At 46.0% G+C, this 72,089-nt stretch overlaps 1 long non-coding RNA gene across 3 annotated transcripts; it reads right to left on the bottom strand.

The window, feature by feature from the left end:
• Positions 1–25,858: 25,858 nt before the first annotated feature.
• On the bottom strand, positions 25,859–65,393 carry LOC138803831 (uncharacterized). 3 transcript variants are annotated; one of them, XR_011365061.1, is made up of 3 exons: positions 65,192–65,393; positions 61,554–61,675; positions 25,859–25,881 (listed from the first exon to the last, which is right to left on the bottom strand). It is a non-coding gene; the product is annotated as an uncharacterized lncRNA (long non-coding RNA). The 3 variants fall into 3 exon arrangements; XR_011365059.1 differs by lacking the exon at positions 25,859–25,881 and adding an exon at positions 40,382–40,564; XR_011365060.1 differs by lacking the exon at positions 25,859–25,881 and adding an exon at positions 48,731–48,815.
• Between the last annotated feature and the right edge of the window lie 6,696 nt (positions 65,394–72,089).

The following is a 72,089-nucleotide window of genomic DNA, read 5'->3' as shown; positions in this document are numbered from 1 at the left end:
GCTTATGTTGTCAGCATGGGGTCCCTGAGTCACACACACAAGGGCTGTGTGTGAGTACAGAGCTGGGGGACCAAGAAAAGCCTGTAGCCACTGCCAGACATTCCTAACAGGATACATGCATTGGCCATGGATAGTTTTGTGTATGTGTGCTGGTCCTGGGGCTTGAACTCAGGGCCTGGTGCTGTCTCTGAGCTTTTTTTTCCCCTCAAGGCTAGTGCTTTACTACTTGGGCCACATTACCACTTCTGGCTTTTTATCTTTTTTTGGTGGTGGTTAATTGGAGGTAAGAATCTCATGAACTTTCTTGCTCTGTCTGGCTTTGAACTTTCATCCCCAGAGCTCAGCCTCCTCCTGAGTAGGCAGGATGACAAGCATCAGCCACCAGTACCTGGGTGGCTCTGGATATTTTAAATCAAGCCACACTGCCTCTGTGTACTTGTGGGTTTGGGGAGGAGGGACTTCAGGGGCTGCTTTTCAGCAAATAACAATGCTTACTTATTGACGTGTCCAGTGGATCATTTATTTTTCTCCTATGGCAAAACAACTAAGACAAAGAAACTCCATGCCCAGAAACAATAAATGGAGACAAACTCAGTGTTTTATTATTTTATCTCCGTTATAAAGAAAGCCCTGCTTGCCATGACCCCTTTTACGCCCATGAGTTTTGCTTGATGTCTGAGAAGATGTTTGTCATTCGACTCAGAGATGTTTGGTCACTCCAATAACTTCATTATGTAAGATGCCCATTGCTAAACATGTGTTAAGTGAAAGGGAAGATTCTTCCCTCCCCTCCCCATCCCCGCCCCTTAACTTTGAAGCAAGTAAAAGCCATTATGTATTAAAGCAGGGCTGAAGAGCCATCTGCTTCCACCTGTTCTAACCAGCCCTGGCATCGGGAGGCACTTCACCGACCATGCAAGTCCAGGCGCCATGGCTTCCGGAACCCCCCCCCCTCCCCACCCGCTGGCCTGTTCAAAGCCATTCAGCTCCTATGTCAAACTCACCAGGGCCTGTTAGCCTGGCTGCCCCACAGGCCATCAAAAAGAGGTACCAAACTCCATTATAACATCTCTTAGCACTTTCTACACTTCTGTGCCTGCCGGTGGGATACCTGGCTGAGCGACAGGGGACTGCAAATGGGATTAGAGGCATAACATCACCTGGCCTCCCCCTCCAGCCACGTGGACTCCGGGAAAGGAAGGCCACAGAGGGAGGGGCGTCATGCTCAGAAGGAGCTCTCCTCATTCCGCCCTGATTGATAGGTAAACCAGTACTCCCCACCCTAGGGCTGCAACCTGCTGCTCAGTTGGGGCACAAAGGGGAAACTGAGTCATGGGGCCACAATTCAGAGAACACAAGCGTCATTCCAACTTCTTATTTTTGAGTCGTGGTGGTGTTTATGTGTGTGTGAGCACGAGTGTGTGTTTTGTTTTTATTTTTTCCCAGTCCTTCCAGAAGAACGTGTCAGCTTAGAAGGAGGCGACATGGTGTTCCAGGAAACAGGGGACAATGGATCGATCAGAGCATCTGAGCCCGATAGGGGGTGGGGGAGGGGAGAATAGATGTGTTTGCAGTTTATAAAAGCAAACAACAACCTGAGTGACTTGAGTCCTCTGCCTTGCCTGTCTGAGTTCACCAGGAAGTTGACAACTCCAGCTTCATTTTGTGAAGCTCATTTGACACCCCTCTAACTGTCCCAAGCAGGAGCAAATAGGCCCTCTGCTAATTACCCCAGAGGCCAGCTTTCTGCTCCTTTGAAGAGCTCGCTTTGATGTAAAGCAATTCTGCTGCCAGGCCAAGCTGTGCCCAGATTAAGCACATAATGAGCAATTATCAGCTGGGCGCTTGGAGCGTGGCTGAAGCAGCCGAGTGGAAACTCGGCCTGTGCCTAACTGTTCCGAGCAGCCCACCAACTCCCTCTGGACCTGGAGTCGTTCACTTCCTCCTCTCCAGCATGGCCCCGCCCTCGATGATGTCCTTCCCACCCACAAATTGGGGCCAAGAAGGGTTGGAGGGCCTCAAGTCACCCCTGTTAGGATGCTCACAGAAGTTGGAGAAGTGTATTTTCTCGACACAGCATGCATGAGCCAAACAAGGTTAATGCGTGGAGAGGCGACCTAGTGGAGGCCGAGCCTGAGGAGATGGCTACAGTCCTTCCTGCAAATCGGCTACACGAGGTGGTTTCATCTCTCTCGTGTTTGGTTTCTCACCTGGAGAGGTAGCACACCGGAGAAGTGAGTCCCTGTGGGTTGTCTTAAGCAGCTCTGGGCTTCTACTTACTTGGTTCTCAATAAACAATCTCTGACTCTATTATGGTGATTTCACAAATACCAACTTGTGGGCCCCCCCTCACCCCATCACACCCAAACTCATTAAGGAGAGGGCAACTGAGGCACAGGCAGACTGAGGACCTAATGGGTCTATCTGCCTACAAAGCCACTAAATAGTACTTTATAGAAACTGTACCAAAAGAAAAAGAAAAACAAAACACCTGCCAGGTATTGGTGGCCCATAATCCTAACTACTTAGGAGGTTGAGATCTGAAGATTGTGGTTTGAAGTCAGCCCAGGCAGGAAAGTGTGTGAGACTCCAAATAACCACCAGAAAATGGAAGCTATGCTGTGGCTCAAAATGGTAGAAACACTAGCCTTGAGCAGAAGCGCTCAAGCCCCATGACCAACAAAAAAAAAAAAAAGGAAGGAAGAAAGGAGCCGAAAGAAAAAGAAAGAGAGAGAGAGAGAGAGAGAGAGAGAGAGAGAGAGAGAAAGAAAGAAAGAAAGAAAGAAAAAGGAAGGAAGGAAGGAAGGAAGGAAGGAAGGAAGGAAGGAAGGAAGGAAGGAAGGAAGGAAGGAAGGCATTATAAGGCAGCAGTGAGCACTTCAGAGGGATCTGAGTTCCCTTCTTTCAGGAAGACTTTAAGGGGTTCTTCTGGGTAGATCTTCCATGACACTAGTCATGTGCCAACAGCTATCCTCAAAGCACAGGGCAGGTCTCCCTGGAGGAAAGCTAGCCAGTGAACACCCTGCATACTCTTCTCCCACAGATAGTCGCTTGCCTTCCAGTAACCCTCTACTCCTTTGCCCAATAGTGCCCTCCACTTGCCAAGCATTGAGCTTGGAAGGGCTCTCCGGAAAGGTCCTAGGACCTCCTGGCTCAGGTAACTCTCTTGGCCTGTGCCTGGGCACCCATTTGCAGAAATCCACCTGCCCCAGCCAACCGTGGTTTGGATCCTCTGGATCCTGACCTCTGGCTGTGACAGGTGCTCCTGAGGGGAAGTGTCAGGAAGGTGTGAGCATCTCAGAGTAAAGACAACCTCTATCCCTCATGAGTATGTTGTAGGAATCCTCCTCCTCCTCCTCCTCCTCCTCCCTCCTCCTCCTCATCCCCCCTCCTCCTCCTCCTCCTCCTCCTCCTCCTCTTCCTCCTCCTCCTCTTCCTCTTCCTCCTCCTCCTCTTCCTCCTCCTCCTCCTCCTCCTCCTCCTCCTCCTCCTCCTCCTCCTCCTCCTCCTCCTCCTCCTCCTCCTCCTCCTCCCCCTTCTGCTCCTTTCTCTTCTTGGATAATTTAAGATAATTTAAAGTTAATTTTGAGATTATTTCTTGAGATAAATTTGGTAGACAAAGGCTGGGTGGAAGACATAGCCATAAAAGGAAACTTGAAGAGTTTTATTCCTCAATGCTGGTGCTCTTCCGTTTGAGCCGCCCATCTACTTCCAGCTGCTGGCTGGTTACTTGGAGATCATTCTCATTGATTGCTCTGTCCTAGCTGGCTTCAAATTGAGATCTGCAGGTTTCTGCCTCCTGATTGCAGAGGTGAGCCTCTAGCACCCAGCATTCGCCTCTAGTTTTGAGTAAAGCCAGCCTTAGTCATCTTGGCAAGTTCTGGAATGTTCTATTTGCTTCATCTTTCAGGGCTCTCAGCCCTCCTCCATAAATGAAGCGAATGATCCTTTGGCCCTCTTTCCTCCCATATTCTTTCATTTACATAGTGGCCTTGAGAAAATTCAAAACCTCTTCCTAAAAGCATTCACGTCTGGTGGCTCAACCCACATCGGGAACCTCCTTTGACTCCCACCACCCACTTTGGCTACCTTTGGCCATCTTTACAACTTCTCCTCTTCCTTTAGGACCCTCACTCCAAGTTTTCCTCCACCAATTCCTTGTGGGAACATCTTATGGATATTTGCCTCTGATGCCCATTGATCCTTCACATCAGAAAGGCAGCACCTAGCCACTGATTCCCAGTTCTCCCAGTGCCTGAACCTCTGGAAGTACCCAGTATGGCCTTCATGGCAGAGTACATAAGCATGGATTACCAGTGTCGTTTGGGTCCAGCTTCCCAGGCTAACCTTGAAGCTCACAGCATGTAAGCCACCAGGCAGGATTAGACCTGCTCTCTGTCTGCCTGGATGAGGCCCCCAAACTCAGGAAGTCCTCAGACTCACTGTACCTGGAATCCCAACTCCTCGAGAGGCAGAGATAGGTGAATCCTGGCCCAAGGCTGGCAAAAGTGAATGATCTTATCTGAACGATAAACTAAAACAAATAGGGCATGGCTCAAGTGGCAGGGTGTGTGACTTTCGGTTCAAGCCCCGGTATCCCAAAAGAAGATGATCAAAGCAGTAAATATTCCCTTAAGGGAACTGGTGTGTGTGTGTGTGTGTGTGTGTGTGTGTGTGTGTGTGTGTGTGTGTGTGTGTGTGTGTGTGTGTGTGTGTGTGTTGCTTAGTTTTGATTTTTAACATTCACATCCTTTGGAGACAGTCACATCTAGGCATCTAAGCAGCCAGCATGGCTTTCTATCCCACTAAAGACAATGTCACATCCAAGGAGGTCAGAAGCAGTAGGGGAGGGGTGCCAGGTGAGCGTTTTTCACATCTCTGGCTGGGAGATGATTGCCTTTCTCTTCTCCCTGTGGGTGGGGAGGTTTGTTATGAGCTGGTGACTTCAGGCTGGGCCTGGAGACAGACAGAGCCACACAGTCACAGAGTTGTCAGCAACAGCTTAGCAAGTCCTTCTGCACCCATTACAGCTGAGCCTGATCAATCCACAACTCAGCAGCAGGTTCGAAGGCTGCGCCAGGGTTGGCTGGGTCAGTCTGCGAGTGACCCAGCTCAGAGATCCAGGACAGGGCCTGCCCTGCAGAGACAGGCTTGTGCAAAGACACTGACGAAGAGAAAGGATGGAGCAAACCTCTGCTTATTGGGTAGCCTGCTGCAAGGGAAGGGTCCCATGGGAGCCCCAAAAGACGTGGGCCACATAAGGATGGCTGCCCTTCCCAGTGTCTTTCCTTCTGCTCCCATGGTCCCAGGAACGGGCTCTGCCATACGCCATTGGATAGAGCAGTAGACCCAAAGGAGCCACACTTGTCCACTTGTTAGCCAAGCCCTTAATCTCATTTAGCTTCATTTTCCTGGGGTTAAATATGCCCCTTTATGAGGTTTGGGGTTAGTTACTGTGCCGTCTACACGCACTTCTGACACACCCAGGGCCCTGGTCCTCTGTGTAATGAAAACATATACTGTGGACACAGGAGAGAACACAGCTTTGAAGAGGATCTCTCTCTCTCTCTCTCTCTCTCTCTCTCTCTCTCTCTCTCTCTCTCTCTCTCTCTCTCTCTCTCTCTCTCTCTCTCTCTCTCTCTCTCCTCATTCCTCCTCTTCCTCTTCCTTCCTCTCCTTTTGTCCCTCACTCTTCTCCCCCTTCCTTCCCCTCTGCTTCATGCTAGGATCTATGCCCAAGTTTCCTGTCCCCTGTCCTGAGCCTGGAGCCCAGTAACACCCAGTGGTCTTACAAGGTGTGGTGTGAAGGCAGGTGACAGGAGAGAAGATACAGTGATTTCCCTGCCCAGCCCAGCGGTGTACTGTCACTGTTTACCTCTCTATATCCAGCATCTTTTCAAGGGTCTTGGCCCGAGCTATTGAGAACAAACAAATTAATAGACACATTATCATCAATATCATCATGGGACGCACAGTGATATTTCCATCCACAGCAGATGCATGGCTGACAGTGGTCCTGCAAGATTAATTTAGTGTCTAGGGTCAATGGAGCCATCATGATATGGAGCCAAGCATCATACAGAATCTTCTATTCTGCCAGATGTGTAAAAGTAGAGCAGTTATGGACAAAAGGAAATGTCGTTATTTACAGTATGGAATATTAAGACTATAAATAACCCTGCCACTGGCTTGTGTGTTTATGACACTATTTATAGTTATTTTTAACATTTGTCCCTACATATTAGAAAGTGTACTGTAAAAAATAGGCCATACTACAGCACCAGCCCCATCAGTTTCCTGGTGACCAAATTTCTCAACTATATCAAGAAGCCACATGGAGTGACTGATTATTGCATTCAGGTTTGGGTAAGTATGTTCTATGATGTTAGCACAATGACAGAATTCCCCAATGTCCTTCTTAGAACATGTCCTCAACACATGACTATGCACGCGCATATACACACATGTACACACACACAGAGTTCACAACACGGTAAGTAAATAGATGAAGAAATCTGTATTAAGAATATATGTAAATAATAAAATCTGATTAACCTAAGGAATTAGACCATAGAATCAGAGCTAGGGTTGAGGCAGCTTTGATATTAAACCATGAATGTTTGGGGAACTGGACTTGCTATATACTTAGGAAAGACATTTCTTTATGTTACACCAAATCCCATTGCCAGAGTCTGGACAATTAACACAAGTCCTAAAATGATTGAGTCTCATCTTACATCAACCTTTTACCTTGAATTTATTTCCTGGAGTGAAACTCGACCATTCTTTAAAGCCTCTAGCTTCGGCCATTTTTCCATTTGGGAATTTTGAACACCAGTACACCAGACAGCTTCTGAGTCTGGGGAAGTAGTCTGTCTCAGCCTATGTGAGAAGAGCAGGCTAAGCATCCTGGGAAAGTTTAGACATGCAGGGAGAAGTCTACGCACCGTCAAATATTGCACAGATGCTCCTAAACCTGAACACATGAACGCATCCATGGTGACAGTCAGTCAGGATGACTTCTTGTTCTAACAAGTTTTTAAATACAAGTTCACCACTGTGGACAACAGGAAATTAAAGGAGACAGTTTCATTGCTTCCTTAAACATTTAAATTCAGCAGTCTCGTCTTTGGTTTAGCAGCATGGATAGGAGTTCTGGAATTTCTACCACACCTGCATGAACTCACAGGCTTGCATCTTTCTGAATCTTGACCACCACAGCTATAAACTGGATTAATGACAGTATCCATATCATAGAGTTATTGAGAGGATTTTAAGTGAGATAATGATGTGTGAAGTACTTAGTTATTTCCACTACTATGTATGTTCTTTACCATTAGTCATCAACCTGATGATGATAATGATGATGATGATGATGATGATGATGATGATGATGATGATAGCAGCAGTGTTTTAAGGATTTCAACCAGGGACAATGTCACCTTCCAGGCAATAACTTTAGTTGTTACCACTGAAGTCAATGGTGTCCTAACTCTGCATTCTACAATGTCTAAAACAGACTTTCACCAAAGATAATCCAGTCCAAAATATCACTCCTGTCCAACTTGAAATTATATATATATATATTATTTTCACAATAAAAAAGAAATACAAAAAAGAAATTATATATGTCTCTCTCTGTCTGTCTGTCTCTCTCTATCTCTCTATCTCTCTATCTCTCTATCTCTCTATCTCTCTATCTCTCTATCTATCTATCTATCTATCTATCTATCTATCTTCTTTAGAGCCAAATTTTTTAGTAAAACCACACTTTAAAAAAGTAATAAAAGGAAGGAAGGAAATAACTTTGCTCATGTGGGAACTAGCTGGGTAACTTGGCATGGTCTAACTGGGCCTCCATCTGGCCATCTGTGAAATGGCCAGGCTGTTCTGGTCATTTTGTGAGGGTCCTTGTGGCGCAGACCCTCTCTGACTCTGAGTGTATAATTTTCAGCCACCCTGCTTGGGTTTTGTTTTTTTTTGGGGGGGGGTCCGGTTGTGGGGCCTGAACTCTGGGCCTGGGCGCTGTCCCTCAGCTCTTCAGCTCTACCACTTGAGCCATAGCCCCACTTCCGGCTTTTTTTTCTTTTTGTTTATGTGGTGCTGGGGAATCAAACCCAGGGCCTCATGCATGCAAGGCAAGCGCTTTACCACTGAGCCACCTTCCCAGCTCCCAGCCACCCTGTTTGGGAGCATGAAGGAAGAGGGGGCGGGCAGAATCCCGCCACATTGCATCGATGCGAGCACAATAGAATTCCTGGTGGAAATAAATCATCTTTTCCTATAAAATCTTCTGAAGACCATTTGGAGAAGAGTAATAGGTCTGCCAGTCCAACACCTGCGGGGTGGGTAATAATTTACGTAGCCCACTGACTTGGGGGCAGGTCCTACTCTTGATAAATGGCCCAATTAAACGTCTGTTAATCACAGTCCTATCTCCTCAGAAGGTGGAATACCTATTTCTCTCAAGCAGTTTCTCAGTGAGATAACATCACAAATTCCCCAAACTGTGAAGGGAAGGTTTTCTGTGTGTTTTTTTTAAGTGGCTGGGAAGCTACCCCCTGCCATTGTGGGGGCTCTCCTGGTACCAGATCCTCGCCCTTCCCCCAGCAACCCCTCCATAACCTCGGCTCCTGAACCCTCGTGTTCGGCTGAGGCCTTGATAAAAAAAAAAAAAAAAAAGCAACATCTGCAGAACCTACAAGAACTTTACTGCACTTAATTGAGTAATTGAAGCAAGATGCAAGGAGGGTGATCTATGGGCTTGAGTTGAGGGCCCAGAAGGGAGACAACGGATTTATTGCAAAGGCCGTGGGCGGCCTTGGGTCCAGGCTCTGGTTCATGGGAAGTTTGAGGTCATGTGGGATTAAAATATCTTTAAGAAACAAATGGAATAATTTGACTGAGCTATCGGGAGCGTTGTGCCAGCTTATGCCAGGAGACCAGGTATGATTTATGACACTTTTTCAAAAGATCTGCTCCTTTTGTCTAAATCACAGATGATCAAGCAGAGGAGTGTCCCCTCTCTGTGTCTGTCTGTCTGTCTCATCTTATTGGTAATATGAAGTCAGACTTCATGGAGTTCAAGATAAATAGTTAGGCTTTAAATTGGCTGGGGGCCTGGAAACAAACCAGGTGGTAGGCAGGGCCTACCAGATATTTACAATCCAGCAGTTATATTTGTTTAAAATGGCTTATTAGAATGAATTGGCATTGGTGGTAATATTTTCTTGTAATCTAAAAAAATCCATAAATCTACATTTAAACACAATTCACCACCTTGAAGTCATTGGGAAAGATGTAAATGATTTGCTTGGCTTGTAGAGCCCGATAGACGTATTATAGATACATAAACTCACCTACTGGAGCACCTGGGCCTGAGACCTGGCCCGAAACCCGCTGTGCTTGCGTCCTCCACCCCACCCCACCCCCACCACCCCCCCAGCATGCAGGAGGACTGGCTTTTGCAGAAGGTTATTGCTCCTTTTGTAGTTTCTCTGCTGCTTTATTAAATCCCAAATTCCTTGCAAAACTGTACAATTTTAATAACTCAAATCCGTATGGATCATAAAACTGTCTAAATATACCTCGCACCCAGGGTATCAGACAGATCCTCGGGTGATGATGTCACAAGACCTGATTAAGCAGAGCAGGTCACCGGACAAGATTTTATTACAAGTGTCATTTAGTTTTCTGACAGCTTTACAAGGCTTAATGGCTTTTTATTAAATACATTGTGTCCAAGGAAGCTGACAGTGGAGATGCCTTGTAAATACAATGCGATGGAATTTCCTTAGAAGCTTTGTGAGAGAAAGCAGAAGGGCGTGACATCCCTCCCTGTCCCTGGTCCCCTTGCCCGGGAGGACCCGAGTTCAACTCCAGAGACAAAGAAGGATCCTGGCCTTGATGCTGCCTCCCCCACACCAGACAGCAAGCCAAACCTAGCGGGCCTCTCCCAGTAGGTCAGCCCGGACATGAGCAGCACCAGAGACCCCAACTCAACAGTGCAGAGTGGACATCTCCAGCCCCCACGTGTACCGCTTCTCCTCAGGCAAGCTTCCTCCCAGGAAATGGGCCCTTGGGTTTCCCGAATGTAATGTTTTCTATGAAAGAGCTAGGTTGTTTTTCTGTTTGCTAGCTTGTGCTTATTTCTGCTCAAACTTAGAAGACAGAAGGCTAACATGGATGGACTAAACTAGGCTTCAATCTTTCCTCCACCTAGGCGTTTGTACCAGACTCAGTGACTCTCTCTGATTCTTACACAGGTCACCTTGCTGAGCAGCTCCTGGCCCTCCCCAGCTGCACTCAGAGGGAGGGCCAGCACATAGTAGGTCTATAGCAACACCTAGTAGGCACACTGCAAGTCTCTGGTGTGGCAGCTGAAAGTCAGTAGTGGTTGTGGCTACAGTCCTTGCCTGAGAGATTTCAGGTACTTTGCTTTACCTTTTCAAATCTCACATACCCAAAAGGAAGTAAGCACAGCAGACACCTCGTTCTGTGGTACTCCGTGGTGGCACCCATCAAAGTGGGACCTCTGTGAACAGTGGCTATGGCAATGACTGTTTCTATCACTGTTGACAGAGAACCCAGCCATCCTGAGATGCACAGCCCCACCTCCTGCTACCAAATCCTATGTGGTTAACAACATACATGATATGGAAGCACATGTGTAAGGAACGTTCTAGAACAAAGCAGCAGAGGAGGAAACTCAGTCACATTCTTGGGGCCACCCCTATCCCCAGAGGGAAGCAGGGTCAGCTTAGAAATGTTCATTTAACACCAGCTGAGCCTTTGGGGTCTCTGTGTCTCCTGCTCTCCCATCATGCCCTGCTCAGCCAGGTTTCATCTGTTTTGAAGCCAGGTTTGGGGGAGAACTGAGAAGTGAGAAAGAGCCAGGTGGCCTACTGGACTCTCCCCATCCCATCGGCCCATACCCAGTGAGCTCTGGGTGGGGTGACCTAGGTCTCCCCTCAACTTATAGTCCAAATTCCTGATCTCTGGGGCCAGGAGGTATAATTTTATGTGAGGGCCGTGTTTCTTAAATTCCAGATGCAGACAGACTCCAATTAAGGGAAAAATAATTCATAGATTCTGGAGAATTCCTTCTGGACCCCACATTGCACATAGCAAAATGAAAATCTTACTCTATGACAAAATAAATTGTCATTGCCGTGGAGACGTAGCTAGATGTCTGGTTAAGGATTATCTTTATATTATGGAAATGAATCGTGTACCTTTATTTTAACAGTTTGGGTGGGACTTACAGCTTCTCAAGATCCTATCTTCGAGGTGCTCTTTGAAAGCCTCTGAATTAGAAGACCTGGAGTATGGAGGTCACTGAGGAAGCCCAGGGCAGCCTGGAAGGGTGGCCCACGCCACTGCCGTCTAATTCATCCATCTCCTTCCTCTCACCCTCAGGCAAGGGACACCTGGCTTGGCCCCGTACCTACCCCCAGCATTTGGGTGGCAGCTTGGGGCTAATTCCCATAGCACTAAATCCATCTCTGTTGCATGGCAGGCCAGGACTTGTCTTCTTTCTAGAGTCTTTGTGACTGTTTCCTTTTCACCCTGGACTAAATGCCACCTTTGCACCAAAATCTTAATTGTAACAGCTTACATTTCAAGCTTGGACATTCTGCAAATCCTCTAGGTACTTATAGCTAGAAAGCAGGCCCAGATTTCATCGCTAACAGAATCTCTTTGGAATGATAAAGCAATCTACTTCAGAATGTATCTTTCTACATCTTCTAAAGTAGATCTCACTTGCTCAAAACCTGTCTGGTACAAGCCCCACGATCAGGAGGCAAGGGCACCCGTGGGGGTGAATCAGAGACAAGTGGGCCCCTGATTACACCCAGAGATTTTGCACAGTGGGTCCCACTTACAAGCCCCCGAGTTCTTTGTAAACTATGGGTGACACTAGGTACCCCAGAGACTCTGACTCACCCACTGCCAAGTCTCCAGGGAACATAGGTGCAGATGGCCAGATGAGACCACCCTCTTCTCTCGCGGGCTTTAACCTCCAGGTACCAGTTCACTGCAAAGGGTGGATGAACCTAATGGTCTCTCCAAGTAAGCAGCACTGTCAGATGATGGGAGGTGGGCAGCAGCTGGATTCTTCCCAAGAAGGCAGACAGCAAGCGCAAGGCCCTGAGTTCAATCCCCAGTATTGCAAACACAAGAATGATGGTGATAATTACTTTGTGAGATTCAAAATAAACCTGCAGTTTTAAGGAAAAGGCTGAGCGTTTCATGGGGTATAATGATTGCCACCGCCCCCTTTTACTTCATTACTCTCCATGAAGAGCAGCAATAGTTTCTAACCCTTAGAGCAAGATGTCTGATGCTTGAAAGAGGGCATATGCCCCCCAGGATCACTCACCAAGCCACCTGGTTGTGCGTCCATGCTATGCACCTGCCCCTGGCTATACTGCACCAGTTCTTACAAGACCAAGGAAAATTCTTCCCTTCAGTTTTCAGTCCCCTAAATTATCTAACTCTGAAGGCTCAGTTGAATCTTAATTATGAGACTTGAGAACAGAGTGCCCTTCCTCTGGTTCTGGAGCTGCCTCTATTTCCCCAGCTCTCATCTCTGAGGAGGGGTTCAGTGGGTGCCAGTTCAACCAACATGGGGCCTTGTCATTAGTGGGCCCAGGGGACTTGTCATGTCCCAATGCCAGGATTCCTGGCAGGTCTCTCCTGAACTCCTTGGCACCACAGAGGCCTGGGTTAGTGCTTGACTAGTCCAAGATTTCCCTCAGAAGCTCCCTGCTCCCCTTCCAGCACTTTCTCCAGTCTTGTCTACATTTTGACATCTGGGCTATGAATCTGTTCTTGTACTTCTCTAATCTCAATTCCAAACACTGCTCTCCACTCATCTCTGGCTCCCTATTACCCTTAGAAAATTCCAAACTCCTAACGGGTACTGAAGTTCCTTTTGGACTTCCTTTGTGGCCAATTGCCCAGCTACCACCTTACCTAGCTTCAGGTCTCAGCTCAGTCATTGACTCCTCCCAGAAACCTTCCTTGAGGACCTTCTGGGTCCCCCATCTGCCTGTCCATAGAGCCCTGGGTGCTGGGTTACCTGATTTCCTGCCTGTCTCTGACCAGCCAAAATAACCTAGTTCTAGCTGTGTCCTAGCATTTCACCTGACATGAAAAATGAGTGTGGCATGAATGAGTTAACAGATTCACTATGGCTCCTTCTGGAGCGATTACCCAGAGTTCTCTGGGCACCAGGACAGGCAGCTCAGTGTTCCCGGGAAGCTCTGGGAGACTTCAGAACTCTCTAGCCCGTAGGCCAACAGAGGTCTGTGGTTTTACTGTTCTTGGAAATTGAGCTGGCAGATCAAAGACAGTGGGTGCTCTAAGGCCAGGTTACCGGCAGCTAGCTCTATCAGAATATCAGGGGAATTGGTAATTCAAAATTAAGTGAGTTAATGATTGACGTCTATTTGTAAAGCCTGGCCCATTGCCTGGCCTCCTGCAAACAGGACCTTCCCTATTCTGCCTCGGCTGGGAGAAAGAAGCTTCCTAAATGAGGGTTCATTCAGCTCTCATCCTTCCCTGCCCTGCCCGGCCCTTGCCCTGCCCTCCTCTGCTCTGCCCAGCCCAGGCCCCAATCCAAAATGTACAAGTCCCCTGGGCTCAAATCTCCACACCACTCCTGTCAGAAGTCTTAGAAAAGTCTCAGCACCTGAGATCCCTCTCAGAAAAAAAAATCACAAATTTAAGCTGAAGGGGAAAAGCCTGGTATAGCTTTGCACCTGTAATACTGTAACTTGACAACAAATAAAATACTCAGAAATCTAATGATCTTCTCTGTGTGGACAGAGAAGTAAGGATCGTATAGACGCAAGATAGACCTTCCACTGCAGCCCTTTGCAGATCCTGGCCAAAGTCAAAGAATCCTGGACTGTCCACTCGTGGGGAAATGGCATTCATCTCGGGTTTTGGTGTTCTGAGACAGAACCATGGCTCAAGAGGCGCAGGCCACTGGTGACAATGGCTCTCCCACTTTTGATCTGAAGCTGGTGAGGGGAATGGAGGGGCGGGGTCTCAGGATTAAGGGGCAGAGGTCCCACCATGTCAGATGAGGGCAATCCTATGAGTACCCCCTCATGCAAACTCTCCAGGGGACCTGGAAAGGCTCCAGAAAGGAACTGAGGAGCTATGGTGGAGCGCAGGTCACATGTGACAACCAACACTGCTGGAGGTCCACATTGGCCCGGAAGAAGGATCTAGAAGGCTATGCTAGACTTGAGCTAGCTAAGAGGAAAGGTCAAAGGCAGCCCTGGGACCAGACCTTGGCTGCTCTGTTGCTTCTTCTGGCAAATGGGGCTATGCAGCCCTGCCCATCAGAGCTGGGGTGGATTCCCTGCGATCGTCTATTTAGAGCAGGAGCTTGGACAGGGGAAATGATGGCTGCTACCTCACCCACTGCCCTCTGTCCTGAGAGACAGGTGCATTCGCTCCCAAGGACTGACTCATACATCAACTGCAGAGTCACTCGAGCAATACTTTCTGCTGCTACTTGTCATAGGCCTTTCTGGAAGAAATATAAAAGACAGAAAGAGCAAGGGACACAGTTCTCCTGCTACACGGGGCCTTGGGGCAGGGAGCCCTGGAGGACAGGCCCGGCTGCCTCTTTCCCCGGGCTGTGCCCTCCGGCCAGGCTCCGGCCTGAGCTGAGAGCCGTGGGTGTGGGAGCCGAGGACAGCACAGATGGTGGGAGCCGAGGCCACCTTCAGTCACGCCGTGTGTCCTCCAGCCCAACTTTCCCTCAAGCACGTTATGAGCAAGAGATCTTGGGCCGCATATTAATAAAACAATGGAATTTTGATTCTTTTCCCTCATAAATTACATAATTCAAACCTTAAAACACCTTTAATGAACAGTGACTGGCCATGTGACACTTAATAAAAGCGAGCCCCGCTCCGTTTCTGCTTGACAGGCCACTAGCGGGGAATGTGCCTTGCGAGTAAATGATTAAGAGGGGGAGATCTTTCCTAGGCTCTGCTATTAAACACTTCAAAGGTTTCCCAAGTCAGATAAAATGAAAAGCAAATGTGTTTCCCTGCCTCTCAGATGCCGCGAATGTTTTAGCAGGTGCAAGCAATGAAACTTCTATGGTGACAGCATCGCAGGGCTGCAAGGGCACCCAACTGCATTCTGGGAATTCTACACGGGCTTCATAAAAATTCATGACTTCCAAGGAGCAGAGATGGTCGTCTTCCAAGCCCATCTGCATATGGGCCACAGCAGGAAAGTATCACAGGGTCCCAAGGGTCACGTGACAGCTAAGCCCCTTTTCTCTCAGAAGAGACCCCAGCCGGGAATGCTGGTGAACTTCAGGGGCCAAGTTCTGAATGTTCGTGTCAAACCCAGTATCCCTCTGGGTAATGTGGACACATTTTCACATAACCTAGGAGCCCCCAAACCTTGAGAGTCTGCGTATGCTTGGTACATGTACAAGATGGGATTTGGGACAAACTCTCGAGGGTCCCTCAACCTCAGTTTCATCGGTAAGATGGAGACAGTCAAGCACCTGCCTCACAGAGTTAATCGGGAGACTGAATTCTGGAATGGTTGACATCTCAGAAGCATCTAGATCTCATAACAGAATTCAGCGCATGATTGCAATTCTTATTGTCCCATTAGGAAACATGGGTATGAGCAGTTAGCATTCTACACCTTGGCTATTTGAGCTTTTCATTTAAAATTTGCTATAATTTCGCTTTACAAGTCATAGTAATCTCTCACATAGACATATAATATTTTATAGTTTAGCATGGACGTTCTGAGACGTTACCTCATTCCACCCTCTCAACCCTCTTGCAAGAGAGCCACAGAGGAGTTGGCAACTTATCATCCATTCTTGCACAGCCTTTTCCTGCCTCCCCAACATTGCTAATCTGACAGTCTCCTGGACCTCTGTGTCCTGAGAGCAGCCATCTGTGAAATGGGTACAGAGCAGTTCTCTCTGACTCCAGCAGTGTCTGCTGGTTCTCAAAGCTCATTAGCTTATTAGCTTATTGGCTGATGCTTGCTTTTTTTCTTAATTCATTAAGGAACTCAAATGCTCTGGGCATATCATCTCAAGAATCTTACAGGAACCGATTTATGAGATCTCAAATTTTATTCTTTCCTTTTCCTAATGAGGGAGGTAATGAAATAGCATTCCAAGCACCAATGAAGGAGAACCTTTGATTCTTTCCTCTGGGAATAGGTGAGCAGTGATGGTTATCAGGGAACATTCTCCCAATTTCCAGGCAACAAGGTGACCCACAGCCCCTTCCCCACACCATCTCCTCACTGCAGATTGTCCGAAGTGATCATACTTCCAGAGTACTTGAAACGGGGGTGCATCATATAGTCCCCTCCCCACATAGCAGATATTCTGCCCCCCACCTCTCCAAACCAGCCAGTGATCACTCAGTGATCACAGGGTAAAACAGGGCCAACCTGGGGCAGAGGTGCCCTACCCAGCTGGGTTTTTGATTCACACATCGCTCCTCCCACACACAAACAAAAACCATGCTGGACCCCATTTGGGCTCTGTTGTCTCCTCTCAGCACACAACACCCATGAGTGCCTTTCTAAACATCACAGTGAAGGCTATCCACAATTATGAAGTACATTAAGATGTGTGTGATCACAAAGATATCTGTCACAGCAGTATTTATAAGTACCAAACATCTGCAATGTCCAGCATCAAGAAAGTGTGGAGCATTCAGACTCCACAGCGCTTGGCAGGCATTTTAAATGAGATTGGTCACGATAGAAGAGACATCCATGCATGTGTTAATTAAAAATAAGCATATGGTAATGCTACGCATGTAGTATAGTGCTTAGAAGTATGTATTTTGTTGATGAATCTTAAGAGGCATATACCTAGTGTAAAAGACTGTAAACCTATGCATGGGTTTGCAAATTGTGTTTACAGTTCAGTAATATGATTTCCCTCCCCCCCCCCTCAATTTTCTTTCTTTGGCTCACCTTTAGCTTCTGATTCCTCCAAAAGAATGTTTGTTTTCATTATAATTAAAATGATATGTATAATTTTGTTAATCCTAGAGCTTTATAGCTGAGAGTGGCTTTGGAACAAAATTTGGTATAATGGCTTCATTTTCCAGGCAGGTAAACTGAGGCCCTGAGAAACAAAGTGCCTTCATGAAGGTCCTCAAGCAGAACGGTGACGAAAGTCACAATTCCTTCCAGTGACACTGTACATACTGCACTTGGTTCCAAAGCCAATAGCCTTGGATCACATCTATCTTCCCTCCTTCCCTGCTGGTGAGTTCACACCAGAGGGGCACGCTCAAGTGTGTGCTAGGTCAAGAAGCAAAGTCAGATTCCACAACATTTTTCTCCAAGCCTCCTTGGTGGCTCTGGTCTGAATGTTTGTGACTGTCTCTGTTCTGATGTTGAACTCTTCATCTTCAAGCAGAGAGTGTCAGGAGGTGCTTCTGTGAGAGAGAATCTGAAGGCTCATATACTACAACTCCACCCCCAGCCACCCCCACCAGGTCTGAACCTCCCCCTTCCCTTCTGGACATAGCAAGGATGTGCCCTGGCCAGAACACAAGACCTCACCAGCCCCAAATCTACTGATGCCTTCATCTTACACTTCCTGGTGAGAAATAAATGCTGGTCATTTATAGCTACTCAATTGCTCATATTTTGTGAGAACAGCCCAAACAGATGAGGACAATTGTGCCTGTTGGGTGAGTGTTCGGATGCCAGCCTGCCCTCACTCTGCTGTTCCCCTGGGCTCATTCTGGTCCCCTTCTGTGGTTAATGAACAACATGGATAAATGAATGGGCTGAGATTGTATCAGCTTGTTTTAAACAAAGACTTTTTTTTTCTGAAGTCACCCAAGCCCTTGTGGTTTTTTCTTCTCACCCACTCTGGCTCATTCATTTGTTGTTGCTAAAATGGTAGATGGCTGTTTTGTTCATTGTCAACATTTTCCATTTCACTGGAAGTAGGCCTATGGAGAGGAGAGGGTGGCTAGGGCATGGCTCCAGACAGGGGGCACCCCTTCACGAGGATGGGGTGTTTTGAAGTCTCCCCACTCACCCCTCCAGGGCCACGAGTTCTCTTGAGTAGATCTGAGCCCCCTTGGAGGGGGGAGTCGGAATGTGCTGGAAGCTGGGTGAACTTCCCAGCAAGCAGCCAGCTTCCTGCTGCAGGACTTGGTCCTCGACCCCTCGGGGTCAATTTGAGTTATCCTAGGACCTATGGCTCTGTCTCCACCACAAAAAGGAGCCAGGAACACTGGGAACCACGTAAGAACAAGGGCAAAGAAAATGGCATCATGGAAAGATGTCCCAAGCTCAGGGCTGGTGCATGTGCATCATATGTTTTCCTCTCAATAGCTTTTCTTTTAAAGATGAAATGATCCCAAAGTCTCAGGACTTCCATTCCTGGTTGTCTAATCCTTAGAGGGGGAAACACAGTGCTGAAAATCCTGTCTACATGTACAAGCTTACTTCTACATGTAAACACACCTACATGAAAGCACACATGCCAACACTTCGAGAACTACCTGTAAACACATCTGCATATAAAGACATGGACATGCACACACATCTACATGTAAGCACATCTAGAGCTACATGTAAACACATCAGGGTGTTTAGTGCACCACCATTTCTGGTGGCTGAAAATAAATCCATAAAGTAAAATAAATGCTCTTAATGGGAGAATGTTAAAAAAATGTAGGATTCATTCATGCCCAGTCTGATTTGTGATTTCCTAAGGGAGAGAAGCAGGATGCAGTGGTGTGCAATCAATGTACAGGTACCTTGTGTATGCAGTCAGAGTGTGGTCTGTATTTATGTTATGATATGAACATAAGAGTAAAGCACAGAACTCACAATGGTTTGTTACAGGCATTGGGCGTGCTGTGGAGGCAAACAGTAGAAGTGTGTGTGTGTGTGTGTGTGTGTGTGTGTGTGTGTGTGTGTGTGTGTGTATGTGTGTGTGTGTGTGTGTGTGTATGTGCATGTACTAATATCGGGTCTTGAACTCAGGGCCTTGCTTTCCCACCTAGTTTCTTCTGCTTGTGGCTAACATTTCTCCACTTGAACCAGACCTCCACTTCTCACATTTTGCTGGTTAATTCCAACTAGGAATCTCTCGGATATGTCTGCCTGAACCATGATCCTTAGATGTCAGCCTCCTGAGTAGCTAGGATTATAGGAGTAAGCCATCCATCATGAAGGAAACAAGTATTTGTAAAACACATACGTAGAAACAGCACAAGCAATACAATCTTAACTGTTTGTATTATCTGAGAATGTGGATGTACATAAGCATCAAAAGAAAAAAAAAAGCCAACACATGGAGGTACATTCGGTATGAAAGACCACAGAGCCATCAACTATGTGAAACAAGTCACGTGGAGAGAAACGTATGATTTCTATCCATAAAGACAGATGAAATTTCCTAGGATGAGCATACATGTTGGATCTGTGAGGGAGCCCACAGGGGGTTGGAGGGGAGTGATGGACACAGGTTTTTCTTCAAGCATCTTCACCTTCTCTGGCTTCATGCTTTGAACTGCCCTGCCTCCTTTTCTTTTTAAAAATCCAGAAAGTATCCAATTGACTATATTTTTCATGTTCTGATGTCTCTATTCGCAGGTGGGTTTAGGTGGAACATCAGGTGCTTCTCTGGTGTCTGAGCCAACCACTGGCCTTGAGTGGCAACAGCCCAAGCCAGACTCCAGATCCTAGCTGAGCAGCGGGGACCCACCTGGGGTGACCTGGTAAAGAGCCACAGGTATCTCCTGCCATGGGCTAGGTGAGGCCCGGATGTGGTGTGGTGGATGGAAATGCATTCCTTGCCCAGCTCCCAGAAGACAAGATTCCCCACCCCACCTGCAGGGTCCTGTGACAGCCAGACAAGGCCAGCATGGCCCGTTCTCTGCTATGCCCACCTGGAACCACGTGTCCAACCACCCAAGGTCTCAGGGAAAGGCTCAAACAGAGGCGCCCTTTTCTGAGGAAATGGCAGAACTGGAGGAGTCATTAGTGAGTGACTCAGTTTACCTTGTGGGAATTTTAATTCTACCAGTCAGCTGGCTTCCCACAACAGTTGAGATGTCCTCTGAGCAGAGGAAAAAAAAAAACATAACAACTTGAAAGACTAGCACTAATTTCAGTTGAAGGAGATGAAACATGATGTGGAATCCTCCAGACTCAGCTCTGACAGAAATGGGAAAGGAAGAAGGCAAAGGTCAGGCCTAAGACATACAGGATGGAGCCGCATTCCATGTGGGCCCTCACAGGACTGTGGAAGGTCACCGGATGGTCAGCTGGGGTCGGGACACACCTGGAGCTCTGTGCAGGCTTGGGAGTAACCAGAGCAACTCCTCTACCTCTTTTCTGTGGTCAGGGGAAAAAAAACACTTCACTGAACAATACAAACTTAGTGTGACTATAGGAGTATAAGAAATGTGATCCTGGGCTGGGAAGGTGGCTCAGTGGTAGACCACTTGCCTTGTATGCATGAGGCCCTGGGTTTGATTCCTCAGCACCACATAAGCAAAAAGAAAAAAAATCCAGAAGTGGCGCTGTGGCTCAAGTGGTAGAGCGCTAGCTTTGGGCTGAAGAGCTGAGAGACAGTGCTCAGGCCCAGAGTTTAGGCCCCACGACCGGACCCCCCCCCCAAAAAAAAAAAAAGAAAGAAAGAAATGTGATCCTCAACCAGGAATGTGGCTTAGTGGTAGAGTGTTTGCCTAGCATGCATGAAGCCCTGGGTTCAATTCCTCAGTACCACAGAAAAAGCTGGAAGTGGCTCTGTGGCTCAAGTGGTAGAGTGCTAGCCTTGAGCAAAAGCAGCTCAGGAACAGTGCCCAGGCCCTGAGTTCAAGCCCCAGGACTGGCGGGAAAAAAAAAAGAAAGAAAAAAAGAAAAGAAAAGAAAAAAGGTGATCCTCTAGAATGTAAGAAGGAAAACACAGAGGGAAGTTTTCAGTTGTTTTTCATCCACAGTGAAAGCCGTAACTCTGATCAAGAGGCAGATTTTTTATTCTGATTTGTGTTGTTGCTTTTAAGAAAAGGTCCAACTACATAGCGCAGCCTGGTGTCAAACTCTCCATCCTCCTGCCTGTGTTTCCTGATGGTTGGGATTACAAGTGTCTGTCACCACATCTTCCCAGTAGACAAATTGTAGAGGATTTTCATGAAGGGACAGATTCTACTACCTTAATCAGAAGATCATGGCTGCCATAACTAACATTTACCTCAAGAAAATCTTCCTCCAATCTAACTTAAGTCCCTCTTGCTTCATAAAAATAAAATTAATCCATTATTATTACCTGTGGAAATAAGCCCAGTGAGACACAGACTGGTGAAAACCCTCTCCAGACTTGTAAGTGGTTAGTGATTATGTCTTTCTCCATCTCTCCACATCCCAGTCCTTACAAAGTACAAAACCTGCTGAGCAATTTGGTCACGTGACAGTCTTCCCCCTGGCCTCTTTCCAGGACTTCAGCATCATTCTTCCTCCAAACAGAGTGTTTAAAACACAAGTCAAGAACAGACGTGGCTCAGATGGAAACTGCCACATGGTTCATTCTCTGCATCCTTTATTCCCCCTTTGCAGGTTGAGTCCCAAGGCAGTGGGTTGAAGCAAACAACCCTTGGTTGTGGGCGGATGGCTCAGATAGCCTGCAATCTATGGACTGCCTCTGTGCCCCTCCTTAGTGAGACCTCACAACCCTGATCCCCAAGTCTCTTTGACTTTGGGGTCAGGATGCATATGTTCACATGTGGCCTTTGTCCACAGCCACGGGCCACCAAGCAGTTCAAACCCAGAAGTTTCATCCTTGTGGCTCAGGAGAGCCAGACATATGAACCAACTTTGGCGCTGGATTCACCATTCACCTGTGCTGGTCCACACACTGTCATTAAAATCCATCTGTGTTGTTTGTGTGCGTGGGCTACTGGGTACCACTAAGAGGTAGAGCAGCTCAGGGGGAAGGATGCTGAGCTCAGTGTGTGGGGGTATTCTCTTTCTCTCTCTCTCTCTATCTCTCTCTCTCTCTCTCTCTCTCTATCTCTCTCTCTCTCTTGCGCGTGCACACGCACGCGAGCGCGCTCTCTCTCTCTTTCACACACACACAAATGTAAAGACAGGCATCATGGCGTAAGTCTGTAATCTCAGTTACCTGGGAGATAGAAATATGAGGATCACAGTTCAAGGCTATCCTGAACAAAAAGAAGTTTGAGAGACTCCATCTCAACCTATGGCTAGGCATACTCCTGTTATCCCAGCCTTGGAGGAAGCACAAAGGCTGGGTTCAATGGCTTACCCTCTTGGCTTCATCAAAACCCAATGCTGTCATTTGTGTTATACTCCAGTGACTTGGGGAACCTCGGATAGGAGGATGGCAGCCCAGGCTGACATCACCAGGGCAAACAGGGCTGGAGGCGTGTCTCAAGTAGCAGAGCACCTAACTAGCAGAAGACCCTGAATAATAATAATAATAATAATAATAATAATAATAATAATAATAATAATAATAATAATATTTTAAACACACTTAGGGACTTTACAGACTGTGGGAGGTTTTTTTCTTTTTCAACTCAATGGTCAATTAAAGCATTTCATAATTGACTTAAAGAGTTCATTAGGGGCCTGACTGGCTTTCTCATTAACTCTGACTGCATTTCCAGCCAGCTCTGCTCTACTCCAGTGAATCCATGGAGGGAGATTTTTGTAGCTGTCCCAGTGTCAGCACCAGGAACCTCACTATGGCATCAGACTTAGCGATCTTCAGGCCAGTGAGGAAATAGAATTGGGGGTGGGAGGCTCAGGAGACTCAGGGGGTCTGCGGATGTCCCCTGACCCAGTTTCCTTTCCCCCAGGGTGTCCTCAGGGGAGAGGGGGAAGCCTTCAGCCTCTCAATTCCAACCTACTTCAAATGGGGGTGCAGGGCTGTCTTCCATCTCCTTTTAATCCATCCATTTGTCCATCTGTCCCTCCCTCCCTCCATCCATCCATTCACCCATCCTTCTGTTCACTGCTTACCACTCATTGGATACTACATCATGCAGGTGCTTTGCTGGTTTCTGAGAACTTCACTCTTTCTCTCTTCCCTTTCTGATAACCTTGGAAAGGTCCAGAAGCAGGAGTCCAGAGATTTTCATAGACAGTGAGTAATGACCAACACTTCCTGGAAAGTTCTAGAAGGCAGTCTATAGGCTTCTCAGAGGTGCTGGTGGGTAAGCCTCAAGGCTAAGTTGAAGGAGGTACTGTCTTAGCTGTATCCTGTCCCTTTGGGCTGTCTGTGACTCCATCTCTAACGTCACCATCGGCAGTGGCTGGCTCTGCCCATGCTGACAGAGCCCAATCTCAAAGGCATGCCGCCACCTTTTCTGCTTAGAAGATTCTGCAAAGTGAGGGGATCACAAGGAACTCACCTGCAGGTACAGTGTGGAATTGTGGGAGAGAAGCTGAAGGGACATACCCCAGGATGTGGTCCTTTAGCTAGAGAATCCTGGAAGGCACTGTCTGGTCTGCAGCTTCCCAGGGTTCAGGCAAAGGGGTCACTGGACACAGCAACCTCAACAATGTCCTTCTACGCTGGCTGTTTCTCCCAGCCATGAACATAGCAAACGTCCAATAGCTATTTACCTAACCCATCATCATAACATCCACATCTGTAGGGGACATCACAATAGTTTGCAAGCTGGCACTGGCACTTTAACTCAGGGTCTGTTTCACTCAAGGCTGGTGCTCTACCACTTAAGCCACAGCTCTACTGCTGTCTTTTCAGTGGTTTAGTGGAGATAAGAGTCTCACAGACTTTCCTGCCCGGGGTTGGCTTTGAACTGTGATCCTCAGATCTCAGCCTCCTGAGTAGCTAGAATTTCAGGCTTGAGCCACCAGCCCCTGTCAGGATATCGCAAACTGTATAATGTGACATAACCAAAAAGCACCAGCATCTCAGTGGCTGGGCACAACAGGCCCTTCAGGTTACTGAGAGTCTGGGAGCAGATGGACCCAGCTCCCAGGACTTCTCCTGCCAGCCCAGCTCTGTTCTTCTGTGAGGGAAGGCCTCCCTAATCCCCCGCCCCAGGCTCACATGATGCCAGGAGGACATCTGCCACTGAGCGGCTGCTTCTTTCTAGATGGCTGCAGTCGCAGTTCTGTGATTTGTTTGGCTGGTTCTAATCAGGCTCATTTGTGGACAGAGAAAGGCAAGGCTTTGATTGGCCCAGCCTGGGTCACATGCTCTCTTGTGGTCTGGTGGTGGTGGGTAGGGGTGGGGTTGGACTCTACTCCCGCCAAACCCAGTGAACCAAGACCCCAAGGAGCAATGCTTCTGGGCAGAAAATTGAAGGCTGTTTTTGGAAGAACAGGAACTGACTGCTCAGCGGGACAAAGTAAATGTTCACCGCAGAGAGCTGCTTATTATCTTTGCTTTTGAAAATGAGAAAATAGACATCCAGGTTGATTAAGCAACTTCCTCCAAATCATGCAGAGAGTAGGGGGTGGGTGGGTGGGGGGACCACTTCCTGCATTGCTTAAACCATTGTGTTCCAAATAATACCATGAAGCTTGGGTCACCTGCTGTGTCCTGAAGAAGAAGAAGAAGAAAAAAACCACCATTTGAGCCTGTGTTCTTGGGAGACTGGGTTACAAGAAGGGTGTTTGTAACTAAGTAGGCTTTGGTTTGAATACCCAGACCATCTGCTCCACGTGCTTCATGAATAGGGTTCAGAGCCGTCCTCCCTCCCTGCTTTTATTCTTTTTACTCTTACTGGGTTGGAATTGAAACATTATTGTGGCAACTATTAGTTTCAAGGAAAAATTGTAATTGCTTCTAGATCCACGCACAGGGGTTTCAAGAGCGATTTAACCTTTAACTTTCCCCGTACAAAAGGAGGCTTGCTGAGCAGTGACTCTAACAAGTCCATCGTTCCTCGCTGGCAGAGTTCATCAGTCAGTCGTAGCCGTTTAATTATTACCATTTTAATGCATGAGCATTTAACTAGACAGAACAAGAAGCTTTGGCGCACAGAACATGACTTCTTAAATGGAGCTGAATTAAGCCTCACAATTGTTTGCATTGTGGGGTATTATTAAAATGAGATGATTAGAATGCAAGAAATAAATAGATCCTTATATTTAACCAACAAACCAGCGTTTGGCTTTCTGGTATTGAGAATAGGCCTTTTAAAAATGACTTTTTATTTATAAACCTTTATTTTCTCCCCTCCTTCCCCCCTAGAAATCACAGGACAAAGTGATTTAGGGGGGCTCCACCTTGGTTAGGAAAGGCAATTTTAGACACATCTATAGGCAAGATCTATAGGAGAAAGCCGTCAAGTGGCCCTGAGTGGCTAGCTGGGAAGTTCTGCTGTTTCTGAGCTCTGTGGCTCTCATTCCTTACTGCTCTCACCAAAGAATCATCTGAGGGATTCCTCTAGAATGCCCCTTCCAGGCTGCCTCTGCGCAAAGCCAGACAGTCTGCTGTTGCATAGTAGTGCCCACGTTGGTGGTTTGGGCACCATTTTTACATGCAGCGAGGGCTGGCCTTGTCCTTGTCTGTGTCTGTGGAACTCTTAAGTACATTTGCTAAGTAAGAATATGACCTTCCAGTGTTCTCACCGTGCCATTCAGAATGCTCAAAAAGTAGATGAAAAAATGTGCCCATGCGTAGACAAATGCAGAAACACAATGTGATATATACATACAACGAAATGTTATTCCGTTGTAAAAAAAAAAAAAAAAAAAAACAAGGGGCGGGGGGAATAGAAATTAAATGCACACTATAACTCAGATGAACCTTGAGGACATTATGCCAGCTAAAAGAAGCCAGGCACAAAAGGACAATTATGGCCTGGCTCTTCTATGAGGGCCCTAAAATAGTCAAATCCACAGAGACAGAGAATACACTAGAGTTTATCAGAGTCTGGGAAGAGGAAATGTGTAGGGACTGAATTTGTATGTTTTCCGTATAGGATGATGGAAATGGTCTAAGAAATATGTATTGGTGTCATTTCACAATATTATGGATATATTTAGTGCCACTAATTGTATGTGTAAGAAATGGTAACATTTTATATTTTGTATATTTTATTATAATAAAAAAAATGAAGAAGCCAAGGTACCAGTGGCTCATGCCCATAATCCTAGTGATTCAGAAGGCTGAGATCTGAGGATCATGGTTCAAAACCAGCTTGGCCAGGAAAGTCTGTGAGACTCTTATCTCTAGATAACCACCAAAAAAGATGGAAGTGATACTATGCTCAAGTGGTAAAGCATCATCATGAGTGAAAAGCTAAGGAACAGCTCCCAGGCTCTGAGTTCAAGCCCCAGTTCTAGCATAAAAATAAGTAAATAAATAAATCTGGCCATACAAATATTGAATCCATATATCCATATATCCATATATAGTATATGTGTGTGTGTGTGTGTGTGTGTGTGTGTGTGTATGTGGTAGACAGAAGTCTTTTGTAAGCTTGAAATGATGTATACAACTTAAGGAGGTAGTAATATTCTTTAATTATTTGTTTTAATCATATTGTTTTAATAAGAGGCTACAATATAAACAGCTGAGAAGGTTAATTAATAATGTCAAACCTAAGTGAATCTAATTAATGTCACTCAACAAAAGCTTTCATAGACTCAAAACATCTTTTCCCTCAGGGATAATGTTGGTGTGTTTTTTTCTAATCCTGTTGGCCTTGGAAGAAGCAATAGCCCTTTAAAGGGGATGGGAAGAGACACAAAGTCTGGTAGTTTCCATCTGAGGCTAAATAACCACAGTGTGTTGTCACATCTTATCAGTAGCTGGGGAAAGCAGAGGTCTGGAAGTCTTGGGATGAGCTGTCATTAAGAGTGTTGAGGTAACAGGGCGCCGGTGGCTCACGCCTGAAATCCTAGCTACTCAGGAGGCTGAGATCTGAGGATTGTGGTTCAAAGCCAGCTGGGGCAGGAAAGTCTGTGAGACTCTTATCTCCAACAAACCACTAGAAAACCAGAAGTGGCACAGTGGCTCAAGTGATAGTGAGCTCGCCTTGAGATGAAGAGCACAGGGACAGCGCCCAAGCCCAGAGTTCAAGCCCCACAACAGAATGGCTGAGGTGCCGAGGTGAGCAAAGCAAAACCAGCAAATGGCCACAAGAGCCTGAACTTTTAGAACCTTTCCTACAGGACAGGCTTCGAACCCAAGCAATGATCACATGTGGTTGGAAGCACAGATGGGCGAGATGACGTAGGAGACTTCTTCCCAAGGCTGAGCAAACGCAAACTCAGAACCACCAAAACGAAACACAAAAACCTGTTAGTTCTCTCGCTGAGGGAACTGTGCACAGGTGTGGATTTGGGCTTTAAAAGCTTGGTCCTGTGCACAGGTGTGGATTTGGGCTTTAAAAGCTTGGCAATGTGTCACTTGCTCCTCTTTGAAGAGTCCCACTCATTCCTGTCCCTCTTCTCACCCTGTGAACCCTTTACTCCCTTTTACTCCCACCCCAACCCCTCAGGCAAAGAGAAGAGGAGAAAGTAAAGGAGTCCCGGATATTCTTTTCTGCGTTTTCAGAAGGTTAAGCCTGAAAATAACCATTCCTGTTGTGCCTTTTGATGCTGAAGCCTCTAGAAAACAGTGAGACTCTTTTATCACCAATTGATGACCAAAAAGCCAGAAGTGGAGCTGTGGCGCAAGTGGAAGGGTATGATACTTGAACAGAAAAAGCTAAGGGACAATGCCAAGGCCTCAAGTTTAAGCCCTAGTACTCGCACAAAGAGAAGCAGGAGGGGAAGGAAGGAGGGAAGGAGGGAAGAGGGAAGGAGGGAAAGAAGGAAGGAAGGAAGGAAGGAAGGAAGGAAGGAAGGAAGGAAGGAAGGAAGGAAGGAAGGAAGGAAGGAAGAGAGAAGGGGAAGGGAAGGAAGGGAGAAGGGGAAGGGGAAGGGAGGGGAAAGAAGGGGAAGGAAGGGAAGGAGAGGGGAAAGGAGGGCACCAGAAGGGGAAGGAAAAGAGAGGGAAGGGAACTTTTCTGGGTCACACTAGCCATTCGGGGCCAGCAGCTACTCTATTGGGCAGCCCAGCTGTAGAAAATATATCACGGTGTTTTGATAGCATCTTTTGACAGTCTTCAGGGTGACTGGCACAGTCATCTGTTTGTTCATGGGAGTTTTCTTTTTGCCAGTGCATTCTGCTGTACACTTACTATTTGTGTAGTTTTAATTTTATATATTATTTATATTTTCCCCAAGGAGAAAAAAATAAATGCCTGAATGACCAGTGCTATAATCTTTTCTGGCTTTGTGTGGCCAGAGAAAACTTCCTTTCTTGGGAGGATTTGTAGAATTTCCCCATACAAAAACTAAAATAGAATTGCCACAATCAAGCACTATTTTAACTAATAGTACTTGATCTTCAGGAAACCCTACATCTAAAGACTTAAAATTGTTTCATTAGTTTTCTTCTATTGTTTCTTAGATTTTTTTCAAAAAGAAAACACACATATAATCTTCTATCTTCTACCCTGCCTCTCCTTCTGCTTCTTCTGACTCTTGTTCTCTTTCTTCTTCTGCTTCCTTTACTTCTCCTCCAATCTTTCCTTATTCTCACTATTGTTATATTATTATTATTATTATTATTATTATTATTATTATTATTATTATTATATCACAGTCACCAAAAAATTGGTATAAACTCTTAAGCCCCCATAGTAAAGGGCTCTGTCAAGATAAATACAATCTACTTGGAATGCAGCAACTTTATTGAAAACCAGTTCTGAAATCAAAACATTTTTCACTACTTTATTCATTATTTTTAAGGTACTCCAGGATTTGGGTGGGATTTGTTTTTCATTTTACTTCTGTAAGCCTGCCAATGCTTTAAAACACTATTTCAATGGGGGCGGGGAGGGAGAAAAATAAAACAGTTTTCCTAATAAAAACCCAACAATGCGTTCCATCTTCCTTTCAGGCTGTTTTAGGAAAGTCTCCTCAGTTCTACCCCTACCCTCCTCCCCCATCAACACCCATAAAGTGCAAATTTAATACTCGAGCTCCTCTTTAAACAACCCCTAATGTTCAAAAGAAATTGAATTTCTGGCTACAAAGTTTTGAGGCTGTGATTGTACTTATGACCACCAGTGGTCCCACCAAGGAACCCCAAACAAAGGCGCCCTAAGCACCTAGGCCGTGCGGCCTCAAACGGGCTCTGTTGTTCTCAAGATGATGAACGCTGAAATCAGGGGTATTCAAGAACAGAAGGAACTGGACACCCCCCCCCAAATCCAAACAAACTTAAGAGCTCACTCATCGCTGCACAGACACTGAGATTTACATGGGCTCTAGGTTCTATTTGCCCCAGAGACATTTTAAACCCAGAATCGGGGAAGGTGGATTTAACTCTGCTGATGGCCAACTGGTTGTTGTGCTGTGGCCAGAGTCTAGGGGTGCTGATGGCTGCTGGGGGCTGTGGGAGGGAGAAGAGGTGGAGACCCCAATAGATTTGTGGGCAAGTGGAGATCCTGACCCCCGCCAGCTTTTAACTGCAGGAATTCAGACATGCTTAGTTTCATAAGCTTGGACTCCCTACCAGCTCTATTTTGGCTTCAAAAAGATGATGTTTGAAACGTGTCTGTTTAAAAGGCCCAGGACCAAGAAAGAAAGCTTTGTGCTCACCAGGCCACTGGAAGTATAAAAGTTTCAACCTACAGATGCCTCGTCTGCGTATCTAAACTTCTCCTTGAAGAGCTAAAGAAATGGAGACCTAAAGCAATGCGGGAAGAAGTATGCTAAGGTCACAGACTTGTTGTCAGCCACTGTCGGCAGCAAAACTTAGCCAGTGCCAGTGTGGGTGGCTTTCCATCCAGAACACTCAACTGCTGCATTTGGTAAGAGAAATCTCATTTCCAAATGCATTTCCTCACTTGCTCCTGTGCTTTGTTTTCCAACATAAAAATAAAGTCACTCATCCTGACAGCTAATGTGATCATTAAAAGTGGAAATTAATTTTGAGCTCCCTGTCACCAAAGGTAAAAAGAGAAAATCATTATTCCCCATTGGTCTTATCAATGAGGAACATCGATGCTTTTTTAAGGAAGATTTTTGTTTTTCAGAAAGAAATGTCCTTGAGTAACCCCGCAGCGGGGCACGGGGGAGGGGCAGGCATGCTCTCTTTGAGAAGGGAGATGCCAAGTCCAAAGTCACGAACCTCTTCCTCCCCCTGTCAGCTGACTCACTGCCTCAGCTTGCCCGTGAGTGTGTGAACTCACTCCTAGCTGCTTGCACTGACATCACACACCAAATCACTGGTGTTGTGAACGGGGAACTTGAAAGCCTTGTTTTTGTTTTTCTTTTATCATTGTTGAGCGTCACTTCTGTTAAAATATACTTTGTGATCTGTGTAATTGATACATAGATAGATAGATAGATACATACATACATACATACATACCTATATACATACATACCTATATACATACATACCTATATACATACATACATACCTATATACATACATATATATATACATACATACATACCTATATACATACATATATATACATACAATATATACATAGATGGTAATAAATGATAGACGGATGGCAGATGATAGATCTTTCTGAAATACTGTCTGTGCCTATATTCATCTATATAGGTTGAGAGAAAGAGGCTCCACAGGGAGCTGTAACTTGGGTGATTCTGACTGTCCTGTCCCAGATGACACTCCATGCCACTTCAGGCTTCCTGCCCCTGAACGCCACCACTGCAGCTCAGTTAACCCTGACACGGAGATACATGACAGCACTGAAGACATCTGCTGTGAGCCTGCCGTGTTCAAGGCTAGCTCTCTAAATAATAGTTGCCGAGCCTCTGCCTTCTGTGTTATGGCTAGAAGAGTCAGCAGTCAACAAACGAGGCTGGGCACTGATGGCACACATCTGTAGTCCTAGCTACTCAAGAGACTGAGATCTGAGGATTGCAGTTTAAAGCCAGCCAAGGCAAAAAAAAACAGTCTGTGAGACTCTTATCTCCATTAACCAAAAGGCCAAAAATAGAGCTATGACTCAAGTGGTAGAGCACCAGACTTCAGCAAAAAAAAAAAAAAAAAAAATTAAGCAGGAACATGAAGCCTTGAATTTAAGCCAGCACGCATGCACAGGCGTGTGCATGTACACACACACATACACACATCAAACAAAAAACGAGAAATCACAGAAGTACTTGTCTGAGCCAGGAGAAAAGATGGGAAGCAATTAGGAATGGGAGGAGTAAGCCTGGAGTTTTCGTGGCTGGTCAGGGAACACCCCCGCCCCCCAGGAGGTATGTCAGTAGCTGAAAGTTGGAGGATGCAATGGAAGAATGAGGTGAGCCAGCAGAGCTCATTCAGCAGATCCCACCACCTGCCTCTCAGGTTCTTGCTATGACTGACTTACAGGGTCAGCGTCCACTTGGTCATACTCGATGCACACTAGAGTTCAGAGTTCAGAGACCTCATCAGGGCCACACAGCCGTCAACAGGCAAACAGGACTTGAATGGGGGAATGTGTGGCCCTATGCCTGTGCTCTCAGTGCCAGCCCCTTTGAGTGAGCTCATGGCTTTCCTGATCCCCTTCCAGGACTGGCCATCCACCTATCCCGAGTCAGCTACTAATCTGTAGATCCTTGATCCTATTCAGCTTTGAATCCCACTTCTTTTCAGAAAGCCCCTCCCCCCTGCCCACACGCAGACCCCTGGAGCAGCAGCACAGAACATCTTCTCAAGATGTCGCAGTTCCTATCCACAAGAATTCTTACAGAGGAGGTGTGCAGCCACACAGCCCGACTCCTTCCTGCTCCTTGGGGTGCTGGGGATGACCCCTCCCCCTGCCTGCCCTCCATTGGAGCCACTGCGTGGCTCTCACCAATTTTCTGATGTCCACTTGGTTAGCCCAGGCTTGCCTGCTCCGTGTACAGCCACCCCCCAAACTACCCAAGCCCTTCCACATCCCCGGGGGTGCAGGGACTGTGTCCTGGGGGCTCTGCTGGACCTGATGTGCTCTGATCTCCAGTCATTGTTTGTAACACATCTGGGTTGTCATCACTGAGCAGTGAGGGCATACAGAGCAGCCTCAGATGCTCCTTTTAGCCCTCGGCTCCCTTCCAAGCCTGCAGGTTGATGAAACCCTTTGCAATGACCTTGCCGAAGGAAAACGGGTCACTCCTGAATGGCGTGGTCTGCCCCCAGCATGACTGTTACATCATTACCACCCAGGAGTACAGTGTTGGTGTGGGGGGGGGGGTGGGGAGGTGCTTTCTGGGTCCTTTACAGGTCAGGAGGAGAGCTCACCACTGCTGGAGCCTTGATTCACTCCAAATAACATCTAGCATGGGTTCAGCCTCACCAAGCACCAGGAACTAATTACATTAACTAACCTGCACTCCTGGGTTCTCTACAGAGATAGGTATTACCATCTAGTGGTGAATCAAACCACATGAGCTGCTGTCATACTGCTGGGTCTCAGCAAGAGCCTCTGAACCACCCCTCAGCCTGCTGCTCTTGGAAAATATAGAAGCTCATCTCCAGCTATCCTTAGGGGAAACCAGGAGAAATGGATGTGACAGAGGTGACACTGGCAGGTTAGTGTCAGTTTCCTAATGAATTGTATGCATGCAAACGGCATGTATGACCAAAAAAAAAAAAAGGTGGCACCTGGACATGGTGTTCAATGTCTCCAATTGTGGGCCCAGGGTTAGTGACTGTTTGCTGGGTCCTTTGGCTCTAATGGTCCTGTGGTTGCAAGGTGACAGGTCTGTTCCCTCTGGGGAATTCCAGCCTAGTCCACCAATGACCTTCCAGGAGACCGCACTGTCTCTACAGAGTCTGCAGAGGCCTGTGCCCCTGGGTTCCTAAGGCTCCAAGCTCAAAGGGAAAGCCCTTTTTAGTCCACTCTTAAGTCTGGCCTGTGGTAGGTAGAACCTAATTCCCTTACTAAAGAGCTCGGTGCTGGAGACAGAGTTTCAAGAAATTGCATTTTTGAGGTGAAAATTGATTGTCTCTGTTGTGACACAAGATTGTTGTCTCCTGTTAGTTCTGAGCAAGGAGAGAAGCGGGAGAGAGGCAGAGAGAGAGGTAGAGAGAAACACACATCTGTCTCTTCCTGTTCAATCCCCCCCTCCAGGTAAAGTGGGGGTTAGTGGGAATCTCAAGGTGGGGGTCTATGCCGGTGGGCAGACACAGACACCCTCTGAGGGTCGCAAGGCTCAGCCAGGCTCCCTGATGCTGGAGGCTCATGCTCAGAAGGAACTTCAGGACAACCGTGCATGGTACAGTCATTAGAAATAGATTGTGAGCTGAAATAGAACATGAGCCACAGGTTCTATTTAAAATACAGTGTTATTTTAAGATTTCTCATAGCCAGATGGTGGGGGTAGAGAACAGGAGGGGTAGGAAGGACGGAAGAAGGGAGTACGTTGTATTCCCTTTTATGGCCCAATATATCTAATCTATTATCGCTGATAACCGTTATGAACATTATTGAGATAGTTTCCATTCTCTTTCATTGTCCTGAACACTTGTGCATGCTGCGCACAGACTAGCTCGAGCTGACACCGTGAGCCACTGGGCAAGATGTCGCCAGGGTGGCCAGGCCATCTCCTCCGGCTGCGGAAGTGGCCCTCCCGTTCTTCCTGATGAATTAGAGCAGATCTTCAAGGCACCCCTGGGAAGCCATTGTGCCCCCTGCTGCTCTGGGGTGGGCAGTGCCTCGGCCACACCTGGAGCTTGTTAGGTCCCCGCTGCTGTCTACTTGAAGCCAAATCTGAATGAATCTGTTTGTGAAATGACTACCATATTGTTCTGCTCCCCAGGAACCCAAGACCCACAGCACAGTGAAAGACATGGCCATGGGCCTGGAGGAAGAGAAGACAGGAGGAAATGGAGGAGAGGTTGAGTCGGAAGCCATGCCAACCAGCAGCACCCCAAAGTCCTGCACATCTACTCTATGACCACCACTCTGCTGCCCTGTGCACAGAATGCTGGGGCTCATTCACATTCCGACAGTGTACTTAGGGATGGCCAGACTCAATATGGGGACTACATGTCCTCACAGTATTCATTTGTCAGGGGTGGGGGGCTTGGGGAACCCCAAGTAACTAAACAGTTATCCTTGTGGGCATCTGTTCACTTGGAGGATCTTTTCCCCTGCCAACTGAGCTGGAAATCATCACGTTGAGAGCCATTAGACATGTTTGAAATCTAGACTTTAAAAACATGCATGTATCATGTTTTATATAAAGTTATATGCAGTGTATCTAAGGAATGTGTATATGCAATTATATACATGATGCATTACATATAATTATATGTATGTGTGTAATTATACACAACATCTATGTATATGTGTGGTTGTGTGCAATGTTACATATGTGATTATGTGTGTACATGTGTGAGTATATACGTAGTGTGAATATGTGTAATTATGTGTATGTATATATATATATATGCATATACATGGAATGTGTATGGGACTCAGAGGGACAAAGGATTGAGGGGAGGGAAGGAATGCTGGGAGTAAACACTATCAAAATATGCTGCCTCTGGGTATGAAGATGGCATAGGAATCTCACAGGAAGTTACTGAGCAATAGGAATGGGCAAGAATGGAGCAACAGAAGGTTTACTCTGAGTAAAATACATGTGCACATTCGAAGTACTATGGAGAATTCCTTTAGTCCCGTTAATGAGCAGAAGCCAAGCAGGTGTTGTCGGGGCGGGCATCAGCAGTGATGGAGAGGGAGAATGGAGATGGATTTGGCCAGTGTGTTTTCTGTGCATAGAACAAAATATAACAGTGAAATCTGCTGAACTTATTTCACAAAGACGGGGGTGGGGAGAAGGGAGATTGGCAAAGGGGTAAGGTTGATGGAGTACCTGGTATGGATGAAAATATCCCAGTGAAAACCCTTGTACAGCTAAGGTTTGCTAATAAAAATGTATGAAGAGCTGTATCTTCCTATAGAAATCTGATTTCCAGTGCTGACAGCAGCCCACCTCTCCACCGGCCCAGGATTTAGGATTGTGATACTGCAGATGTGGTATTTTACATGGCTTTGGGTACCACTGGTTCTATGTTGAGTAGGCATTCCCTGGGGGCAGTCTGTGTCACACAACACAACCCTAGCCACTGGCCCTTCCATAGCAGCCTGAACCCCGTGTCCATCTTCCCTCCCACCCATCAAACTCTCTGCCTCCGCCTCAGGCCATGACCCCTAGGGTCAGGGACATTCTGTCCATCAGGAAACCACCACGGCTGAACCCACACTAAGTTCTTTGGGAGAGAATGCACCCGTCCCCCTTTCATCCTCACAGCCTATCTGTGTGGAGCTCACTGCAGGAGTTCAGCTTACATTTGTACAGTGGCCAGCTGAACCACCGTCCTTGGGAACTCACTCCCACCTCCTGAAGGTCTTTGCTACCCAGCAGGCTCTGTCACCTCCCAGCAGTGGGATGGTGAGAATGGAAAGAAAGGCCCACTACAGCAGAGCTGGGCCCTCCTCAGTGCCGCAGCACCTGCTTCATCCAGGGTCAGTGCTCACTGCACAAGTGTGGGCTCTATGCTGGGCCTTGAAGGTAGAGAACAAAGGGCTGACAGCTTCTGCTCTCCATGAGCTGATCTTGGACAGATTCAGGAGACACTAGGCAGATCCTAGTGTCAGTCCAAACCAGGCAGTGAAGTCAATCCAAAGTCAGTCCAACCAGGCAGTGAAGGAAACATTTTGTGAGCGTGTATGCCAGTCTTAGGGCTTGAAATCAGAGCCTCTCATCCTGATTTCTCACTAAGAGCTCTACCACACTTTTACTTTTAGCCTTTTACTGGTTAATTGAGGATAAGAGTCTCTTGGCCTTTTCTGCCTGGGCAGGATTTGATCTGTGATCCCTAGATCTCAGCCTCGTGAGTAGCTAAGATTACAGGTGTGAGCCACTGACACCCAGCAGAAAGTAACTTCTGAACCCAGCCCAGAGGTATGGCCAAGCTAGAGGCTAAGCAGGGTGTGGGGACATTCCAGCCTGTACAGTCCACACTGGGCCCAAACACACCATGGAGACTCCAGACCCAATGTGCTGGAGATGTGACAAACAATGATGCTATTGTGAGCTGAGGTCACGGCCACCTCTGAGGGATGAAGGCAAAACGACTCTGACAGATGCCCCACGAACGTCCCTGTCTTCTAAGTATTTCGTGGTTGGCTTATTCGCTGGGGACAGTTATGTTTTGGAGGACTGGGCGGGATGGCTTCCAGTGCTGGGCATCCTCACAGCACCCCCATCTGACAGGCTCCCCGGGGTGACTGCCTTCTAGCTTGCCGAGACCCACTTTGCTTGGAAAATCTCTGAAGACAGGAGACACAGGCAGGAAGGACCCTGGCTAGTGGCAGGGTTGTGAGGTTCAGCTACTACACAGGCAGGCTTCCCAATGTGGCCATGACCCAAGCACGGGGGTGACTCAGTGCAGCCGGCCCAGAGCTCTGCCTTGGCAAGGCCACCAGCCACACCCACTTCTCCCAAGCCTGACCTGGGCCCTGGGGAACCAACCTCCACTGAGCCAATTTTCCAAAGCCGGCTAATGAATGCCTCCCAGAAGCACTGCCCTCCTCTTCCTAGGAAGGGAAAACAAAAGCATTTCTGCAACTGCTTCCTCGCTGGGGCAGAGCAGGCTCACATTTAGCCAGCCATGAGGAAAGCAGCAATCAAGACCATTGTTTTATAGGATGGCTATTCAAGGACCTCTCAAATACAAGCATCATTTTACATGCAGCATAAACTTAATACAGTTTTCTGGAGACATGGTCGCTACAAACAGAACAGCGTGTGTTTCTCTTGTGGAATGTCTATAAAAGAATAGCTGGTTAAGTCTAATATGGCACCCAGTATGGATGCTTTTTGCTGGTACTGAGGCTTGAACTCAGGGCCCAGATGATGTATTTTACTCAAAGCTGATGCTCTATTTGAGTCATACCACCACTTCCAGCATTTGGGTGCTTAATTAGAGACAAGAGTCTCCTGACTTTCCTGCCCAGCTGGCTTTGAACCATGATCCTCAGATCTCAGCCTCCTGAGTAGCTAGGATTACAGGCATGAGCCACTGACATTCAATGAGATTCTTAAGTATAATTTGCTTCTATGCAATACAAAATATATTCACAGGCTCACCAAAGACTTACTGAGTACAGGCAAGACATTTGGATCAGCGCTGGAGAAAAAGGCAAAACCTTTCCCTCTAGAGCTTGTGTTCTTGTAAGAAGGAAGGATATTAATGAAGTAATAATGTGCATCTGTTCAACACGATTTGTAATAGATGATGTATTAAAAAAATAGAAGGAAGAAGTGACATAGATTGCCTTGTCAGCCTGAACTATAGCTTGTACAAATGTCCTGGGGCCAGAAAATGTACAACTGTCTTAAAGATGCTGAGAGATCTTGAAGTGGCCTCTCCAGTCTTCTGTCTGGCCTTGCTCAGTCACTGATTACAAGAGTCCAGTGCCTGACAAGCAACTCAGAAGCACTGTCCTAAAAGATCAAAAGAAAAATCAACACTCTGACCACCCTCGGCTTTGTTCCAGCAGTTTCCACAGCAATGAAGATGCAGGTTTCATAGTGGGGGGAAAAAAAGATTTTCTGTGATTGTTCCCCCAGCTAGCATGTCCTCCCACTCCATCCAGCCAGCCCCGGGGTGGCTGCACTCAGCGTGCCGTCACGGTCGTTGATAATAATTGTTGCATTAATTGGTGCTGTCCGGACCAGACAGAACGTAAAAGATCCCACTGTGCCCAATAATTAATGTTTTTTTCCCTCACTGCAACGCCATTAATAAGGGGCTCTTCCAAGAAGCCAGTAATTGGCTGGTTGAGCGTCATTAGGGTATTTATAGATAAGCTTTGGTCTGGAGACATAGAGGAAAGCTGATTATGTTTATTTAGACTCTATTATCCATCGCTAATGTGTTATCCTGCGTTCCAATCGTCCCCATTCTCTGGGTTGTAATGATACAGGGTACACTCACAATGCGATTTCAGTGACCTACAGTGCATCTCGCTCTCCACTACGGGGGGAGAGAGAGGAGAGGTCAGGACGGAGGGGGCTGCTCACAGGTCTCATTCCCACCCGTTCACCAGCCACTTCCTTCCCCTTTCCTCTGAGAAATTTAGAGCAAAGCATTTGGAAGGACCAGAAAGACAGTTTCTCCTAATTAGACCTCAGAGGAGTGGAAGTTTCTTGGGTTTGTGATTATCTGAAAGGTTTTTGAGCATGTAAATCCGGTTGCTTTGAACACTGGAGTGAGGAACCGAGAGGTGGCTCGGGTGTGAGAGCATCTCTCAATGGTTTCCAGGGATGAAGCCTCAAGGACTCGTCCAATCAGGGGGGAGATACTCATCTCCATGAGCACACAGGTGTGGGTGTGAGAGGGAGCTCGCTTGCTGGACCACGGAGGGCAAGCGTTGTCACATGCCCCTCCCCCACAGCTCTCATCAAATCGCTCTTTGCTAGAATTTCCCCAAATAATTTTCTATGTCTTTTCATTTTTTTTAAAAAAGTAGATATGCATGACAGTGTAAATATACTAAATGTCACTGAGTTTGTGCAGTTAAATATTATGGAAATGGTAAATTTATGCGATGTATATTTTAGCACAATAAAAAAATCAGTAAGAAAGGAGGGAGAATAATAACATTTCTAAGTTTCAAAGTCCTAACAAAGAAACAGGTTTGTAACTTTGTAACTAATGTATCTGACTGAGGAAACTCAATTTGTAAAGCATACCTTGGTCTATAAAGGCATCCTTGAGTTAATTGGGCAGGTCCTGGGATTTGTTGGGGTTTTTTTAATGTGATTTTTAAACATTATCTTTAGCTGTACAAAAGAATTTCAGTTCAGCATGTCAATTTACCTGCACATCAGTTCCGCTCCTTCAATCATTGTTCCCCTTTCCATCTTTCCCATTTCCTCAGGCTTCCTGGCTGCATTTTCACCTAGGTATATGGAGTACTATGACTGTATTCACCCCTGCTTCCTCTCTCCATTCAACTACCCTCTTCCCCAAACCTACTCTCCTCAGACATGTTTCCCCTTCATACTATTCATTTTGTTAAGCTGTCTGTAATTGTTCAAAGGGGCTACACTTTGGTCAGTTTTTGTATATATGTATAAACTGTATATGTTTTCATGTGTATTTGTTTTAGGAGGGAAAATATGTCTTTGTCTCTCTGAGAATTGCTTATTTCACTCAATATAATTTTTTTCAGGTCTATTGATTTCCCTCATAATAACATAATATTCATCTCAATGGATGTATAGAGTTCGAATGTGTGTATAAATATAAATGTGTATATATATATATATATATATATATATATATATATATATATAATTCATTGATTATAGGGAATCGGAGCTGTTTCTATAACTTACCTATTATGAACAGCCTTGTTATGAACTCTGGTGTGCAGATGACTTTATTGTGTCCTAACAATGATAGTTTTAATTTTTTGAAGTCTCTCCAAACTTGCTGCCATAGTGATTGCACTAATTTACCTTCTCACTAACAGTATAGTTGGTAGTGGCACACACCAGTCATCCATGAGGCAGGATGAGGTAAGAGGATCAGGAGTTCAAGGCCAGCATGGGCAGTAGTGGGATTTGAACTCAGGGCCTATGCTTGTTAGGCAGGTACTTTATGGCTTGAGCCACACCTCTACTACTTTTTGTTTTAGTTAACTTTCAGATACAATGATAAGATTTTTTTAACCAGGGCAGCCTCAGAGGACAATCTTCTTGCCTACAGCTCCCACATAGCACATGTAGCTTGTACATGATTCATGTAGCACATGAATCACTATACCTTGCCTATTTGTGTAGATGGAGTTTGAATAACTGGGTTGTTTGTTTTTGTTTTTGTTTTTGTTTTTGCCCAGGTTGGCCTTGAACCAAAATCCTCTTAATCTTAGCCTCTTAAGTAGCTGAAATTACAGGTATGAGCCACCATGCCTGGCCCTCAAGTTAGTTTTTTAAACCTCTTAATAAGGGTTTTAACAGTGAGCCATGAAAATTATATGTAGCTATAGAATAAAGTCAGCCTTGTCCATTTCCATGACTCCCCCCGTCCCACCCGCCAGCTTATTCTGAAAGCCGTCTTTACCGACGCTTGGCTATAACCTCACAAGGGCCTCCTTGCTTTCCCTGTCACTCTTACATAATGAATCGTGCAGGCAATGTAATGATAACTTGGTGGAAAGCATAATTAGACACGTGAGTGTGTGTGTGTGTGTGTGTGTGTGTGTGTGTGTGTGTGTGTGTGTGTGTGTGTGTGTGTGTGTGTGTACACCCACTCCCATCTACATCTACATGCAGTGCAGTACCTGGTGGAAGAGATATGGAATGAATACTCTGGAGACTGGCGTTCAGGGTCAGGCTCTGTCACAGTCACATGGCACCTCATCAGCCGCAGTCTCTCGTCTCCACTGTAATGTGCGAAGGCACATTCCACAGGGCTGGTCCTTGCAGAGGTGTCTGGTGCATGCAGACAATGGCACCAACCACAAATGGCCATCTAGGAAGGAGGAGGATGTTGGGCATCTGACAGGTAATACCCGCTTTGGCCATCCTTGGTCTTCTCTGGGAAGGGTATGCACATGCACGCGTGTGTGCGTGCACACGCACGCGCGCGCGCACACACACACACACACACACACACACTCCTTGACTTATCTGTTTTTGAAATAAGCTCCCAACACGTTGATCCACACATGAGTGTGTGATGTAACTTTGCAAATTAAGTGTGCAATGCTTTTGGAAAAATGTTGCCTTTCCTCCTCCCTTGTGCCTCCACTGGGACCATGTAATCTGTGGACACATCTGTTGCAGGTGTTGGGGACTATTCTCACAGATATTCTTAGCTCCTGGATGGGGTCTGAAGGGTACAAAGCTGGCTCCTGGGACCCAGTGATGCTGCGTCTGTGGTCAGATAACAGGGCCAGGTGGGACATCCTGAAACCCTGGGCAAGTGGCTAGAGGCTTCTTGGTATATCAGACAAATGCTCTGGCTGCTGTCAGGCTGGTTACAGGGTCAGAAACCCCCCTCTTCAGATCTCCTATCTACCCAGACATCCCTTAGCAGCTAGGCCAAGATGTGACTCCTCTGGTCCTCAGCAATCTAATTGCCAAGAAAGGGAGCAAAGCCTCTCAGCTCCCTGGCAGGGCTGATTCTGGCTGGAAGCACTTTCACTGTGGTCCTTCTGGGTCCCCAGCTCTGCCTACATGCAAGAGGAGAAAGATGGAAGATTGGATTGGTCAAGTATTGACTTTACTCTTGCTCTTCCTTCAACCAGGCTATGACTCCTCCCTTTGCTTGGAATAAGCCCCAAACTCTTCATGAACACAAAACTTTGCAGTTCAGCCTGGGGGGTTCGATCAGATGGCTATTTGTTATGCTCCTCTGCAAATCAGAGATAAAATTCAGAGATGATTTAAGTTGTCCACAGTCAACATACACTCATCAATAGAATGCCAAGACCAGGATGCACAAGGGACAGACAAGGCCTCTGAATAACAAAACAATCCTCATTTCAACTGGTAAATTCTCTGACATGGCTTCACTAGCTTACACAAGAAAACAGCCAGGGGTCCGTGTTTAGGTGTAAAATCCCAGTGAACGCCACAGCTCTAATACAGACTGACAACAACAATCTCACTTTGCAGATTCAAATATCAAGAGCGGGGTTGGCATAGTTGCCACGATATTCCCAACGAGGTGACAAAACTTAGAGACATTCCAAACACAGCACAGAACCATCTCCCCCCTTAACTTACATGGTGATCACACTCCAAGACCCCGGATGTATCATTGGAATAAACGGTGCTCAAGTGACTTCCTGTTGATGTGGCAGAGAGGTAAGGCCAAGCTCCAACTGTTCCATGGCAGCCTGTTCCCCACAGGCATGCCTTTCAGGCCATCCTAAACTCAACATGGGATGCAGAGCAGGCATTGTGCAAGACCACAGCACTGCTGGCAGTGGTCTCCTTGCATCCGGCACTTGTGCATTATAGCCCTCTTCCCATTTCCCCGGGGATGCCACCTTCCCTTTGCCCTTTGGCAATGCTGGCTTGCTCATGCCTGACTCCCCAGCCCGGGCAATGGTCTGTACTCCCTGTCATTGCTCCCAAAGTGGAGGACACAGAACACATGCGGAGAGGGTTGTTTGTATTGTTGTTTGTTTCACTGGCTCCTCAAAAGCACAGCGCCAAGTGTGTAGCTCACAGCTGCTGACATAGGCGAGCTGAACTGCACTGCAAGTCCTGATGTGACCCCACTTGGCTGCCCTGTCTGCCTGTCCCAACACTTCCTCACTAGTTTTCTCTCTGTGCACTGGACATTTCTCTCTAGCCAACTCATTGCAGGTGTTGTCAAGTCCTTTGAGTATTAAAACCAAACAAACTGGATGCTAGTGGCTCCCTTCTGTAATCCTAGCTAAACAAGGGGTTGAGATCTGAGGATCACCATTCACAGCTACTGGGGACAGGAAAGTCTGTGAGACTCTTATGTTCAAGTAACAACCAAAACACTGCCATTGGATCTGTGGTTCAAGTGGTGGAGGACCAATATTGGGCACAAAAGCTCAAGGACAGTGCCTAGGCTCTGAGTTCAAGTCCCAGCACCAGTACAAATGAATAGTTGTAGATTGTTGGTTTTCCAGCCCTCCAGCCCCGAACACATTTTATTCATATTGAGCTTAATTAATTAGAAAAGTCTCTCCTTTAAAATACTTAATAGCATTTCTTAATACATTAGTACTTGCTAATGCCAGGTTTGTGGGGGGGGGAGGGTGGACAGTAAAAATGGGCTAGCTCATGTCTTCACTTGGCATCAATGTCGTATCATGTCAACCTCTCTCATAGGAACGTGCCTTGCTTTGCCCCGCTCCCCCTCCTCTGTGTGTGCCCCCCATGCCCTGACTCAGGTACTCCAGAGGCAGCTTTACAGCCCTGCTGCAGGATACCTAGGGTATGACTGAGAATCACAAATGGTTCTAGCCTCAAAGGGTGGCATGTGGTGGAATGGCTAAGTCCCGCTCCCCACTTTGGGGGACCACCCTAGCAGGACAGGGAAGCAAGAGCCAAGAACAATGGCATCAGAGGTGGGGAGCAGAAAAGAGCAAAGAGCAGAGACCTGGGGATGTGGGGTAAAGAGTCAGCGTTCAGGGCTGGGAAGGTGGCTCAGTGGTAGAGCATTTGCCTTGCATGCTCGAGGCCCTGGGTTCGATTCCTCAGCACCTCATAAGCAAAAAGTAAAAAGCCGGAAGTGGCGCTGTGGCTCAAGTGGTAGAGTGCTAGCCTTAAGCTGAAAAGCTGAGGGACAGCACCGAGGCCCAGAGTTCAGGCCCCACGACTGAACCAAAAAAAAAAAAAAAAAAGAGTCAGTGTTCAGACAGCGGTGGGGGGAGGGAAGCAATAGCACAAAACATGAACCCCGCCATGGGAAATGAGGACAGAGAACAAACTGAAAGAGGAACGTGAATAGAGTTCTTCAGCAGGGGGCACCGTGAAGTGTCAGACCTACCCAGAGACCTGGCCCAGCCAAGCCCTTCCAGGACCCCAGGCCTCAAGCCAAGACCACATTTGGTGGCACCCTGTGCCTCACCTAGACAGCCACAAGCCGTGGAGGGGGCAACTGTGGTTTAGGAGTTGAAGAGCTGCAGCTCTTTTCTCTCTGAGTCTATCTTCATGCATAGGAGCCACCTAGGAAGGGAGACAAATGCTCACCCACCAGTGTGAAAACCAGTGCCCCGCCCCCACTACAAACTGGGTGCTGATTTGGAGCCACCAGTAATGTCTGAACACCTGGCAGGCACAGCCACAGGCAGGAGACACAGGCTCTCCCTTCCCACCTTGTTAATGAGTCAAATCCTCTGGCTGCTGCTGGTCCCTCCGAGATCAGCTATTAATGAGCGCTTGGAATAGACTGTGCCTTGTTTTATCCATGTACGGTGGCCTGGGAGAGACACTTCAATTTCCATCTTTATCTGCTGTCACGTTCAAGTGTCTCCTCCAGGGCAGGAAAACACTTTGCCAATGTTGTCGTTAAAGAGACGTTCAAAGACAGCATTGCCTCGCCGCAACCACTGTCTATACGTGAGCACTTTTCAATTTTCAAAGTATATATTTAGATTCTCCATGTACGTATGGCAAAGCCTGCGCAACATATTGGGCAGGCAGCAGGGCCTGGGCCTGTCTGCCTCTCCTGCTCCTGCCTCTCAGGGCTGTAAGAAGCTGCTGCTCCAGGCAGGTCCTCAGATGCTGTGTCCTCATTCTCGGGGACAGATACACGACAGAGTGTGTTTGGGTCCTACTGGCAGGCTTTATCCCAGGCTGGCCAGCCTTGTGGGTCAGAACTTGATAAATCCCATGATGGCAGGCTTTGGCTGTGGCATGTGGGCTGAGAGGCCTGAGTACTGGAAGAGGGTACACAGAAGATGGGAACAGCCTACACCAGACACAGGGGTCAGGAGATGAGAGTGGCAATTCTCATGGGTCTTTCTGTGGTGCAAGGAGGATCCTGAGTGGAGGAGAAGGAAGAAGGAGGTGAACTTAAGACTTTAGAACAGGTCATTGTTGGGGCTTCCCATAATGCCTCTGTGGTCCCAGTTGGACATGGCGGGAAGGATGGGGAGGGGGGAGGCAGCCAACTTACCGCAAGGCCAAGTGGTGCAGAAGGAAGCGTGAGCTCCCAGGTGCAGCAGGGACCAGCTGTGTGTTCGTGGGCAACTGGCTTAGTGTCTCTGAGCCTCTGCTTTTTCATCAGCACAGCAGGGTCATGATCACTCTGTCCACAGGCTCTCTGTGGCCACCTGGCATGCAGCAGGGCTGATCTAATAGTGTGTGTGTTTCTGCACCCAATGGTCATCAGAACCTGCCCCCCCCCAAGAGCCTCCAAAACATCCCTCACTCAGAAGACCTGCGTGGTAAGAGGGTCCTTGTTCTAGAAGAGGACAAGGAGAGCTGAGACCCCTGATGGCGTGGAGGACCATAGACTTTGTCACCTTTGACATTCAGCCTGGGTAGCTCAGGCAGCGTGGTGCTTCTGCCCCGTGGCTTTCCAGCCGTCCCAAAGCAGATCAAGACCCGCACATGGGTGAGATTTGATTTTCTTTGGAAAGAATGTTTTTCCTATGCACCAAAATTCATAATTCATACTTCACAATGTTGCTTTTAAGAAAGGGACAGACATGCCGCCTTTTGTGAGAAGTCTTCCAAGATCAGCTAATTGAAAGCTCTCACTCCATCTAACTCTCTATAAGTCCTGGTGAAAATGGCACTTTTATGTTGGCTTGTTTCTTGGTTTATTTCCTGAATAAATTCTGGGTTCAAAATAAAAAAAAACACCCTCACACCAACCCTAATGTGACTTCTCTAATTCAAGATGCCGCCCCTCTCTGTCCCCATCCCTGTGGCAAGTAGAGGGGTGGGTGCACAACTGAACAGGTGGTGGTCAAGGGCCCACTGCATTCCCCCTCCCATCCTCTTCTTCCTGTAATCTAGAGGCCAGTGCCTGGCTGAAGAGGCCCATGCCCAGCCTCTTTCCCACAGCCAGCTTGGGACACATGACTACATGCTGGCCAGGGAAATAAAAGAACCTAGTCCCAAAGACTTCCAGGAAGTGGAGTCTGGCACCTGTGAAATGATGATGGCTGCCTTCATCCGTGAGGCCAATCCAGCATTGATCCCAGGAGCACAGGGAACCTCCCCGGCCACCAAGCAGCATAGGTTTCTATGGAAACAGTAGCCTGCTACCTGTCCTAGCAAGGAACCTCGCCCTGGGCAGCTCTCCACCGGTCCTCCCCTGCCTCTCTCCCACCATGTTTAGGACGCAGGTATCTCCCCTGGGTTTGTAAACCCAGTGAGTGTGCTTCATGCCCGAGTGTGCTTGACCTGAGTGTGCTTGACCTCTGTGACTGACTTAGACCCCTCCAAAAGTTCACAACCCCCATTCCAGTTTTTTTTTTTAATTTTTGTTTTTGCAGTGCTCAGGTTCACACTCAGGGCCTCATGCTTGCTAGGCAAGTGCTTTACCACGTAAACCACTCCCTCTCCTATTCTGCCTTGGTTAGTTTTCTAAGAGTCTTCTGTTTGGCCCAGGCTAAGCCTGGATGGTGGTTCTCCTATTTATTCCTCCTGTGTAGCTGAGATGACAGTTGTGCACCGCCATGAATAGCTTGTTGTTTGATATGCACTCTATCCATCTGCCCAGCCAGCCTAGAATAGCTATTCTTCTGATCTCTACTTCCTGAGTCGCTGAGACTACAGGGATGAGCCACCAGGCCCAGATGCCACTCCCATTCTATTTACAGTCTCTACCCAACAACTTCATTCGGAGCTAAGGGTCCCTCATTTGCATTAATGATTGCCTGGATAATTCTTGTGACTCCAAACAACAGAACCACTCAGAGCTATCCTAAGAGACATTTGTAACATGTAGATATGGCTGCAAAAAAAAAAACAAACACAAAAAAACAAAAACAAAACCTTAACAGCATCAGGCACCCAACTGCTTTTGGATTTGCCAGTGGATCTGATGGCCACGTGTGGCCCAAAGCATTGCTTGTCTCAGAATTTGATTTACTTTCCTCATGCTGCTCCCCGTGCTTGCAAGTAGGGGCAAAGTGGCTGAGGTCTCCAGACGCCACGAGGCTAATAAAGCTTGCTGCGCTCCCAGCATGCTCTCTGCTGTCAGAAACCAGCAATTAACTTAATAGGGTTCTTGAAATGGAGTCGATCCGGGAAATGTGGCATGTGTTGACACTCTCCCGCTGATCCAAGCAGCCTCCCACCATTGACTTGCAGGGTCTGTTTGCTATTTGAATTATTTAGGAGCTTGTTATGTGAATTAAAAAGCAGCACTTTGCAGTATTAAGTCTAATATTTTATGATCTTCAATTGATTAGGTGGGCTTTCAGGATTACACGGAAAGGTTAAGAGAAAAGATGCCTTAGACAGGCAGCCCTCACCAGTCAGTCTGGTTTGCTTTTCAAAACCTCAGAAGAGAGCCCAAAAGGGGCCCAGCCACCTTTGTCCCTCTAAGAGAATCTTCTGGATGCTTCTGGATTCTGAGAGAGATTCTCCACTCTGAGCCTTGAGACCAAAGGATGCTGGGTCCTCCCTTCTCTACCTTGCGCTGGTCTCCTGTGGGGCACGGACATCAGTGCTGATGTGATGCCAGAGGAGCTGTGTCCGAGGCCTGGGGCTGCAGGGGCAAGGCCTGCTGGGGTTCCCAGCGGCACCCCCAGGGGGAATGAGGACAGCACCATGCATGCTCTGTGTGGTAGCAATATCACAGACTGCAAGTTCACCCCGTCTCCCTGCTGCGAATGGCAGAGTGTTCTCCTTGCTCTACCAGTCACCATCACCCCTCCTCTGGCGAATGACAATAGCTGTTTCCTCGAAACCCTTCAGTGGCTCCCTAGTGCCTGTTAAGTAGAGGATTCCTTCTGAGAAGGACACCGCTTAGCAATTTTTGTGTTTGTGGAAACATCACAGACTCCTTAGACACTTGAAACTGACCATGACGTCACTAGGCAATTTAGTCCTTTGGGACCAACATCACCTATGTAAGCCACCCTAGACCGGAACATCACGATGTTCCCCTCATGCAGACCCTGTCTGTCTTTCTAGCCTCCTCTTCCATTCAGTCCCATATGAACCAGCCAGACTGAGCTATGCATTAGTCTCAAAACACATCATGATCATCCTGTTCAGCTGGTACATGGAAGAAAGGAAAGAGCTTACAAGAAAGTCTAGGGGACAACCTTGAAGGTTCTGCCCCAATAAGTCCTGTCCAAATTCCATTGGCCAGAATGGGGTCACATGGGTTCTGGCCCTAAGAGGAACCTGGGAAATGTAGTCTTCCTGTGCTGTCAAGAAAAAATATATACATATACATATACATATACATATACATATACATATACATATACATATTCAAGTTTATATTTTAGGATGAGCTAACATTGATTGCTTATTCTGTGGCAGATGCCATTCAAAATGCCTTCCTACATTTCCATCATTAACTCCCCCAAACCCCATGAAATACATCCAGCCGTTATCTCACCTTTACAGTCTGAGGAAACTGAGACACAGAGAAGTCACATATGTGCCCCAGGCCACGCAGCTGTCAGGGATGGAATTGAAGCCCCTCTCTCCACTGGCTCCACTAGTCTATAGGTGATTACTCATTCCCATTTATACCCTCATTCTGCATGGGGTCACTCTCAGTCACTCCATGAGTTCCAAGCAAGTAGAAGACCTGCCTCCAGCATCTCCACCATGCAGAGAGGCCTCTCATTGACAGGGAGTAGTTGAACTCTTGGCACGAAGCAGTGAGCTGTCAGGTGGGTTAAAGGGGTATGGAACTGGGTCCTGGGTACTCGGCAGAGGCATGGTTTGGGCAGGGTACCCCAAGAATAATGAGGGATGAAGTATGTGAAAGATCACTCTAGACAGTGGTACAGTGAGAGCCAGAGGTTGTGAACCAGAGATTGGGGCCAGACTTGGATCAGACACCAGCTCTGCTATGCTTTATGTATGGCGGAATCTCAATTTTCTGGCCGAAACGCCGGTCTCAGCTCACAGGACTATAGAAGGACCCAGTGGACTTAGCTGCACAGATGCCGAGCACCAAGCCTCGTATCTCTGAGGGCAGGCCCAGTAGGCTTCCAATTCTGTTCTCTTTGCACAATTCTTCATTCTCTATCCATTGGCATTATCCATTGAAACTCCACATGAAACTCCACTGCCCTGGGCCAAACATCCTTAAATAGAAAGTGGGATTGTTGAGATGGGTCAGTACCTGGCCCCACACCATGCTGCCCAGTGTGGAGCACAGCAGCAGAACCAAGTGTCTCTTAATCCCTGGAACTGCATTTGACTGTACCTCACATTCAATCCCCCCTCCATCTCCAGCTGGGAGGTAGAGCTGACCTTATTGCCCCCCATTTCAAAGGCAAGAACATAGAGACGGAGGGTTTGGTCAGCAGTAGCACCACTACTGCTAAGTTATCACCTGAAAGACCCTAGCTCAACACCCTGTGGGCTGGAAGGGGCTTTCCACGGGGGGAACACAATGGTTTGGAGAATGGCATGATGGTTTCAGCAAGGACCTTGGCCTTCAAGCCCCATCTCTGTCAGTCAGTAGCCCTCAGGTCTTGGGTTAGACCTGTCCTGTTGGTAAAATGGGGATCACGATCCTCCCCACCTCCCAATCCTGTGACAAAGATCTCAGGCACTAAAAAGACTTGAAAAGCATTCGGAATGGGGCTCAGTGTGCAGCAAGAACCAGTCTATGTTGTTGATCCCCTAGGCAGGCATTCCCACCTCCGCTTCAGAAGTTCTAGGACCCCCCCCCAGGAGGCTGTAGCTGGGCCCCAATCCCTCCCAGAGACTCTGAGGGGCCGTGCTGCATGGTGGGTAGCCTATAATACACACCTCACCCCTTGGCTCTTGGCCAGCTCTATTCCTGTGCCAAACCTCAGTTTCTTCCTGCAGCAGCAGCTTCTGGGTAGAGATGCATGCATGAGCTAATTTCACACAGAGAAAGCACCTTGAACTGTTCCTGGCACCCACAACGCGGAAACGCGTGTTAGCTATTTCCCCAGCTCTGCCACAGCACCCAGTGGTGCTAAGCAACTGCATTCAGATACACAAATGAGTGGAGTATTTATACTTCTGGATCTCTGGATGGCCAGCGATCCTCTCCAGACTCTCCGCTCCCAGAGGACTCTGGGATAGGCGTCACCACTAAGGATGATCTCCATGCCCAGAGACTCATTGTTTACAATGATCTCATCGAGTAAACAAAGAGTATGAGCACTGACCTTCCAGAAACCCTCTGGTCCTGGCTATGGGAAAGGCACAATGCCTCTAGCCAGTTGATCTGCTGCCCTGCCCTGTGCTAAGCCAAGCTGCTGAGGCCACCCCTACCTGGCTTCGTCTGACACCCCCCCCCCCAAGCTGAGCCAGCCTGACAACTGGGCTTCAAGGAGGAAGAACAGGTGCGGACCCGTGACAGCCCGGGGAAAGTGCAGAGAGTTGGACTCCAGTCCACAGGGAAAGCAGACCAGATAGAGAGATGGAGACAGAGATGTCTCCAGTTGTCTGGTATCCCAATCTCAAGAAGTAGATCCCTTTAGAGACGGTCATAGTTTAATTCTGAAACCAGGATCTTCACATCCGTTGCTGTCTAGTCTATCCCTCAACCGCAGATCTTGGTGCTTAGAAGTGATGTTCAACCATGGTGACTGAAGGTGGGAGAGGAAGAGACCTCATCCATTCATAGTCTGGGAGCAATGAAGCACCTACAATACGCCTGGCATGGAGGCAAAGTACTGAGCGAGGCTCTGCGGAGAACAGGAAAAGAGGTCTGCATCCTCACCCAGCTGATGCTTTGGGGAGAAGACAGACAAGGAATGTTAAAAAGAAAAAGCTGTCAGACCAGGATACAAATTAGGAAGAAAACAGCTTTACGGCTGGGATGGTGGGTGGTCATGAAGAGCCCCCAGGTGAAAGCCGAGGAGGGGGAAGACCATGGCAGAAAGAACTGTGACAGGAAGGACAAAGGGCCAGAGGCTGCTGCGGGAGAACAGAAAGCACAGGAACAGTGCCAGTGAACTGAACCATCCTTGTATTTACTGAGCACTGCACTTTGAGCCAGGGGCCTTTCTGGGCCCTCCAAGGTAGCTCAAGACTCTTGGGCAGAGGCCCCCACGATTAATTCCATTTCCAGCTCTAGAAATGGAGATCAGAGAGGTTATGTAACCTGCTCAAGGTCACCCAAGCAGGACAGAGCTGTGGCCTTTCATCCTGGAACAGAAGGGCCTACAGGAGCATACTGAGCACCCTCCCGGAGAAAGCCAGAGAACGGAGCACCCTGAGCTTCCGGAAGTGAGAAGGAGTCGGGCCACATACAACAGCAGGGAGCAGCTGGATGATTATTGTGTTCCTACCGGGTGTGAGCCCCAAAGCCCTTCCTGTGTGCCAGGCTGCCTGGGGTGAGCCTAGGGGTGACCCCTGGGCCCCCTCCCCACCCCACCCCACACCCACCCACTATGGTCTCTAGACCCACCTACTCAGGCTTGGGGCAAGAACTAGTGCCGTGCAAATCAGAGCGAGTCTCTCTCCTGCAGGGCCACCTCTAGTTCACACAGGCCAGGCTGGCAGCCACCTCCCAGCAACTGCCCAGGACCCAGGTGTGTTGTGGAAAAGCGAGGAGCTGTGAACCAGTTATCAGAGCACAGCCATCTCCAGAGCACTCCAACCCTGTGCACTGTCCCTTTGTATTTCCTAGAGCCAGAAACCCCCACCCTGCCCTGTCCTCCCTCCCAGCCTCCGCCCCTGCACTCCCGGGGCCTGTCGGCAGGTTCCTGCGAGGGGGACCGGGCCAGCACTGTGCTATCATGATTTTCCATCCCCCATCATCATCATCATCATCATCATCATCATCATCGTCGTCGTCATCGTCGTCGTCATCATCATCATTGGCTGGAGACCTGAGGACTGCCAGCCTGGTAGTGGGCGCCAGATTGGCAGTTCCCCCCACCCCCCGCCACTTACCCTTGGTAGGGCTGGGGTACCCGGGGAGAGCTATGGGCACAATTGCTGTTTTTATTCCTGCCATCATTAATTCTGCTATTGACAGAGAAAGGAAGGTCCCCGCGGCTTTGTGACTTGCACTGGCTGCAATTTCTTGGGAAGAATTAAAGCGCGATTACCTGTCATTTGTTTTGCATAAAATGAGCTGTGAGGAGTGGGTAATGGCAGGGCGCTTGTACGGCACAACAGCATCATTGTCGCCATATTAGAGCAATATTTCTCAATTTGTAATTTAAAACATGCGAATTAGCAGCTTTGTTTGACTCTGGTGGCCAGGGGTAGAAGAGGAACTCCGCCTAGGGCTTCAGCCCTGAAGTGAACTGTCAAGGAATATAATTTTCATTCATTTAAGTCTAGACCGATTTTTTTTTCAAATTCGTTCTCAAATTGTTACTTTGTTACTTATTGTACAAATGCATACACACAGAGCAAGTGTTGGGAAGGGAAGCACAATCTTTTATCTGTTTTCTTTTAGCCCTGTTGACACATTAGTATCTGAATGTTACCAAAATCCCTTTCCCTGGAGTCAGAATCAGAGCTAAAGGTAATTAGCCCACTTGAGATGTGTTTAAATGTCCAAAGAAATCAAGTTCTCAAAGTTCCTTCTGTTCTCATTCTTTTCCCTACCAGACAAGTTTGCCATGTAAATATGACTGATCCCTTTTAACACAACATTTAAAGTTTGTTTGGATATTCAAGTTCAGCAAACTTGTATCACTTTTAACTGGTCTGTCTGGCTAAGTCAGAGCATGGCTGGGTTGGGGGGAGGTGTTTTGTGTGTGTGTGTGTGTGTGTGTGTTTAAAACAATTCTATAAAAAGGAAATGGATCTTTGAGAGAACTGACATTAATGAGCTTTTTAGTTGCAAGATGTAAGTGTCCAATCAATCTTGAGTAGTGAAAGGAACCCAGTTACTAATTATAAGAACCCTTGAACAAGCAGGGCACAAGGTAAATGACAAAAAAAATACAGTTGGTGTCACTGGAAGTTGCAGACAGCAATATAGTAATGTGATCTTCTCAGCCACTTCTGCAAATGAAAATAGAGAAGTGGCTGAAAAGTTGAAAACAGAAAAGACAAAGGAATGAAAAGACAGAATTTGGGGGGGAAATTGAGTTGGTAAGAACATAGCTGAAGTTTGAATCAAGTGCAGAGAATAATTAAAATGTGAAAAGACCACAACCACAAGGAAACAAAATGCATCTTCCATTGGGAACACTGGAATCTTCCAACTTTAAAAAAGTTTTGTGATTGAGGTGGCATTTATACCTTAAGAGATTTAAAAAAAAACAAGATAAAGGTTATTTGGCTGGTTTTTTAAAGAAGATTTTTAATAATTATTTTCTTTCCAGGAAAAATTAATTTGTTGATTGCTCCATTTTATTTTAATGCTTGTGAAAATTAAAACATTTAAATTTATTTTAATGACTTTAAAATTTTTCCTTTGCTCTTCTAGACAGAAGAAGCTATTTGGTTTCAGCAGAAAACACATTGTATGAAAAAAAAAGAAAGAAAGAAAGAAAGAAGGAAGGAAGGAAAGGAAAGGAAAGGAAAGGAAAAAACCAAGACTCCCTCCATTTCTGACTGGCTTCTTGAACAATAACCAGCCAGGAAGGTGAGGGAGGAAGGGAACTTTTCAGGAAAAGGAAACAAAGTCCTGGATCTGTATTCTTACTCTGATGTCATGGCGACATTTTCAGTGCCAGCAGAAGCCACGAATTCCTTCCGAACAAATCAAATGTCTTTAAAGAATATTTCTGTTTGAAAAGGAATTAAGCTCTCCTGAAAGAATTTTTAAAGGTTGTGATTTTCACAGTCTGATAAAGCAGCACCTTTAATGAAATTCTAATTAGCAATTTCATGCACTTTGCTATTAGTCATATCAGATTAGTGCACATTTTCACAGCCTTCCTTTAATTAAGTGCACTTATTCCAAGTTTCAAACACTTTCCTTATAAGATGAAAACTGTGCTGAAATGTTATTTAGTAAACAGAGGAAGTGTGAAAGTGTAGGTGTGCTTGTGTACAGGGGTGGACATTTTTAACTGTCTACAATTTTTTTTTTTTTTTACATTTAGAGTCGGTGAACTCAGGTTCCTATTCCTTCTTGTACTCTCCAGGTTGCTTCACATTTCTAAGGGAGCTGTAAGTGTGTGTACTAAATGTGCTTTTGCTTAGAACCTGTGTTTTGTTTTTGTTTGGTTTTTTTTTTTTTTTTGGTCTGTGGATTATTTGTGGTTGCTTAAAATATTTATGTGTGTGCGTGTGCATGTGCGTGTGCATGCAGACACACAAGAGAGAAATTGAAATAGAAACTATAATACTTTGCAACAACAATTAATACTTATTTTTTAATACCTGAGAGGAGCAATGAACTAGCATTTACCCATAGAATATTCCTACTTTTGCTGCCTTTTACAAGCACCGCCATCATTTTGGAATGGCAGTGAGATTTCGTTCTACCTTCTTGCTCCTATTCAGAAGACCCTGCAAGGAGCTCCCAGCCAGCCTCCTGACATGATCCCCCAGCTCTTCCTGTACTATGAACTCTTTTCTACTGTGAGAGCTGCGGGTCAAGGCAACCAAGGCAGAACCAAGACAGAAGTGTACCCCTCAACGCCCTCCCCCCCCACCCCAAATCTCCCAAGATCTTCTTTCTTTGCCAGCCTGCTGGAAGCTAGCTGGAATTCAAGGAAATTGCATCCACTGAGAATTGACTAGATCTTATCTGGAGCCTTTTGTCAAGAAGAGATTTTGTAGCCTATTTTACTCAGAGATGGAAACTTGTAATATATTAACTAATTGCTTGTGTTTTTTTTTTAAAACATGTGTACTCTGGTTGGTGTCATTCATTCGTACTGTAGCATGTTTTTGACATTTTTAGATAGTCTCTTGGGATGCCGGGGCCTCTGAGCTGTTCTGTCCACGAAGAGTGTTTGCCTAATGATTACTGACTGACATCTCAATAACGTGCAGTGTATAACTCCGGTGTATCTATTGAAGAGTGTGAGTGTGTATGCGTGTGTGCGTGCGCACGCGCGTCTTTTAATTCATGGCCCACTTTGTCAAGTCATGTGTGAGCCATAATTTAAGCTAATAATTACCAGACATGAATTCAACAAAACATTGGTGTCTACACTTAAAAAAAATAGTCCTGAATTTTAATGCATTCACAAAACGTTTGCCTAGGGCCAGGCTGGGTCCAACACACATATGGAAGCATTTTAAAAGTGATAAATGATTTGGAATCTACCCTGTCTACTGGTGTGCTTCTCAGGAAAGAAAATTAGAGCTAACAGGTGTTAGATAGGGAATGCTGGGGCATTTTAATAGAATTGTCAAAATGTTGGTACCAGATGTTGACATTAATGCATACAACTCGGAACGTAATGCTGGGCCGCCATTTAAATGATTATTTGTTTAAATTTCAAGTCGCCAGCAGGAAATCCTTACTCCGTTCAGCACCTTTCTCTCCCCACCATCCCCCTGCTCTTTCCCCTACGATTTGCATCAAAGTGTAGTGGCTGTTCAGCTCACATATGCATGCTTTAAATAATCCATGCCTGTCAAATTTCATTTTTTCTGTTCAGATCACACTCATCCTATCCCCATCCTAGCCAGCCTTGAAGTCGACCTCAATGTATTCGTCTAGGAGAGAAAAAAATGATTTAAATACTGCCAGTTACAGGATAATTAATCTTTGAACTACTCGGGAACTTCAAATGTATATACCAAGCGATCTGCATGAACTTGTAATTACTATGTATTTATATGATATTTTCCATGTAATCACCAAGTGGTTACATGGTTATGGAAGCCTCCCACTTGTAAATTATGGTGATAGCTGAAAACTAATCTCACCCAGGCTATTGGAAAAAGCCCATGCAAGAACCACTGGTTGACAGCAATCAGTTAATCGAAGGATTCAAAAAAGAGTCTATGCTTTGAACGATACTAGAACATTCACTTGCAATAAGGTCTCCACTTAGGAATATAAGGGGATTGGGAGACTGGCAAGCTGGGCACAGGGTGGCCTGTCTTTATCTTGTTGCACATGAAGACTGTGATTGGTTTGGGCAATATATTGCTGTTGGAGTTGAAAGGCAATTGGAAAAGAAAATACCCTGAAGTAAAAGCCACCGTCATCCATTCCAGGTCCATCCCCCATTGTGTGGCTACTTGGGGAAGGACCTGAAATCAATTCTGAAAGCAATCTGGAGGTAGATCTACTTTGTCCTCTTTGTGAACCCAATCATAGCAGAAGCAAAACAGTCAGCTCCTCTGGATGAGAGCATCTTGTCCCAACTCTCCAAAATTAACTCCCTTCCTAAAGCAAGTGTACGTGCGTGCACATGTACAATATGCATGTGTACACATATACGGATGCTTGGCCTGTCCTGATTACCCCTCCCTCCAGCTACATTGGACCATCCTCATTGTTCCAAATCAACCATGAAGAGGGGAAGGGACCCCAAGACAAAGTCCTGAAATTCTGAAAGGGTGATGGCCAGGTGATGAAGCATCCCCAAGGCTCTATGCACAGCCTCATCAGTAGAGATCTGTGTCACCCCATATGGAACCAGAAGCCGCTTTGTGCCCACACAAGTAATTCTGATGGAAGATTCAGCTCCTTGATTTATTAGCCACATTCATGAGTCCGGTAGCCATGCATGTGTGGCTAGTGGCTACCATATTAGAAAGCACAAAAGTAGGCTAATTTAAAATTTGCTAATTACAACTCCATTCTCTTCTCTGTGTTTTTTTTTTTTTTAACTAATCAGAGATACCAGCATGTGGGAATCTAAGGACAAAAACCAGTTTTTCTGGCCTTGGCTTTTTGGTAAGTCTCCTTCCTGCCCTGGCCTTCTGTCCAGGGTCATGCTTAGACCTGGGACTGAGTGTGTTACTCGTATCCAACAGAGACCTGGGAGACCTTTGAGAACATGGAGGGCCTAAGTGGCTAGTGGCCAGTTCTGGTGGCTGAGTTGACTTTGCTGATATATTCCTAGGATATCATTTTTTCCATCCAGGATATAAACTCCTAGGCATATTTTCTAGGATATGCATGTGGAAAGGGGAGATTCTAATGGCTCATTATTGTTTATTAATCTTTCATCACATCTGTTATTCGCTCTTTGATATTAGATATTACTCATAGTGCACCTGTTTTCCCAGCACCAACTGTATGTCAAACTCATTTATCCTCACAACAACTCCATGAGGTAGTGTTAGTCAGACTTCTTGTCACAGTGACAAATACCTGAGATAAACAACTGAAGAAAGGAAGGATTTGTTTTGGCTGGTGGTTTCAGAGGATGGAGTCTATAGTCACTCAGTCCATTGGTATGGGCCTGTGGTAAGGCAAAATATCATGATGGCCAGTGTGTGTGTGAAAAGTTATTTCCTTCATTGTAGACAGGAAGCATGGGAAAATGATGGAACAAGATCTAGACCTGCCAAGGACCTGTCCACCTACTTCCTCTAGCAAGGCCCTACCTCTGAACATACCTATTACCTTCCAATAATGGCATCAAATTATAAATTTATCACTAATTAAGTAAGAAGCTTCATGATCCAATCACAATCTTGATGATGGTATTCAACAGCTGGGGACTAAGCCTTTAACATACTAGCTTTCTTTAAGGGAGGAGAAATGGGCATATAATGTTTGAATCTGAAATACCCTAGACTCTGAAATACCCATTGCTATCTCAATACAACATGTATTCAGTTCATTTCCAACAGTCTCTGAAGTCTTAATAATTATTGTTCAAAAGTCCAAGTACAAAGTCCCCTCAAAGACTCAAGGCAACTCTTAGCTGTAAGACTCAGTAAAAATCAGAAAGATGTTATATACTTTTAATATACAATGATACAGGGTAATCATTACCATTCCAAGAGGGAAAATAGGAGTCTAGCAAGGAAGGATAGGATTAAAGCAGTATCAAAACAGTAAACATTAGATCCTTAGCTAGAATCTGTGGCCTTCATGGTCTCACTCATGACTAGTTCTTTTAGCTGCTAATAACTTTCCTTGACAAATATCCCATGTTCCTGGAATTACCAACTTCCTGAAAGTCTCTGATGCATCCTTGATGTTCTCATAGCTTTTACACACTGTCCTGTCTGGGGACATCACAGGGATTTTGACCAGTGTTCCCTACTGCCTAGACTCCAAGGCTTTCCTTTGAAATCTAGGTGGAAGCCTTCATGACCCCTTAACTTGCACGCTTGCAAAACTAGCATCCTGTGGATTTTGCCAAGGCTTGCTACGAGCTCACGCTGTAATGACCCACTTGTACTATGGCTGCAGTAGCCTCTGAGTACCTGAACATCTCAGCATGGAGAGATGAATTTTTGCAACCTCTTAGGCTGTTCTCTGTGAGCAGGGCATCCCACTCACGCTCTTCTCTGGGGAAGGTTTTGCAAGTGGGTTTATACTTCCATTCCCTAAAGCCTGCAGTGATTCCTTTTCCTGTTGTTCTGGCTCAAGGTACTTTTTGTAGTCATGCTAATCTCTCCAGTAGCCACAATTTCACATGTTTCTTTTCTGAACACACTAAATTGCTTTCAAATCTGTTATTTTTTTTTTTACTCCCAAGTCCCACTATAAACTTGACTAAAATCAGCCAAAATATCCCTACCATAGCCTGAATGTTGTGCTGCCTTAAAATTTCCTTAACCAGATTAATTAGTCCATTGCCTTCCAAATCCGCCTCCTGCAAAGCCTCAGGGCACAGACAAAATGTAGATGAGACTTTGCAACAACGTACAGTGAATTGCTTCCAGTCCAGTTCCCAAGAGTGTCCTTGTTACCCCAGGAAGCATCATGAGCACAGTCTTTGCTACCCTTCTTCCTACCAGCATGCTGGTCTTCTGAAATCTTACAATAGCCCATTAACACATTGCCCTAGGGCTTCTTAAGCCCATTAACACATTGTTCTAGGACTTCTTTAGTCGTGTTTCCAAACTTTTCCAATTCTATGAACCAGTTCCAAAGCTTCTGAACCATATAGTCAGGAATCATCACAACAATCCTACTTTATCTAGTAGCAACTTTCTGTGTTAGTCGGTGGGTTTTCTGTGTTTTGTTTTGTCAAGGGAAGAGGATTTATTCTGGCTCACAGTTTCAGAGGATTCTGTCCATGGTAATCTGGTCCATTGCTGGGGCCTATGGTAAAGCAGAGCATCATGGAGACAGGAGAGCAGGTGGTTGAGCAAAGTTTCTTACCTCATGGTGGCAGAACCAGAGAAAAAGAGACAGAAGGGGGCCTGAAATAAGATACAGTACCAAAGGACCTATCTCCAGTCACCTGTCTCTGAAAATTGCCAGCCCTTTCAATAAAATAATATTATGAACCCACCATGTGGTTAATCCATTGAGATCAGAGTCCTCATGAACTAAGACAAAGCTTTCAATACAGTACATTAGGATCTCAAGAGTATAACCCAACCACCATTCCCCTCGCTTAGGCCTGTCTCTGCTAGTTAACAGGCAGCCAGAAAGATAAGCAGAATTAAAAAATTCAGCAAAGCTCATTCCTGCTGTGTATTTCCCATTTATTTCATTCCACTGAAGACTATGGAGTGCTCAGCCTTCTTCTGCGGTAGTTTACAAAATGTCCCACCTCTCCCCATATCCCTGTCCCTTTGAAATGTAACTGTTCAGCTCCTCCTCTCCAAGGGTTTTTTGTATTGTTGTTTAATGTGTTTTAAAATCTAGGTGAACCTGTTCCTTGCTTCAGCCAGTGGCATATGGCACAGCAATGATGTATCAAGTCTAAGCCTGTGCTCAAGGGAAGTTTCATGATCTGTGTATGTGTCTTTCCCTGTGTCTCTGTCTATTGACTCTCCGCCCCCCCATCTCCTGCCACCACTACCTACAGGAATACAAGTTAATCTGCAGAATGAAGTGAGATAATGTTGAAACTGCTCCTTTTCCCAGCTGAAAGCCAGCCCACTCCTGAAGCAAAGCCACCTCTCCTCCTGAAGCTGACTGTAGGTGGATAAGAAAACTTACATGAGCAGATGAACTGTCCGGCTGAGCCCAGCCTAATTTGCCAACCCATAGAACTGTAAAGAAGACACTGCTGCAGAAGACACTATTTGGAGATGGTTGGTCTCACAATAAGCACAAAGCAGGACACTGCCCCAGCCAGATGTTTTTTCTCATCATTTGAGAGTAGTTTGTATTTAAATCTCCTCCTTCTTCTCTTCACCTGGCTCTTTGTTTAAGACTACAGACGAGCTTCTGCTAAAAAGTCTGAAACTCAACAGACCTCCTCCTGTCATCAGCCCCAGAGCGCTGCCACAAAGCCTCTGTCCATAAAACCACAGATGAATAAGAAATTTACTTAACTCTAAATCAAAGACCATTGGACATGACATTCATTCTCACTTTTGGTTCTGCATTTGGACCAAACCACAAAACCCCCTACCATCCATGAGATTCTTGATTTTCTTTCTTTCTTTTCACAGCCAGGCATCCAGATGAAAATGCTTAACCTTCTCAAATCTACCAGTGGGCCAGCGGGGCTAACTAGACAGCCACCTAGCCATGTCATGTCCTGTCCAATCCATGATTTCAGGGTCTCCCCTGCCCAGAGTGGTCCTCAAGTAGATGCTCTAAGGCCTCAAGTCTGGACCCGTAAATGTTGTAGAGCTGGAGCACATTCCATGGAGCTGGAAATGAGTCACTAGGAGCTGTAGTTTGGCCAAGCCACAGTGGCCCAACAACTTAGCCAGGGCCTCTGGGAAGGGGCCTGTCACTTCTGCCTTGGGCTTTATGGATTCCCAGTGTAAAGATGGGTTCCTGAGATTTCCAACCATTTTAGACTCTGCATTCCTTCACCAAGTAGGTAATGGACAGCTACTGTGTGTTAGAAGACTGGAAGGGCTACAGGGAGGGAGGAAGGAAACATGCTTTATGCCTGTACAGAGCCCACTAATGAAATGGCAATGGAATAGAAAGACACCCAGTGGAGAACCTGATAAAAGAATAACATTCGTGAGCACTCAGTATTTGCCATGGACGTTCTAATTTCTCCATCTGATTTTGTTCAACATCACACCTTTCCTACTAGGAGACTCTAGGACCTTCCCTACCAGGTAGATGAGCACAAGGAAAAAGGTTGCTGAGAAGCGTGAGGACTGAGCTGCTGGTGGAAGCTGAGTACAGACTGACTTGGAAGCCACTGAGTTCCATCTCAATGCCGCGGAACCTGAACGACATCTAGCGAAAATGTTCCGTGATGTACACTTAATTATTTAAATATTTTTGAATCCCTTTATACATCAGAATAATTAGACCAAAGATTCATTAAAAAATATAGACAAAAAATTTGCTAAAGTAATTTCCTGATGCCAATTTCCAATCCGCTCAGCTGGCCTGAAGCGGTTCCTATACAATAAAAAGAGCCTGTTTTCATTTGAAGTTCCCAGCCAGAGGTGTTTGTAGAGATGGTGGTACTGCTGAAGAGCTCAGAGCAGCCCAGTCTGAATACAGCCTTAAGCTGAAGTATCGCCTTAGTGAACCAAGAGGAGCCTGGGAGCTGGTGGCCCTGAACTTGCTTCAGACAGATACTAAATTGTACAATGCCTACCAGAGTCCTGCTAGAAGGTGGGAAAAAAAACCCCATACCATCACCATAGAGATGAAGCAAGAAAAGGGAAGACACAACATAGGTAGGCGGGCTTTCCTGAAGTGCTCTCTTTATCTCTACTACTCCTAGAAACAGTTAGGTCTAAAGATCATGAGTTTAAGCATGCCCCAGCTGTGCAGGTAATCCTGCCATCCTCTCTAAATGCTCAGGTTACTGTGTTCCCACGGAGCCTGGGCATGGTCTCAGAATCCTCAGCACACGGCTCTTTGTGAAGCATTCTGTCCTGATGGATCCACTCACCTTTGTCCTGGAGACACAGCTTGAGGCTCAGTCAGAGTCTCTCCCTCTGGTGCACAGCATTGGCAGAGCTTGGAGACACTTGCAGCAAGTACTCCTGGTACCCAAGGGTAATGGGCTGTATCCTATGGAGAACAAGAGAAGAGAGCAACGTGGCAGCTTATTGGAGCAAGGCCAAGCTCTGAGCAAGGTCACCCTAAGTTTAACCAAGGCAGACAGAGTTTATCACCCATTCTGCAGGTCCACACATGGAGGTTCACAGAGATGAACTAGCTTGCCACAGTGATTCAAGTTTGATCCTTGAGTATTGCATTTGGAGCCTTCGTCGTGGCTCATGTGAAATTTTTATGCCACAGATTCGCTCCTTTTGCTCATCTTTGTGAAACTGGCATACGAGCTTGCATATGCACACAGTGCTAAGCTGCAGGTGAGCTGAGAACCCAGCTGAGAGCCACCGGCAGGAAGAACAATCAGAGCAGGAAGCCGAGGTCGTCTCTGTTTGACCTTTTCTATGCAGCTATTCTTTCACTGTTTACTCAAAAATTTTACTTCAAATTGATTTCTTAAAAAAATAATCTTAGTACATTTATATTTAAAAAGAGCATATCACATTACTATCACAAATGGAAAGCCAATTTCATTCACCCTAATTTATTAAAGCCAATATAAAGTTTTCAACAATACAAAAAGGTTGCTCAGGGTAGCAATTCCAATCAATTCACCTACAAGTGCATTGTGGGAAACTCCACCAACAAATGCAGATGGGGATGGGGAAGAGGCAGGAATTCCCAGTCCTGCTCATGAATCTGAAGATACACCCCAGTGCCTTAGCGAGGCTTGGCCTTGGGTCCACTGCTTCTAGTTCATGCCTTGGATTTTACTTTTTGGCCCTGAAGTGGGGCTGAGTTTGAACATTTGTCCCTCAGGATGCTTGGGAGAGTGACTAATGATTTGGGCTCTCCATGAATTTTATAAGCAGTAACAAGAGGCATAAACTTGTGTGTTCAAGACTAATGCTCTCCGCTCTCCCCATAGTGGGAAGCTACCAGCCCGAGCAGTTGGGGCTGGCTGTCCCCAGAGACCTGGAAACACGTGTCCAGGTCACAGAAGATTGTGAAATAGGACTTAAGAAAATGCAAATGAGACTAGACTAACAAGACTAGGGAAAACAAGAGAAACGTGCAGCTCATAGGGACCACATAATTCCTTTAGCGTCTGATTAAACGGTGAGCTTCCTGAGGGCAAAAGAGAAAAGGAGGAAATTGGAAGAAGGAAAAGCAAGAGGTAGCTCAAAGGGACAAGGACTTCTTCCTAGTCTTGGGTTGACACATTGTTTCACACATCGTTTAAAATGAGGACAGTTGGCATGCCAAGAAAAAAAAGGATATTAGGCAGGGCTTTAGGCCCCTGAAGACTCTATAGCTGATGCTAAATCTAGCATTATAGTTCAACTACTTTGAGATTCACTTTCTCCCTGTTTTCCTTTGTGATGGTATTCACAGTGCCCACAATCCCACAATACAATGCTTGGAGGTTTGGGGCTGTTATATTAGTGGTGGGGGTAGCTAGAGGCTGGCCTCCAGGCCTAGCACATGCTAAGCAGGGGCTGTACTATTGAGCTCTTCCTGTACTGTAGATACGAAGTGGGTTCCTTTGTGTGTATATATGCGTGTGTTGGCTGTGGTGGGATTTGAACTCAAGGTCTCCCGCTTGCTATGGAAGCAACACCTGCCGCTAAGCCATTCCTCCAGCAGTTCCATCCACACTGTCATCCACAGACGGGCAGCTTAGCCAAACACAAGCTGGTCAGGAAGGTGGGACGGGAGCAACAGTCAGTGGATCCTTTGGAGCCTAAATCTGAGTCTCTGTGTGACCTCATATGGCAAGACAAACCTCTCTGTTCACTGACCCCACAAATGAAAATAGGAATAATCCTATGGACCTAAGATGGATGTTTTGAGGAAGAAATAAGACTGTAAAAAGCACTTGTAATAGCCCCTCAACACTAAGAGTTGTGTGTGTGTGTGTGTGTGTGTGTGTGTGTGTGTGTGTGTGTGTCCATTAAAATGAGAGTCTAGGAAAGTCCAATAACAACAACAAAAACCCTAAAACACAGTAATAGGAAGGCAATTTGGGCTTTACTTTTCATTTTTGGCTTTTGTTACTTTTCAAATGCTTATCTGTATTCATTTTCTTCTTAAAGGTTCAAAGGAAAGAGCAAACTCAGGTGTGTATTTGCCTGTGCAAATATATACACACACACCCTTGGACCCCAGAAATCTGGGCACAATCCCAAGCCATGTCCCCCTCACCCGTGCCCCAATATGTGGGCTGGGGTGAGCCCCGCTAAATCCTCCATCCCAAAGCACCCCTTGAGCAGAGAAAGAAGTCAGCAGCCCTTTATAGTTTCTGAGCGGAACCTCTGGGCATTATCCACTTACTGGGGAGGAAATATCTTCCCTGTGCACCTACTGTGTGTACCTACTGTGTGCTCTCCTGATCCCATCTGGGAATACACAGGGTCCTTCCTCCTCTTTACCCCACCACTGGGGGGACACCTAGAGCCAGCTTTTCTCCAGCTCACTGACCCAAATATGCCCCTAGAAATGAAATTTAAAAACAAAAAACAAAAACGAATAGATCCTGCTGGGCTTTTCTACCTTTTCTTTCTGGATTTTTTAAAAAACTTTTCCACAAATGTGGCATTTTCAATGAGATACGACCATGTATTTATGAGAGTTTAATAACTTCTTTCATTAATAACCTAGACAAACTAATTTACCCAAACGTGTCTGTTTTAAACTCTGGGAACAAAGGGTGGGAGGCTGGAAATCAATCTTCCCTTTGTACTTGAGCCACTGACCCGTTAAAGCTTTGAAGATCATTTCTTTAAGAAATTGTGAGGAGTTATTTAACTACAAACAGCAGCTACCTCCCATTCCAGCTGCGTAATCAAGCATAATAAATTAGAGTTTAAAAAGGGTTGACTCTTATTTTTTTTTTAACTGAAAAATCTTTAGCAGTACTTTGACAAATTGGCCTCTTGGCCAACACTGGCAAAGGCCTCTGTGGGCTGGGGCTGGGGGTCCTGGGACCTTCCTGATTTCAAGCCTTAGGGAGAAACCCAGCTTAGACCTTGAAACGGGGCCTGAACAAGACTCCTGACACCTGCAGGGACCCAGCATGGCTGGTGTGGGACTGAGCCACCCTACACCGGCCAGTTCTTCCTGACCTCAGCCTTGATCGCCCACCCATCAGAGGGCTCCATTCAGACAGCACAGGGCAGCCTAGCCTGGGCCTCCCTCTCTTTCTCTCCCTCCCTCCTTGCTGGGTCTGGCTCGCATTCCTCCGTGCAAACTGTTCTGATCCACACTGATAAAAATCAGTCTCTGTGGGTCTTGAAAGAAGTCAAAGGCCCTTCTTAATCAAATGATCAACTGTTCATTTTGAAAGCTTGACTGGTTCAATTAAGACCCCAGGCAAGAGAAAGGCTGGTCATATTACCGTCCTTCCAGCCAGCCTGGCCAGTCGCTGGCCCCAAACCTACCTTTGACCAGCCTGCTCCTGGGCCCATCTGGAATACTCCATCCCCTCCCCCCAATAAAACTTCATCCACCCTTCAAGGCCTTGTGAAGTCCTACCTCCTCCTAGAAGCCTTTCCTGGTCCTCACGGTGATCTCTGTGCCCCACAGTGTCACAGCCATGTTGTGTGGGCCTGATGGTGGACTTTAACATGTACAGCTTTGAGTCACTCCTACTCCAACTCAGCCAGCAGCTCTGCAGGGGACTAGCCACAGAGCTGGCCCAGTGTGTGACTTACTAGAAGCATCTGTGACCCTTTCGTGTAACCTGGGGTGAACCCCTGTTACCAGGCAGCCTTCCATGACAAAGGGCTGCTCCCCCAAAGTTCCTTTGTGACTTGGCTGTCTAGAATTTAGAATGTATGTATTCTTGTATTCTTTTCCAGAACAGCAGTAGATCACACAGGAAGACCCTGGTGGCAGCCAGGTTGCTGGCTAGCTCAGCAAGTCCTATCTAGCCTGTAAAAAACAAATTGTTTAAACAGGGATACAGGTGGACCCATTGCAACAATGAGATGTACAAGACATTATGTCGAAAAACAAACTTTACAACTTTGGTGGGGAAGGGAGGGGAGGGGGGAATGGGAGGGCAGGGATGGGAAGGGGAAACGAAGGAGGAGGCAACAATGCTTGATAAGAAATGGACTCATTACCTTGCTCATCTAATTGTAACCCCTCTGTATGGTGTTTTCACAATAAAAAAACTTACTAATAATTTAAAAAAATGGTGGAAACCTGGTTAGATGACTGGGCATATGGCATCCTGGATGGGTGGGGTACTGAGTGTGAGAGAGGAGTTGTTTTCAGTACTGGCTGGAACTATACTCAGTCCTGCACTACAGAGAACTCTGGGGTGGGACTCTTGGTGTCCTGTGCAGTGGCTGGCTGAGTATAGGAGGGGGTACACTTATGTCTCGCCCTTCTGTATTCCCCTCATGGCTCTTAAAATGAAAATAAATAGAATGGCTCAGATTTTGGGCTCATTAGGCCCAGCCAGAGTCCAACCTTGGTGAAGCCAGTTGTGAATGGATGAGGGGATATCAAGGAGGATTGTGAGGGGCAGGGCCCACATTACAAATCTATGGCAGGAGAATTCCCTTCCCAGCATGCCCAGAATGGCCCTTGAGCATGGTCTCTCTGGGAGGCATCACTTTATCCCAAAGATGGAGACACCCTTAGCCTCTAATATTATCTTAACTTGCCTCCTATGCTTTCCTCACTAGTCATCAGTTCTGGACATACAAAACAGCACCTGCCCCAGACCTCCCAGGCTCAGAATCTAAGGCCAGGTAAGCCTGGGACCTCCTGGACGCTGATCCTGCCACTCTGTCCACATGGGCTGATTGGCCACACTGGATTTCTGCTCCTTAAAACAACACATAAAGCTGGGTGCCAGTGCCTCATGCCTGTAATCCTAGCTACCCAGGGGGCTGAGATCTGATCAAAGTTCAAAACCAGCCTGGGCAGGAAAGTCTGTGAGATTCTTAGCTCCAATTCACCAGTGAAAAACCGGAAGTAGAGCTGTGGTAGAGCAGTAGCCTTCAGTGAAAAAGCTAAGGGGTAGGACCCAAGCCCTAAGTTCAAGTCCCGGTACACACACACACACACACACACACACACACACACACACACACACACACACACTCAATGAGCTTCAGTGGCTATGTCAGTATCTATGCCTCTCCTAATCAATTCTAATTCTATGCATGTCCAATGTGTTTTCTAGAAATTTCTTTACCTTATATTTCAGAGCTATCCTGCATTCAATCACTCAGTCCACAGGACTCTTGAACACATTTTAAACACAGCTACTAAGCCAGGGAGGCGACCCATGTTGCGGGGGGGCGGGGGGGAGCACAGAAGAGGCCCTGGAGGCCTGCCTGTGGGGAAGTGCACAGCAGCCGGCTAGACGGGGCAGCTCTCCCGGTCTCCCTGCCTTGTTACCACACACCACTCCACCAATGCCCTGTTAGAACCCATTTAAAGCATTCAAGCATATAATCAAATTTCAGTAATGAGTTATTAATTAAGCAGGGGCAACCAATTCGCTGCTAACTGCCTCATAAACAATCGACAGGAGATTTGTGAATTTTGACTTCCTGACACTATTAAACAAATCAATATTAGGTTTCAGACACAGCAATTCAGACAGTTTTCTCTGTTATTCACCGGCCATCTGCCTGGAATACTAATGAAAGAATTAAGAGCTGGAGATTTTGTATGTGTTCCATCAAAAAGATCCTTATCTGTGGGGAATTGGGGGCCTGATTTGCATGGAAGAAGACGCTGCTTTTGTAGGTACAATTTTTCTCAATATGTCACTGATTAGTATTTATAAAAAGCGCTGGGCAGTGGGTAAGGCCGCCAGCTTCGCCCAGGCAGCCGGAGCCCTACTGGAGACAGCAGAGAACAAAGCAATTCATTTCTTTATATATTTTTGCAGACTGGTTAATTTATAGCTAAACTAACCCTTGGAAAACTTGAGTCTAAGAATACAGCCAAGCATCTGACTCAGCTCTGACTTATTTAAAAATAAATAAATAAATAAAAGGTCCGTTGGTGCCTGTATCAAAACAGCTAACTGAGCCAACTCCACGTGGCCAAAAGAAGGTCATGGAACTCACCCACCCTTGACCTGCTCTCTTTCTTTTCATAATTCACTTAATTTCATGCTGGTGTTAAATAAAAATACTTCACAGGGACAGTGAAGGAGATTTACCTCTGTTTATCTAGAGGAATACAGATACAGTATGGGCTGTGGCCCATACCCCGCTCACTCCTTCACACACCCCAGGCCCAAAGCAGTAAATTTATGCAGGGGTCACTCTGAGTGTGTGATCCATTTGTTCTGTGGCCTCCTGGCTCATCCGGAAAGGTACCAATTAGGAGCTGACCTGAAGATTTAAGGATGGACTTATAGTGTGATGGAGACTTAGATTCCCAGGAGGCAAAAGGTCCCCTGCTCATAATATGCTTATCAGAAGTCAGGCACCTAGTGGCTCTTGCCTGTAATTCCAGCTACTCAGAAGACTGAGAGTTAGAGATCATAGTTTGAAGCCAGCTTCCTCAGGAAAGTCTTTGAGACTATCTCCTATACAATGTTTTTATTTTACATATACACATTTATATATGCATATTATATAAATATAAGTGGACATGTACATCCACAGACTTGCATAATATGGCTATATAGTCCTAACATATTTATGTATTATCTTCTTATACATGGGTATAGTATATAGAGACAGAATTTGCATCCAGAAATGTATTCTCTTGGAAGGTTTGAGGTTAACTTTCTTCAGATGCATTTTGGTTTTGTTCCTGATTCAAAAGAGTGGGAAAATATTTTAGGAAAAGACATTTCAGAGTGTGGCTGTGGTCCTGAAGTTGGAAGGTAGTCTCATTACTGCTGTCATGTCAGGGCTCTGGGCTCCAAGGAGATTACACTGACGATCTCAGTGGCCTCACAAATCTCTGGATGTCATGTGTAACACTTGGATGTTTATGCATATTTATTTTTTTGAGAGAATGAACTGTTAACTCAAGATCAGTTAAGCAGCATCTTTCTGCCTCTCTCACTGATGGGATAATGGATGCATTGGTGCTGTGATTCTCAGTGAAAGATGGAGAATGATAAAATGCCACCTTCACACTCAGGCATTGCGGTTTCTCCTTCATGGCATGCCACATTTTCTACCTGTAGACTAATTAGGATAAGGTTCAACTTCAGTAACAATAAGCTAACAATGATTGAAATGGGGACAATGTAGTTTTCTCTCAAATAAATGAAATCCACAGCCAGCAGACTAGAAGTAGAATAGTTCTGGATATTTTCCAGAACATCTTAGGACCTAGAAGTTAATTACCTGGTCATAATTACCTGCAATAGCGGCCTGGAAATATAATCTTTGTGACAGATAGAAGAAACTATATATTGGATGAAAGCTATGTGGGGACATGGAAAATGCCCTTAATGTTTTACAGAAGTGTAAGTTTTTAAAGTTTAAAATATCTGACTGAGTGCTGGTGGGTCACACCTATAATCCTAGCTACTCTAGGAGCTGAGATCTAAGGATCATGGCCCAAAGCTAGCCTGGACATGTTGAGGCTCTTATCTCCATATAACCACCAAAAAAAGCTGGATATGGAGTTGTGGCTCAAGTAGAAGAACACTAGCTTTGGGCAAAAAAAGCTAATGGACAATGCCCAGGCCCTGAATTCAAGCCCTAGAACTGACACACACACACACACACACACACACACACACACACACATTTTGTTAATATCCCTGGTAAGTCTGGTACATCAGCACTGTTAACTTGTAATGACCTCAGAGATTTTAAAATAATTGATTCAAATGAAAAAGCCAGAAGGAAATTCAGAAACTGTCTCTGTTCCCCACCAAGCCTCTGCCCCAATCTCAACAGTGTGACCGGAAATGTACAATGCATTTAAAATGTGTTGGTTCAGTACACTGGCCACATACCAAGAGACAAGTGACGCAGTCAGGTGGGTATTTCCAGCTCCACAGTCCTCGAAAATACTGTGTCAGGCTCCATCATTCTCAGACAACTGAATCTAGTCAGTTTGAACAGGAAGGGATTTACTAAGGCAGATCTCTAGACAGGCTGGGATAGATAGATAGATATAGATATAGATATAGGTCTATAGATATAGATCATAGCCAAGGAGCAACTTTATGGGAGAAATAGCCACCACACTGTGGAATGCTCTACTGTGAAACCCACTCCTCACCAGAATTCTGCTCCTGAGCAATGGACCCCAAGTACCATGCTCCCTATCTACTTCTGACACAAATGTCTACTCTCTGTCAGCCCAACAGCCGGCCCTTCTGTGCATGGCCACCAATGTTACTGTTCTCTGAACTTGCAAGATTTGCATAGTATGTCTGCTTGGCTGAATTCAGTCATGTAGATTCCTAGTGTCAAGAGAAGCTGGAACTGTAGCTTTCTACTCGATAGCATCTAGAATACAGAGTTAGAAGGGAGAAGGGGTAGTAATGAGTCATAGGCTTAGTCTACAAACCAGCCATGGTTGTGTTGGACATTTTTGTTTTGTTTTGCTGTATAATTTAACCCATATATTGTAAGATTTATACTACATCTGTACAGTTCCAGTTGGAGAGCTGTGATTATGGCTGTGATTTGATTTCAACAAAAGTCTCCTTGAAAAGTATCTCCAGCTATATCTGCACATGAGCAACTGAAGCCAAGACATGATGAGATTTTTGTCTCTGACAATATGGGATGGTAACAGCCAAGCTCTACTTAGCTGTTTCCCACAACAGACCCACTTCCCAGCCCAGCCACTTTAGATGAGTTTTTACTTGACTTCTCTAAGCCTTGGTGTATTTATCTGAAAAACAAAATCATTACCTCATAGGCAGAGTAGCAGAGACAGAATGTACTAACATATGTGTATCCTCTAGCTTACAGGGGAGAAAATCAAATAATACACAAATATGCACAAACCTGGGAAAAAAAGGCCCAAAATGGAAGCTATTCTGACTTCTCTCTCCTCCTTCTATATCACCCTTCTTTATTTAAGTGGGACATGGTTTACTTGATAATCAGCCTGATGCAGGAGAGTTTCCCGGGCCAATTGCTCAATATCAAAATTGGATTATACAGGAGGAAGAAAGGAATCTTTGGAGTAGTAGTGGCATGCTTGAAAAGCAGGCCTGTTCACACTCAGGCTTAATTAAACTGTTTTTTTGATGAATCTAGTGTGACAGCAACCAGCCTTCCCTAGCCACTTTGATCGGATTCAAGCAAATTGCTAAGAAATGGTGTCAGGAAAAGTAGGAGATAACTTCCTCTTGGATTCATCTTGGGGAATTTTTTGGTGGGCTGAACTCTGAAAATTTAAAAGAAGAGCTCAGATTAAACTGATACAAATCTTAAAGAACTTTCATGAAGGGACAGGAACAGAGAAACTAGTTAACAACCAGTCCAAAAAAACAGGGAGGCATGTCCAAAGTCGCTGTGGTTTGAGGAGAATGGAGGGAGAGGAAAAAGCATTGTGAGAACTGTTGTTGAACTTAAGTATGGCACCTTTAAATCCCTGTGTAATTCACTTTGGCTGGTGGATTGTGCTGCTCTAACTCACACACTTTAAGGACTGGACCACATTGGACTTGCTTCATATCTGGGTTATCTGGGTTACACTTCTTTTTAGAACCTTGGTCAATAAAGCAGTGGTAACTTTAAAGGTTCACAACCAATGAGTATGGGATTTTTTTTAAAAAAAAGATATAAGGGGAGCAGAAAGTTCATAAGGAATCTCTTCTTCATGGGCTCACTAAATGTTGCTTATAAGCTGATTACAGAACGTATGTCAAATACATCCACAGGGACAACTACCTTTCTTCTTTTTCTTTAAAAACGTTGTAAGTTTTAGTTCCTTTTCCTTGACACAGTTTCTTGTGTGCCCATTTCTTTTTTTAATTTAGTTTTATTGTCAAGGTGAGGTACAAAAGGGTTACAGTTACATACGTAAGGTAGTGAGTACCTGACACACAGTTGCATGTATTATAAGGTACTGTGTGTGGACAAATATCTAAACATTACATCTATATTATATAAGATATACATCCAAACATATATATATGATACATATGCCCAAACATATATATGTCCAAATATATATATGTGATATATATTGTCACACTATATATATACATATATATGTACATATATATATTTATATATCACTAGATATGTAGACTAATAGCACATCCTTCATCTTCTACATTTATCATATCTTTGGGATGAAAGTCATCTATGCTTGTCAGCTATTTTAAAATATTTTCAACCATAGTCACCTACCCATGTAATGGAATATTGTAATTTCTCCCTGATGCCTAAAAAGTTCTAATTACCTAAGTCATACATTACGAATTCTTATTGCAAAACAATAAAATGAAATAACCTCAGAA

This window comes from Dipodomys merriami, unplaced genomic scaffold, assembly GCF_024711535.1.
Source record: "Dipodomys merriami isolate MVZ:Mamm:240054 unplaced genomic scaffold, mDipMer1.0.p SCAF_35, whole genome shotgun sequence".
NCBI lineage: Eukaryota > Metazoa > Chordata > Mammalia > Rodentia > Heteromyidae > Dipodomys > Dipodomys merriami.
Note: the sequence above shows the minus strand (reverse complement) of the source record. Positions and strands in the feature narration are given on the sequence as shown.